This window comes from Ursus maritimus, unplaced genomic scaffold, assembly GCF_017311325.1.
Source record: "Ursus maritimus isolate PB19 unplaced genomic scaffold, ASM1731132v1 scaffold_11, whole genome shotgun sequence".
Taxonomy (NCBI): Eukaryota; Metazoa; Chordata; class Mammalia; order Carnivora; family Ursidae; genus Ursus; species Ursus maritimus.
The window spans coordinates 61,858,903-61,920,000 of record NW_024423453.1 but is presented as its reverse complement, the minus strand read 5'-3'; the positions used below and the strand labels follow the sequence as shown (position 1 = coordinate 61,920,000).

General features: G+C 46.9%; 2 protein-coding genes across 5 annotated transcripts in view; both read left to right on the top strand.

Annotated features, from left to right (window-relative positions):
• The first annotated feature begins 691 nt into the window (after positions 1-691).
• Positions 692-47,231, top strand: GATA4 (GATA binding protein 4). 3 transcript variants are annotated; one of them, XM_040626188.1, is made up of 6 exons: positions 692-1,307; positions 38,105-38,271; positions 39,505-39,630; positions 43,703-43,790; positions 45,319-45,467; positions 47,049-47,231. In XM_040626188.1, the coding sequence occupies exons 1-6, from the start codon at positions 692-694 to the stop codon at positions 47,229-47,231; spliced, it is 1,329 nt and encodes a 442-aa protein (XP_040482122.1). The 3 variants fall into 3 exon arrangements, with proteins under 3 accessions (XP_040482122.1, XP_008703353.2, XP_040482124.1); XM_008705131.2 differs by having other exon boundaries at positions 38,102-38,271; XM_040626190.1 differs by lacking the exons at positions 692-1,307; positions 39,505-39,630 and having other exon boundaries at positions 38,107-38,271.
• A 9,958-nt stretch (positions 47,232-57,189) lies between these two features.
• NEIL2 (nei like DNA glycosylase 2) overlaps positions 57,190-61,098 on the top strand; it is a 17,148-nt gene continuing 13,239 nt past the window's right edge. Inside the window, exons 1-2 of one of the 2 annotated variants that reach the window (XM_040626453.1) lie at positions 57,190-57,323; positions 59,211-59,350. In XM_040626453.1, coding sequence (XP_040482387.1) covers positions 59,213-59,350 — 138 coding nt within the window. In that variant the 5' untranslated portion in view covers positions 57,190-57,323; positions 59,211-59,212. Of the gene's footprint in view, positions 57,324-57,525; positions 57,547-59,210; positions 59,351-61,098 lie in introns of those variants that run through there. The other variant, XM_008705070.2, reaches the window with a different exon arrangement.

The window sequence follows — 61,098 nt, the reverse complement described above, 5'->3', positions numbered from 1 at the left end:
CCCCCCCCCCCCCCGCTTCCCCCGGCCCCCCAAGCCTCTGCAAAACAAAGACCGCAACTTCCTTCGGAACCGCAAGGCTTCCAAGCTGAGAGTGACGATTTCTCGGGTTAGCAGTACGAGCGAAACAACCTCAAGCATAGGGAGATTGTGCTCGGACGGTTCCTGATGAACTTCCCCTTTTTGTCGTTCCTCTTTTAGGACCGCGACTACAGCAAGGAGGATAGGAGCCAGCCCGGCCGTCCGCATTACAACCAGCCTACCGCACCCAGCGCCGGAGTCCGCTGGTGTCCTGAAGACGGCGCGCAGCGACGGCCGCCGGCGTGACCCGAAGGCCCGTGCCCCGCACAGGCGCCCAGGCTCTACCCCGCATCTTCTGCCACTCGTAGGCGCTCGGGACCTCTGGGCCGTGGTGTAGATTCAGCCCCTCCTCCAGCACCTCCAGGAAGAACCAAAAATTCAATTTGGGATTTTCCTATAAACAAGAGCCTAGAGTCTTTCTTACTCGATGCTGGATTTAATACGTATATATTTTTGAGATTTGTTTTTCTTTACTTTTGATTTTTGATCTTCGTTTATGTGACAGGCTCTCACCTGTACATTATTATTATTTTTTCCATTACTGTTTTCTCTCCCTGCATTGCGCCTTGACTCGCAAGTGAGAGCGGACTCAAGCTGAGAGCTCGCGGGGGCGATGTACCAGAGCTTGGCCATGGCGGCCAACCACGGCCCCCCTCCCGGGGCCTACGAAGCGGGCGGCCCTGGCGCCTTCATGCACAGCGCGGGCGCTGCGTCCTCGCCAGTCTACGTGCCCACGCCGCGGGTGCCCTCCTCTGTGCTGGGCCTGTCTTATCTCCAGGGCGGAGGCGGGGGCGCTGCGGCCGGAGCCACCTCTGGCGGCAGCTCCGGTGGGGCCCCGTCGGGTGCCGGGCCCGGAACCCAGCAGGGCAGCCCGGGCTGGAGCCAGGCGGGAGCCGAGGGAGCCGCCTACACCCCCCCGCCTGTGTCGCCGCGCTTCTCCTTCCCGGGAACCACTGGGTCCCTGGCCGCCGCCGCCGCCGCCGCCGCGGCCCGAGAAGCCGCGGCCTATAGCAGCGGTGGCGGAGCGGCGGGTGCGGGCCTGGCTGGCCGCGAGCAGTACGGGCGTGCGGGCTTCGCGGGCTCCTACTCCAGCCCCTATCCCGCCTACATGGCCGACGTGGGTGCGTCCTGGGCCGCGGCCGCCGCCGCCTCCGCCGGCCCCTTCGACAGCCCGGTCCTGCACAGCCTGCCCGGCAGGGCCAACCCCGCTGCCCGACACCCCAATCTCGGTGAGTACTGAGCTCAAGCACCCGGGCCGGCTGTGGACCGGAACAGGCTGTCCTGAGCACCGTTGGGGGCATTTAATTTTTCACAAGTGTGTGTGTAGGGTGGCGGGCGGTAGGGATGAGGCAGGATCCGTGAGTTTCCAAGAAAAGCAAACTGGAAGACAGAAGCTGGCGGCGCCGAACGATGGCGGTGGTGAAGGTCACAGCCCCAAAGAATCCAGATTCTGTTAAGTGAGGGCGAGCCTGCTTTTTAGGTTTTCTGAAAAAGAGAGGACTGCAGGGTGGCAGGGGCTGAGTGTGTCCCCATGAAGCCCCAGACGTCGGGTATGTCTGAGCCCGCCATACCCATCTGTAGGTGACTGTGGGAGGCCGACGGGCTCACGGGAGAGCTGGGAGGAGCAGCCCGGCGAGCCCTTGGTGGACAGCCTTAGCGATCGCGGGGTTTCTGCTCCCATTTCCTCTCGGCCCTCCCTCGGAGTCCTCAGCAGGGAACTAATTACATTGGCTAGGGCCCAAGATCTTCTGGGCCATTTGGCGGCCCAGTTGGAGGATCCTTCGGAGTGGCAGATAATTCCTCTGTCGGGATTTCACACCTGGGACAAAGGAGGGACTGGAGCAGTGGAGATGGGTTGAACTGGGGCTGGCACCTTGTGGGTGCCTCGGGGCCAGAGCGTGTTGCGCACTGCGCGGGTCTGCGGCGGCACAAATGGCGGGGTGGATTGAAAGCTCATGCCTGGTCAGCGTCCAGGGACACCGGCAGCCCAGAGGGGCTTCTCTATAATACCTGACTTCAATGGAGACTTTGCAGCAGCTTCCATAAGTTGAGTGGCCTCTTGTCTGGAGGGCTGAGGTTAGAAACAACAATCGTAATGGGCACAATTTAATATTTCCTGTGAATGTCAGACCTGGGAACAATGGCAAAGGTGTGCTCCCTTGCTCCGATTTACAGATGAACAAAATGAATTCTGAGAAAGGGTCTGGTTGCTTTGGGCTGGCAAAGTAAGGGAAGTGCAACCACTAGTTCAAAATGCAAACGACTGTGGCCTTGTGGAATTTCAGGAAGGGACAGGATCGGGTTTGGTTGGAGATGGCTTTTGCGGGGGAGGGGAAGGCCAGACCTGAGAAACAAAGTTAACATTTATTGACTACCTACTAAGTGCTAAATCCTTCCACATTTGTTCTCGCTTTGAAGAGTAAAGCCTGTCCCTCCCAGGTTTCCAGTCTTAGGCTGGCTCTGAGAAGGGTCCCAGCTTTGAAGAGCTTTTAAATTATCCTCTGACCCTGGGTGGCCAGGGAAGGTCCCCAGGGGGGTCCAGCCAAATACACATCCCAGGTAAACTGATTAACCATGGAAGTGGCGCCGGGGCTGGGTCTGTGGCTCCACGTTTTCCCCTCCCCTTCTCAGGGGAGCCAGACGGCACCCCCCAGGGGAGGACGGGCAACTGGCTCCTGAGCCTTTCGGAGGGCCCGAGCCAGATAGCTCTCTTGAAGCATCTCCATACAATGGCAGCTGGGGGTGGGTGTGTTGAGTGGGGGTGGGGGGGGAGGTGCTTTGGCTCTGCATTCTCAGAACTCTCCGTTGTCTCTAGAACTCTCTTTCTGGAACTTATGTTTTAAAATAGGGAGAAATGGTCCCCACAGTTCCACTTCTTTTAACTTGTGGTAGGAGTGGAAAGGTTGCTTCCTCACCCATATAACCTGGAATGAGAATTTGGTGTTTGGTTAGGGAAGAAAAAGTTCAAGGTCCAAAAATGGAGGATATGCTTTTCTGGTCAAGAGAGTTAACAACCACAAGAGTGTAAAAGAGAAGAAAAAAAAAAAAAAAGATACTGTGTGAGTGCACACAGTATTTAAATTCTAAAATGTAACCCATACCACTTAGGAGGGTGCTGAAGTAAGTAATGTTTCCCAGATTTCAGGGTCAACCAATGACAAGCTGACCTCCAAGGATCACCTCCTTGCTGAGAAGTGTGGTCTGTCTTCCCAAGACTCTGCTCTGTTCCACTAGCTCAGGAAGTCCCACCTGAAGCAGCCCTGGGGTCTGGCCTAGCAGCTGGATCATCTCCTCTATACATAGCCAAGGGTGTTAAATGGTCTTCATGAAAACTTCCATGTTATCTTTGTGAGAGAGCGTGAGGCATGTGGAACTTGCTGGCAATCACATCTTCGGCGTGTTTTGTAGGTGGCACTTACATAAAAGCAAGTTAATTTAAAATCAGTGCATGTAAATAAATATTTTTTTTATCTGTTCCTCCTATCACATGGACCCTCCTGTAAATGCCTGCCAGCTTTATCGAGGACCAACACTGGCATATTAGCTGATGCTGAGTGATAGAAGCATGGTGTAAGTGGTTACCGATTCCATGATATGTATGGAGAGCCTGCTTTTTGGAGTTGCCACTGGCCCCTCAGATGGCAAGACAGTGTGGTAGGATGACAGGCAAACTTTCATTTGATTCCAGGTACCCCTGTGATCTTGGGCAGGTTACTTACCTCTTAGTCTCCCCTCCTTTTCCGTAAAATGGGATAATCCTAATTACTTTCAGTGTGCTCTTATATTAGAAAAATAAGGCAGTATTTGTGAAGTAGTTGGTTTTCGCCTCTCATAAAAGATGGCGATTTTGTTAAACAGCTACTCACAATCATGTGGAGTGACCTATTTTTTTCTGATTTTCTCAGGACTGAGGGGTTTCCCAGACCTGGGATTTTTAGTGCTAAACAATGCACAGAGATGGTTGGTGACCCTAAACAGACATGAAAATGGGTAAATGACCCAGTAGCATGCTGCAGTAATGAGCTAAGAGCAAAGGCGAGAAGACAGAAGTGGTTCTTTATTCTGTGTAGGAATCTGGAAGTCTTCACCTTAGTGGTGTCATCTGCATTTGGTCTAGAAGGGTAGGTAGGAGTTTGCCAGGAAAAGCACAGCACCTGCAATTAAAAAAAAAAAAAAAAAAAGAAAAGAAAAGTTAAACCCTCATTTGCCATCACATTTTGTAGTACTGTGAAATGATACTACATAGCTTGGCTTTTGTGTAAATAATATATTTACAGCCATAGGTAAAACCACACAGACTCACTCACTCTTCACCTTGGTAACTAGTTTCAATTTCAGTGAGAAGAAATAAGAGAACAACTTTATTTTTTATGAAGTATTAACTGCCTCATTTTTAACAATAGTTAATATCTTGCCAGAGTTCTTATGTTGGTTTGGAAAAGACAAAAATCCAAGTAATAAAACCAGCAAGGGCCTCTGTAAAGCCGTGCACTTAGGTTGGAAGGAGTTATTTTGCCTTGACCGCAATGAATATGAACTTCAGCTCATTCCAAGTTCAATATGAGCCTGACCCTGAAACAACTGCTGACATCATTAATTAGGCTGCATTAATGGAATTATGTGACCTTACTGAGGGCAGGTATAGAGTCTTAGTCATATTTAAGTGCCAGGCACATGATGGGCACTGGGCAAATATTTGAGTAGAGATCTAGGAGGCAGTTGCCACAGTACTCTGCCCAGGTCACAACACACACAGTGGCTGCTTCAGAGGCCCATTGGGGAGCCTGGGGGAAGAGGAACAGGGTGGGGAGAGAGTTCTGGAACCCTTGAGAAACCACTGAAGCTGCTTTAGGTTTGCTGAGAGAGAGAGAGAATGACTGTGTAAAAATATGTGATGGGGCGCCTGGGTGGCTCAGTGGGTTAAGTGTCTGACTCTTGGTTTTGGCTCAGATCATGATCTCAGCGTCATGCGACTGAGCCCTGTGTCCAGCTCTGGGCTCAGTGGGGAGTCTGCTAGAAATTTTCTCTCCCTCTCCTTCTGCCCCCCTCTCTCAAATAAATAAATACATCTTAAAAAAAAAAATACCTGAAAGGCAAAAGCCTATGTCGTTTTAACATTGCGTTGCTCCAGGTGAGCGAACATTAGGTTTGGCAAGAACACTTTCTCACACAAGATTGTAGTTGTCGAGGTGGAATATGGAATATGGCTTCTCTTAATAATAAACCACCGGGCACTGAAAGTGCTTAAGGAGATTGTGGGTTGCCGTCTGCTCCTGGAGCTGGGCAGGAAATGCTTGCATTTCAAGGGCTAGAGCCCATGTTTGTATGCACGTGAGATACAGCAGGTAAGAAAGCTGTGTCTCCTTGTGAAGGAACCAATCAGGGTGGTTATATTAGGTATATTAGTTTGTCAAAACCCGTGGAAATGCACTTTTAAAACGAGTATTTGTATGTACGTTAAACCACAATAAAGTTGATTTTTGTATTAATTAATACTTGCAAATACTTAAAGCAGAAAAGGAGACCATGGAAATTATGTGTAAATATGCCATGAAGGAAGTAGTATTGTAGCAGATGTTCCTGGAAAAGCGAAGAAAATATGCTTTATTATGAAATAACAATTCTTTCAGGTAATAGAGAAACAAGCAATTATAATGCTGTCAAAGGATCTCAAATTTTTAAAATCATTTTAAGGGTTGATTTAAAAAAATAACACAGTGAAATACATGCATATCACCCAGAGTGTCAGCCAGGTGGTTTCTTTAAAAGCTCTGCCTCATTCGTGGGGTCGTGAGAGTTTGTTTATGGTATAGGTCAGTGGAAAACTCTCTCAAGTGTTTTCTGGATCTTTGGGGACTTGCTTATCAATGAAGCCGGTTTCTTTCAGAGCCAGTTCATTTATATAGGGAATCTTGCAAGATCAACTCTGAGGTAGCTTGTTTGGCTAGGGAATGATTTGTCAGTCTCTGAGAAAACTAAAGTTGTTTGACTTTCCGGTTACCACCCTGAGCAGGTCAGTCAGAGTTGGGGCTGGTCTGTGGTGCTAGATTGAGAACCAATTGAGTGGGGAAGGTGTGTGCGGGGTGGCCAGGGGTGTGTCACTGCTTCCAGTGAGATCTGTCACCTGCCCAATTGTGTCCCTTCAAAAGGTCAGGCCACATTTGCTAGGCACTTTCTAAGCACTCAGGTAGAATGATGCACAGGAGACAGTTTTAGATAACACTTTCTTCTGTATCCCTTTCCATTTTTTTTTTTTAACTTAAATGAGCTAAGAAAACAAACATTCTCTGAGGCGTGAGGAAACAGGAACTCTGATACCTGTGGGTGGGAGTGTAAATTGGTATAAACTTTATGGACAGCCCTTGGTGATATCCAACAAATTTTAAGGTAGCTACCCTTGACCCAGAAATTTAACTTCTAGGAATTTATTCTGCAAATACACTGGCACAGTTGTAGCCCTGTTTGTAATAACGAAAATTGGGAATAACCTATATGTTTATTATCAGGGGAATGTTTGTATACATATCATACATACAAACAATAGGATATCATGTAGACTTAAAAATTTAGGAAATTCATTATGTGATGGTATAGAGTCCTCTCCAAAGATATATTTATAAGTGCAGGGTATGTATATTGCCTGTTACTTGTTAAAAAAAAAAAGAGAGAGAGAGAGCAGGGGTGGCTGGGTAGCTTATTCAGTTAAGGGTCCAATTCTTCTTCTTCTTCTTTTTTTAATATATATTTTTTATTTATTTGCCAGAGAGAGAGTGAGTGTGAGAGTACAAGCAGGGAGAGCCGCAGGCAGAGGGAGAAGCAGGTTCCCCACTAAGCAGGGAGCCAGATGTGGGACTCGATGCCAGGACCCTGGGATCATGACCTGAGCCAAAGGCAGACGCTTAACCAAGTGAGCCACCCAGGCATCCCTAGGTGTCTGACTCTTGATCTCAGTGCAGTCTTGATCTCAGGGTCCCGAGTTCAAGCTTTGTGTTGGTCTCTATGCTGGGTGTGGAACCTACTTAAAGAGAGAGAGAGAGAGAGAAGAAAAGAGTGTATGCATTTGAAAATACATCTCTGGAAATATAAGGAATTTGTAATGTCCATTGCCCGTGGAGAGGATAACTGGGTAGGTGAAGGATAAGGGTGGGGAAAGCACTTATACCACATATGTCTTGGAACTTTTTGATTTTTTTTTTTTTAGATTTATGTATTTCAATTTAGAGCAAACAGGGGGAGGGGCAGAAGCTGAGGGAATCTCAAGGGGGTGGGGCAGTGGGAGAGAGAATCTCAAGCGGACTCTGTGCAGAGCACGGAGCCTGATATGGGGCTCAATCCCTTGACCCTGAGATCATGACCTGAGCCGAAACCAAGAGTCGGGTGCCCAACTGACTACAGCACCCAGGGGCCCCTATGGAACCTTTCGAATTTTTAACCAGCTTAACCATGTTTTATTTAATTTATTTTTTAAGATTATTTATTTGAGAGTGAGAGAGAAAGAGAGAGCGTGCACAAGCACGAGCAAGGGGAGAGGGAGAAGCAGGCTGGGAGCTGGGAGCTGGGGGCTCGATTCCAGGTCATTGGGATCATGACCCAAGCTGAAGGCAGATGCTTAACTGAGCCACCAAGGCACCCCTTAACCTTTTTTTAGTAGTCACTTCTATGCTTCTGTATTAGCCCATTAAATAATAAAATACTTTCAAAATATAGGGAGGTCAAAAAAATATAGGGAGGTTAAAGTTAAGTTTTATTTGATTTTATGCTTTATCATCTTAGCCAATTTTTTTTCTAAGATCTTATTTATTTATTAGAGAGAGAGATAGCCAGTGAGAGAGGGAACACAAGAGGGGGACCGGCAGGGAGAGGAAGAAGCTGGCTCCCAGCAGAGCAGGGATCATGACTGAGCCGAAGGCAGACACTTTATGACTGAGCCACCCAGCGCCCCCACCTTAGGCATTTTTAAGTGTAGGGTTCAGTAGTGTTAAATACATTCTCATCGTTGAAACAGACTGTCAGAACTTTTCATTTTGCAAAACTGAAACTCTGTACCAATTAAACAACAGCTCTCTGTTCCCTCCTCCCTAGCCCGTGGTAGCTGCCATTTTAATTTCTGTCTCTGTGAATCTGACTACTGTACGTACTTCATGTCAGTGAAATCGTATAGTATTCATCTTTTCGTGACTGGCTTATTTCACTTAGCATAATGTCCTCGAGGTTCATCCATGTTGCAATATGTCCTATGATTTCCTTCCTTTCTAACACTGAATAATATTCCATTGTATATATATATCACATTTTTTAAGTCCATTCATCCATCAACACTTGAGTTGTTTCCACCTCTTGTGAATAATGCTGCTGGGAACATTAGTGTGCAAAGGGAACCTTTTGAATTTTGAACCATGTGAATATATTACCAATTGAAAAAAACATATTAAACCAATTAAGTTATTAAAGAGACATACAGCATTTATGAATTAACCTCCTGAGAGTCTCTCTCCCTCATTTTATTTAAAACAGGGTTCTGTATCTAGAGTTATGGATGCGCAGGAAAACTACTTTGTAGTATAAATTGTTGTTTATTAAATATAGCTTTTGGTTTTTGCTTATCCAACAGGCAATTGCTTTACTGAGGGAACAGAAAACCCTCATCCTACACTCAGTAATGTCTCTTAGTAGCAAATCTCAGCAGTTGTCAAATTGCTGGGATTAGGGGCACAGACACAGGTGCCCTTTCTTGGTGTGGTAGTTCTCTCTCAGGTTGTACTGGGGCTAGAACCAGAAAACCACAAAGGCAGTGATAGGATTATGTTAGAAAACAAATTACCTTCCCCCAAGGCAAGCTAAGTCTTTTAACCAATTCTTTTCAGCCTGTCCCTTTTTTTTTTTTTTTAAGATTTTATTTATTTATTTGAGAGAGTGAGCTCCCGAGCGCAAGCAGGGGGAGAGAGAGGAGCGGGTTCTCCACTGAGCAGGGAGCATGATGTGGGGCTCCATGTGGGGCTTGATCCCAGGACCCTAGGATCAGGACCTGAGCCTAAGGCAGCCCAGACGCCCCTCAGCCTGTCCTTTTAAGGCAATTGAGTTGTACCGAATTTAGAGCTGAAGCCTGTTGCAAATGTTGCTGCTTTTGTTTGCATACAAAAGAGGAAGGACTGATGGTTTTTCCATTGCGTTGCTCTAGAGGGCAATTCTTGGAGGCCCCTGGATGCTGCTGCTTTAAGAACTTGAAGGAGCCTTTTTGATATCTGACAGTATTTGTCCGCTGGTAACCTTTTGATCTGCACATCCTGAATAAGGTGCAGGTGGTAAGCCCCTCTGATGGTTTGGGGATGGGTATCACTGTTCTATCAGCTTTCTATGGTGCATGTCGTAACACAGTCCATGAAGGATTATTTAAACATTTTATTGGCTAACTATAGAGCTCTTTCTTTGTCTCCTTCCAAAACAGGTAGGGAAGATGATATGGGTGGGATTATGATAGGAATAACCTTTGATCTGTTTTAATTTGTACAAAATAAATTTACAAGTTTGGATACATTCATTTTTGGAAACTAACAACTTTTTAGGGACGGGAATTTCTATCTTGTGCTTTATACGTACCTATATCTTGCTCTCTATAGTGCAATTTATATATAGTAAGTTGGATCCTTTATCAAGTGGGGGAAGTTGTCATGTGATAGGGACTTTTAAGTCCTTCTTGAGCGGCAGATATGGTCTCCATTTTACAGGAGACATAACTGATCCTCAGAAAGTTTAAGTAGTCTGCCCAAGTTCCCGGTGGTAGTAAGCAACAGTTCTGGCTTAGAACTCAGGCAAGTCCAATTTCTAGGACTTCCATGCTTCCCTTTCATTTATCTCCTTTTGCATTCGCCAAGCTTAAGATGAGGGTGCTTATCCCCTCAGGACCATAAGGTGCATGGTGGATGAAAGACTCAAACTTTAGGATTTTTTTTTTAAAGAATTTATTTATTAGAGAGAGAGCACACGAGAGAGCATGGGGGAGAGGCAGAAGCAGACACCCTGCTGAGCAGGGGAGCCTGCCGCTGGCTCCATCCCAGGACCCTGGGATCATGACCTGAGCCAAAGGCAGATGCTTCACTTACTGAGCCACCCAGGGGCCCCTCAGACTTTAGGATTTTCTATTATTTGGTCTCCGCCCGCTCCCTCTCCCCAAGGGAGGAGTTCCTCTGTGTTCCTGCTTCCCACCAATGCTTTTCCAGGTGCACTATTTTCTCTAGTGACCTTCCATCTCATTCTGATTCTGCCCACCCTGCACTTAGGGAGTACGATGTTAGGAATCCCTGCCTTACTTCAACTTCCTTTTCAGCCTCCCGATTCTGCTGTGCAGAGAATTAAAGAGAGATTTCCCAGAATTCAGACCCTCCAAGCTAGAGGAGTCTCGCATTCTGGGAGCATTGCTGGCTGCAAAAGAAGGGCAAAACTATATGGTTCTATCAAAAAATCCTTTTCCTAAAGGAAACCTACAACAAGCTTTTCTGTATTCCCTTTCCTCTGAAGATTTAGATGTGTCTGTGGTAGGAGCAGAGAAAGGAGGGGAGAAAAGCACTGTAGTAATTATGGTTTTAATGAAGATGAGAATAGGGGTCTGGATGAGGACAGTGACTGAGCCACATGCGGCTGGGCTGAGCTGAAACAAACCATCGGTGGAAGCTTTCTCGTTTCTGGCAGGGGGCCTACGGTTTTATCTATTACTGCTCTGTAATCAGAATTGAGCCAGGATATTCAAGCCTCTTATCTGAATGAAGGGAATTTGGTTTTCTGGCCTTCAGCATTTTGCAGAAGTCCCAAAATTGACTTCATGGCTCTAAGTATCTTTCTTTCCACCAAAGGAGGAATATAATCCAGACAGGTAAGCCTTTCCATACGTTTAAAGTCATCAAAAAGCCTCTGCGAGTGGAATGTGAGGCTCTCTTTCCCTCTGCGATGAATAGTCACAGATACACCTTATTTTGGAGGATGAGAAATCAAGGAGATACCACCACAGTTTGGTGGATTATTAAACCATAGGCTTTGGGAGTCCCTGATTGCAGATCTTAAAATGGAATTGATTCTTAAATTATTTTTGTAGTCTTCCCTTTTTCCTCCCAGTTTAAAACTCCATTTTTACTTCTAGAAATCCAGTCAAACTTTATCACCTCCATTCAGAATTGATCAATAGCAACTGGTGAGCAGGTTAATTATAATCGCAGAATAAACGATGAAGTCTCAAAGTTCACCACTTTTGCAATGTTTCCAAACCCCTCGGGGACCGTGCCAAGAGACTCTCATTGACCCATTCAGAGCAGGTGTGGGAGTTTGAACCAGGGGCAGACAATCGGATCTGATTCAAGACAACTCAATTTGGTTTCTTATCTGCAGCTTTTCCTATCTTACGATGTCTGTCATTTCAGATAAAAAAAAAGTTCAGTCAATTGAGCTGGGAAATGGCAAGTTACGTGCTCTTCTGATAAAAGTTTTCGAGTTGTTGTTTTATCAGATTGGGTTGAAATTGTATGTTTCTGTCAAGGTCTGCAATGACCTTTTCAGATATTTTATCAGGTATTAGGTGGGGAAACCTTTTTTTTTTTTTTCGTTCTCTCTTCGACCTAGCAAAGAATGACCTGACTTCCAAGATCATAAATCAAACCAGGTAAAGAGAAGCAATAATACAAGTTACCCCTCGAAATTGACTAGGTGGGGGGAAAACAAACAACAAATAAAACCTTTCCCTAGCACATAGAAAGAACTTAACTTGACCCTAAATAAAGAATGTGGTTCTCACAGAGTACACACTTAATAGGAAAATATTGCTTATTTGAAAAAAGAAAATGTTTTCCAGGTCAAAGATGGCTTCAGAAAAGCAAATAGTATTTTTTTTTAAATAGTATCAGTAACACTTAATTGTCCTTCTTTTCTTAAACTCCACATATGTTTAACATGGAAAAATGAAAAACTCATATACACTAGCACACAAATAGTTGGTAATCTTACCACCCTAAGATAACCACCGTTAGGCATTAATCCTTGACTTCTTGGTTACCATACATATACAGGCATGTGTGTATGTATATATTTAAACAGTCATAAAAGTTACTGTTTAGTTATTTCAGCATTGAAGATAGTTTTTAAAGATCAGTGACCCAGACTGGCTCCTGAAGTCAGATCCCTTAAGTAGAGCAAAGATGGGGAATTTCAGGGCAGAAGGAATGGCCAGTAATAAATAGCCAGTCAAATGGGAGAGTTGTGTGTAAAACTTAGTGTTTCCATCTTCTAGTTTATTTTGTATAATAGCCAGTTTGAAGCTAGAACATATGATTACATTGTACATGGTTCTGCCTTGAAGTGAAGTGACCAGCGGCAGGATGAGTTGATTTGTGAGGCTCTGATTTGCTGGAACCATGAGCAGTAGCTTTCAATCCACTTTTTAGAAAGGGAAGTCAATGAGGTGAAGGCCCATCACCGAGGGTGCCTAGGACCCTGTCCTGTGCTCTCCTTTTCCGGCTGTATGACTTTGGGCAGCTCACCATGACTCTCTTAGCTCGAGTGCCATCATTTGTAAGGTTCAGATATCAGTCCAGAAGCAGAAATGGTAAGAAGGGGAAGGGCCGCTCTAGGGCCCTTTGGGGTATTTAAAATCCAGGGTATTATACATCCCCCAGGATAATAGTTGATGTTGGCTTTGTCTTTCCTCATACCAAGGCTATCATAGTAACTTGTAAACTTCCTGAGCTTGCCTGGGCTTCAAACTCAAATTCGTGCAGTCTCTGTAATGCTGATTTCCATGTCCACCTGCCTCATTTCAAAATTTGGGGTTTGATGGGCAGTTTTATTTTTTATTAGACATAATAAAATACTTAACCCCTAAAATGTAAGAACAACTTTTGGAAACCATGGGTTAAGTAATCTCAGAGTTGGTCTCAGTTTTTTGTTCCTTTGGTTTTGCTTTTCTGTTATTACTAAACCCATTTGGTGTCTGAGTTTCTAGGAGTCCGTGGAGACCCACAGAGGTAGAGCTCCATTCCAAACACCAGTTCCAGACACATCATTTGTTTTGTCAGTCAACCACCAGCCAGCAGATGTTTTTGCCTGCCTCCTGTGAGCTGGGCATGTGTTCGGCTTTTGGAGATCAAAAATGAACAAGATGGCCTTTCTATCTCAGCAGCTTCCAGTGTGGGAGGGGAGATGAAGAGCGAATGTGCCGTCTTGGTGCAGGCAGGGCGCTGGCAGGGCAAATCTGGGTTCCACGGGAGCCCTTAGCATGCTTACACTGGCCTGCCACCCCAGACCAGGCTTCCTGGTGGAGGGGACTCCTATGTTGTGTCCTCAAGGCAATGACTGCCTCCCCTCTGTATTTCCACACCCATTCCCAATTAGAGAAAGAACTCTGATGGAAAGGAGGCAGCATGCTAGAAGGATGTTTTGGAGGAGTTACATGTATGTGCATTAGCAGTAGGGCACAGCATGGCTGTGTGGTTTGTGTCTAGGCTGAGGTGGAAAGAAGGGGCAGAATTCCAGGCCAACCCTAGTTCCCAAACAGGATTCCTGCCCTGGGAAGTAGAGGGGCGTGGTTAATCCAGGAGGTGGGGTCCCACCCTCTTTTGTGATCCCACCCACTTCTGGTACCCGCCTCTAGAGGTGAGGTGGGTACCAGAAGCGGCCTCGATTAGGAATATAGATAATTACAGGGAAAAATACTGTTTATGCAGGTATGCATCACTAGACCCCATAGGATGGCTTAGCCAGAGCGTCTGCCTCCCAGGAAGTTTAGAGTGAAGATGAAGATTTTAAGTTCAATTCTCTTCATCCCCAAGCTTCAACAAATAGCAACTCATGACAAGCTGTATTTCATCGATATGCCCCCTTCTGCCATACTATGTTATTTTGAAGGAAATTCCAGACAACTTATCATTTTCATCTATAGATACTTCTGTATGAAAAGATATAAGGACACTTAAAAATATATATAGCCCCAATGCCAGTGTCACTCTGATTTGAATTAACTCTCACTCCTTAATGTCATTAAATGTCCAGTCAGTGTTCAAATTTTCTACTTGTCTAATTTTCTTAGATTATTTGTCCAGATCAGGTCCATATGTTGCCTCTGTTGATGTGTGTCTCACGTTTCTTTTAACCCGGAAGTTCTCCTTTTACCCTTTCTTCTTTTTCTTGCTATATATTTGCTAAAGAAATTAGGCTTTTCCTGTAGACTTTTCCTGCTGTACAGCCTAGATTTTGTTGGTTGCATTTCCTTCATACATTTAACATGTGCCTCTGTCCCGTTTTTTTCATGTAAGTCTGTAATTGGAAAAATAGACTTGATCACCTTCAGCAATCATTGCAAATGGTGATATTCTAATGCTCTCATTTATTATCTAAAATACATGCCTTACAATAAAAAATACTTCAGATACCAAATATTTGGTTATCCTGAGATACTGTTTGTATAGGAAAGGCAGGATGAATGCCTGCTGCTTTCACTTTACTTTTCAAAATAATGAATTAGTTCCCTGACAGCCTTCAAAGATTACCAGTGAAATTTTTTTAGTATCGTTAAGAACTCAGAGATTTAAACATATATGATGTGTTATAATCCATGTAGCTATTATCCTGATTGAAGCTCAGATTGTTCTGTCTTTGCCAGTGGGAACCTATCCAAATTGGCTCCTGAGTTCTTTTGACAAAGTCTTAGTTTCTTGCTTTCTGTATGACAAAATATTCCAAGCTCTTCTTAGCATCTTCTCTTCCCAGACCTGGATTTGGCCTTTTCTCTAGGAAGTGCTGGCTCCTTTTAGTGAGGAATGGTATTTGGACACCTTTCCTAGAGCTAGCTATAATAGTTGTGCTTTTTGCCCTTGGGTTAGTAATTCCACATAGAGTTAGGAAAAGCTTCCCCCATCCCACCCAAAGATAAGATAAAGTATGGTGTCATGTGTCGATACCATACTTCCGATTGAAATTTAGGACTAAAATGCTTTTACTTCCCTTTACGCATCTTTTTAAAAACTCCCCAGGCTATACACAACACAAAATTGACCATTTTAACCATTTCTAAGTGTACAGCTCGGTGGCATTAAGTGCATCCACGTCGTTGTGCAACCATCACCCACCATCCCTCTCCAGAACTTCTTCCCCATCTGAAACTGCGTATCCCTTCCCTCTCTCCCCAGCCCCTGACAGCCACGCTTCTCCTTTCTGTCTCTATGAATTTGATACTAGTTACTTCACATAAGTGAAATCATACAGTATCTGTCCTTCTGTGTCTGGATTATTTCACTTAGCATAACGTTCTCCAGGTTCATCCATGTTGTGGCATGTGTCAGAATGTCCTTCCTTTAAAGGCTGAATAATATCCCATTGTATGGATAGACCACATTTTGTTTATCCATTCATCTGTGATGGACTCTTGGGTTGCATCTGCCTTTTGGCAATTGTAAGCAACACTGCTGTGAACATGGGTCTACACATAATCTGTTTGAGTCCCTGCTTTTTGTTCTTTGGGGCGTATACCCAGAAGTGGATCTGCTGGATCATATAGTCATTCTGTGTGGTTTGAGGAGCCCCCATACTGTTTTCCATGGAACCTGCACCTTTTGCATCTTTCATGCATCTTTACAGCTACAAATCTTTTCGCCCACACCCAAAATTACGTTCTCGACAACCCCAACATAATTTCACATTTGCTCTATGCCATGACATCCACAGAGTCTAAGAGAAACATCAACACTTTGTCTGTCTGTTACCAAAACCAGTTTTGTGTGTTTGTTTTGGTCATTCCTTGCCTTTTGATTTTGGGGTTACCACCAGTGTTTCCAGCTTTTGGCTTTGTACTCCTCTTCAACTACATGAGTCTAATTACTCCTGCTGGACTCCCCCTGCCTCTTGCTTTTTGATGCAGTGCTCCACCCTAGATGGCCATGTTGGGCATTTTGGACATTACCCCCCATTTCTCAAAACTTTTCCCAGCACACCAGCTGCCTGGTTCCATTTCAGGGATTGACAAAGTTGACACAGTTGGGGCCAGATATGCAGGGCCTTGAAATTGGGCAGAGGAGTTTGGGGCTTTATGAATAGAGGATAAACATATTGAATCAGTAAACTGGGAATACGTACACACAGAGAGATGTGTGTGTGTGTGTTGACTGTCTGGCATGGAGACAGAAAGCAGGTGGCTCAGTGAGAGGCTGTCAGAAGTATTCTCTAGCCTGGAGAATGAATGAGTAAAGACAAAAGACATGGAAGGAAAGGCAAGAAAAAATGACCACTCCAGACTGGCCAGAGAAGGGCATGGGTGAAAACCACGGTCATTACCTTTCTTTTGAGTCTCTACAGCCTTCGTTTGAGGACAAAGTGGTGTGGGAGGTATGTGTAAGACAACTTTCATGCACTTCTCATCCCCCCAGTTTACATAGGAAGGGCACCGGTGGGGTGGGGTGGGGTGGTCATCTTGAAGTTGCCCACCTGGAAATTGCATTCAAGTTGGCTTCATCTCTTTTGGATTTTGAACTGTTCTTCCATGTTGTCATGGAGAGTCAGTCCTACTGTATAGCTCTCCTGCTTAGCTGATAATCTCCTGGTGGGGTGGGGTGGGGATGGGCAGGAGGGGACACACAGTAGCAAATGGGACACAAGATCAAGGCGGGAACCCTGGGTTTGAGGCCTCACTCACATCACTGATCACTCCTGTGGACCATGCCAAGTCATTTCTTCATTCTGTGGGATTCTACTTCCCATCAGGAACTCGTACCCTTTTTTTTGGGCCCAGTACCTTAATTTGCTGGATTGAAAAGGTCTGGAGTAACTTTTGAATAGGGAATTGAGTAAATCGATGAGTACGGTTTCTCATCCCACGTTCCCATTTAAGCCTCCTCCACGGCTCGGGGAGTGGGGAGTCTGATTATCACTTTCCCCTCCTGCTTGGCAGCCTCTGACTGCTGGCTCAGCCTGGAAAATAAATGGCGCTTCTAGGAAGGGCACCAGGCAGGAACTGGGAGTCTCTTATTTGACTGCTTTCCTAGGGAGAGAAGAGCACATTCTGTATTTCTGGAAAGTCCCTTGGGTTTTACCGCTTCGGCTCAGTGGGTCTTGGTCTTTGACGGGAAGGCAGAATAATTGGAGCTTCGGAATCTAGCTCTTGACTCTAGAGGGCAGAGTTGCTGCTGTCTGTCGTGGTGAAGAGCATGGACACTGGAGCCCTGCACGCAGAGAGTATGTCACGATGTTAGCGATTATTACCCAGCACCTTGGCAAACGATCTAATATCTGATGGTCTCCGTTTTTTTCTTTCTACCCTAGTAATTCCATAATGGCTTTTTATGCAGACAACTTTTTTCTCCTGTTCTCACTCACTTGACTGTGGAAGAACTGGAAACAAACAAGGAAGAATCAAAGAAGACAGGCTCACACTGCCTCTTGGTATCAAAGAGGGAGCAGAAGTTGGATCTTGTGAATGCAAGAAAGCTGGAACGTGGTCTCTCATTGGAATCTCTTCAGTGGGCTTCTCTCTGCAGGCAGCCTTTGGCATATCTCCAGGCAGAACTCCCAAGAATCAAATAGGGCCAGTGTCTTCGCTGTATCTTATGGTGCTCTCTTTTTATTTGGATTGTAGTTCCAGTAGACTGGAAGCATTTTCAGGGTATACCTAATTCATTTTGGGGTTTGAGATAACGATCATATGGTAAATACCAAATAAATGTTTATTATCTGAAAAAGATAAAGTCTGGAATTCATCCTCAGGTATATGCTTGGGCTCCCATACTCTTACCTGCAGTCTGACTGTACTGAGACATTGAGCAGAAGGAGAGGGTGCCTCCTTGTGAGAGGGGGAACCTGAGAGACAGAAGTCCAGGGTTGAGCATGTCCCCAACCATGACTAGTTTTATAGGGAGAGGGACCTGGCATGAGTTGGGGGGAGATCGGGGGGTCTTAAGAATCTCACAAAGGCAGCCCAAACCTAGAAGGCCAGGCGGAGAGAGAAGAGCACAGAAGAATCCAGGGGTCTTCTCAAAGGTAACAATAAGGAAAGAGGAAGCTAAGGGTGAGGGACATGCAGGGAAGTTTCCAGGACGCAGGTGGCATGGGCTTGAGTCTGTGGGCTCATCACCGTGATTGAAGCTTGGGAACAGAGAGCCCCTGGGGTATGGGGGAGAGCGATAGGGGCAGAGGAACTCTGCAGAGCTGGCCTCTGATGAAGGTGGGAGGGGAGTGTAGGGCAGTCCAGGCTAACAGATGCTGGGTAAGCGGAGCAGGAAAGGAAGCTAAAAATATGGTTAGGTGCCCTCCATGTTTTACCTTGGAAAATCACCTGGGCTCATTCCTTGATTCTTTGGTGCTCTGCTGGGCCCTGATGATGCCCCCTTGAGCTTCCTAAGCCCCCCCCCCCCAAAGTCTTCACAGCCTATCAGTGATCTGGCCCCAGGGCCAGATGGATTACTATCTTTCTCTACTAGTTTACAGAGACTTCTAGAATTTTGCTCATTGAGTTTGTCCTTTCCTACCTATTGAGTGCCCGAATCCACTGTTTTCCCTCCTCCCTACTCTGAGTAGATTCCCAAGATCCTTCCTCGAGAGCCTCTTGAGGCACCAGGCGGAGTTTTGTGTATATGAGTAACTGCCTCTCACCCTCATCATAACAGACGGGCTCAGGAACTCAAAGAGTCTCTGTAGAAACAAACTCTCCCGTCAGACTCTGTTTAAAGGGTGTAAGTGCCTTTTGATTTGGGTACGAGGCTGGTCTCTCCCTGCCTGAAGTGCTTCACAGAAGTGACAAGACACTCTCCTTCGGGGAATGTTGATATTAAATTTCCTGCCCTGTGTAAACACAGCTCCAGGAATGGCATTAATAAAGGGGACCCTTTCCCCGGGGCGAGGCAGAAGGGGCAGTCAGGGGGAGAAGGACGGAGAAGACGGATCTGCCGGGGAGGGGAGAGCTGACCATCTCACCAGCTGTTTGTGGTGAAGGCAGAGCCCATTAGCCACACGTGCTTTCATCATTTTCAGAACTTTTGCTTATATTCCTTGTTGGCACCTCCAACTTTTTACTATTTGGCAGCTGATAGGAGGAGGGGCAGAAGCACCTTGTGGTTAAGGTCTCGAGTCAAGTTCTAGCTCTTCTTGCAGGGTCCCACAGTTATCATGTGCATACAATTGAATGGAAGCTACTTCATAGTGTTATTGTGAGTAATAGGAAATAATGTTCATAAACCATCATATTTGACATGCAGGCAGTATCTTTAAATATTAGTCAGTAGTCACCGTTAGTAAATGTTCATTATTATCATTAAAGGGATCAAATCGGATCTGGCCCCACTAATAAAAGGTGGGGTTAGGTTGCTACCAAGTTGAATTAAATGACGGTTTTGTATTAGAATTTGCCCTCATTCTCAGTATTAATCTACATTTAGGGACATAGACCCCACACCCAGCTTAGTTGTGTCTATAATTCCTTCCACATAATTCCTTTTACATAAGCAGAGGCTACTTGGGGTTGCAGATACCTGGAAAGTGACTTTTGTCATAGCTTTAGAATATTCTGAAAATCCTCCTAAGGGAGGTGGAACCAATTGTCTGCCTCCAGTGAGATCCAAACAAACCGGAAAAAAACACGTTGAGCTGTGCTCAGGAAGGAAAGGTTGTGTGGCCACCGCCAGGGAGGGCGTGTGTGTGCTCTGAGAAAGCCGTGAGGGGGTCTGTCTCTGGGCACCTCTGAGAAGAAGTGAGACCCCTCCCTTCCACTGTGAACTGCTTCCTCAAGTCTTTCCTAGAGTCCCTCCGAGGATCCGAATCAAGCACCACTATGGTTAACATTATCATGGCACTAAACTGTGTTTGGTCAGAAGCAGAGGGCAAGTCGCTTGCGTTGTGGATTCTGCCAGGAAATGCATCTAACCCATGGGGGCTGCCAGACTGTGAGGGTTCGGAGAGAGATACGAAGAGGAGAAGTCGCTTATTTGTTTGTTTGGTTGTTGTTCTAGTAACCCGATATATATGCCTGCCTGGGCATTTGTCTCTGACTGATATCATGGGCTGGAGTCAGGACCTAGATGTCTTTGTGCCTTTGCGTCTCCGAGAGGAGTGATGTGGACTTGGTGTCCTGTCCTGCCTGTCTTTCCAGGCGTATTAGTGGAAGCTGCACACTGTCCATGTGGGCTTTCTAGGCTTCCAGTTCTTTGGCAAAAATGAATGGGAACAGGAGGGTAAAGACTTGTGGGGGTGTTCAAATGACTCTACCGAAAATAGGAGTAGAATGTGAAAAATAGGAACAAGTGAATTACTTGTGCTGTGATTATCGGGAACAGGGCCCTTTGTCTGGCCCTCCGTTACGGACTGAGGACAGCAACTGGTTAGAAGCACAGGCAGGGAAGAGGACAATGAAGCCTGGGTCTCCATGCACAGCCATGCCCAGCCTGACTGGCTGCTGGGCAGTTTGGAGAGATTTGGTGGTAGCATCTCACACTCCGAGAGCTTACGGAGTGTTCACTGCTCTCTTCTGGCATTGTTTCATTATTTATTCCCAGCAACTGTCCTGCGGGCAGGAGTTGCAGTGTCTGTTAGCAGGTGAACTGACTGAGGCTGCAGGGCGCCCGAGACCACAAAGGGGCTGAGGCTGGCGACACTCGACACTCTCAGCCTGACTTCCCCGGGCCGTGCCCTCCCCACTCCCCACGTCAGCTGCCCTGATGGCACTCACCCTCCCATGTCAAGGAATGGTACCCGCTGAGGCCAGCACAGCTGCTCCTGAGTAGCTGTCAGGGCTGGGCTGCTTGGGCAGTGTTCCTTCCCGCAGGATCTTGCTGCTACAGGATTTTCCTTTCATCCTGGCTTTTCGGCGGCTACTGCTACCTCTGAGTTTCTTCCTGGAAGCCGAATCTTAGGAAGACTATGCCATGAGGTCTCTCCCCAGCTGGGTCATCTTTTTTTGTAAAGATGAACACATTATTGACTAAAAAGAGAGAGACACAGTAGCCAAAAGGTGCAAGCAACTCAGGTGTCTTTAGATGGATGAATGGATGAACTGAATGTGGTATATACATACCGGAAAGGAAGGAAATTCTGATATATTCTGCAACATGGATGAACCTTGAGAACATTATGCTAAATGAAATAAGCCAGTCACAAAAAGACAAGTTCTGGGGCGCCGGGGTGGCTCAGTTGGTTAGGTTCTGATTCTTGATTTTGGCTTGGGTCATGATCCCAGGGTCGTGAGATTGAGCCCCACGTTGGACTCCACACTCAGTACCAAAGCCTGCTTGAAATCCTCTCTCTCTCTGCCCCTCCCCACCCCCGCTCACACACTCTCTCTCTAAAAAAATAAGAAAGACAAATTCCATATGATTCTACTTATATGGAGTGCCTAGGGTAGTCCAATCCATGAGACAGGGTGTAGAATGGGGTTACCAGGGGCTGCCAGGGAGAAGGGAGTTATTTAACGGGTACAGTTTCATTTTAGCAAGATTAAAGATAAAGAGTTCTGGAGATGGGTTGCACAGCAGTATGAATATACTTAACACTATTGAATTTTACACTTAAAAATGGTTAAATGGTACTTTTATGTGATTTGTATTTTACTACAACTGAAAATAAAAAATAAAGAGACGATGTGAAAACCTAGCGAATAGAGAGTAAACTATAAAACTTCTCTCTCCTCAAGATCACATTCTATAACCTTCTGCAAAGGTGTGAGCCGTACGAATGTAAGAGTTGGTAGTACTGTCTTTCCTGAGTTTGTCATATTAGATTACTTTTCTGTAGCAGTTTCACACTTTTCCTTAGATGTCTGCCAAGTAAGTGAAAGTTATAAAAGGATGCACCGAACGGCTAGACCTTTGTCATCAAATATGCTCCAGGAGCTCTGGGACTCAGTCGTGGTGTTTTGGATGGGAGGAAGAAAGGCCGAGAGAGCTGAGCTCTGTGCAGCCTCCGTGCAGGGAATCTCCATTTCTAGACTGGAGTGCAAAAGGAGAGAGAAAATAAAACTAACCCAGTGAACAAGGTATGAAATACACCCTGATCTCTATGTGCTTATAATTTGACTTAGGAGCAAAATGTAGTTGGGTAGAAAAGAATAAGATAATACTGAATGATCTAAATGATACTCCATGACAAGGATAAAATAGGTAATTCAGTATCGATGTGATTAATGGTCAAGTAAACCCACGGAAGCCCTGGGTTAGTCTAGGAAGTCTAGTGAGCAAAGAGGTGCAGGTGATAGGACTTGGGAAGGATGTATTGTGAAGAAGGGGGTGGACACTTTGTGAAAGAAGCAGAGGAAAGGTTTGCTTTCTCCCATACCTCCCTGAACACCAACAAATCACATTAAAAAAACCAAATCAAACCAAACCCCAAAAAGTAAAAATGTCATCTCCAGTGAGAGTAGGAAACAACTTCTGCCGCCATCTACAGAAATAAGTACAATGGCAATTCGGACCACGCTGAGGATCCATACCTCTCAGCTCTCCAGCAGGTTGTAAATTTCCCAGGTAAGAAAATAAATGTGATTGGAAAGAAAAGGCAATGTTTTCATTATCTGCAAATGAGAGAATGGTCAACTTTGGTAAACAAATCTGTAAGATCGCTATGGAGAAAGCTATCAAAACTTTGCTAAAGGATGTAGAAGAAGACGTGTCTAAATGGCAAAAGATACTATGTTCTTGGATGGGAAATACAGCAGTGTTCTTTCTTCCAAATGCCCCAAGCAAATCCATCAATTTAATGCAGTCCCAGCAAACTTCCCAACAGGATTTCTTCTTTTCTTCCTTCCTCCCTTCCTGCCTTCCTGCATTCCTGCCTTCCTTCCTTCCTTCCTAAATATTTCATTTATTTATTTGAGAGAGAGTGAGGAAGGGAACATGAGTGGGAGGGAGGGGCAGAGGGAGAAGCAGACTCCCCGCTGAGCAGGGAACCAGAGGAGAGGCTCCATCCCAGGACCCCCCCCCCCAGATCAGAACCTAAGCCCTAGGCAGCCGCTTAACCTACTGAGCCTCCTAGGCGCCCCCTAGCAGGATTTCTTCAATGCAACTTGTCGAGCTGATTGTCATATTTATATGGAAGAGTTATTGTACAAGAATAGCCCAGATAATTTTTATAAAAAAGACAAGAAGGGAGAAGTTGCCCTGTCAGAAATCAGAACAAATGAAAATAAGCAGTTCCTGGCACAGAAATTAATGCAGTGATGTTCATGACAGCCCTCTTGTGTGTGGTAGTGAAAAATCTCCTGCCAAAGTATGGCCAAGGCATAAGAAATGGGGAAGCTGTGGCATTGGATCCTTTCAAATATCAACGTACAGCTAAACAACTGTAGGAAGTATGGGATAAAATGTAAGTGGCATATACCTTGTTTTGTTTTTTAAGTAAACTCTACACCCAGCTTGGGGCTCTAACTCATCATCCCAAGATTAAGAGTTGCACGAGTCACCGACTGAGCCAGCCAGGCGCCCCTTAAGTGTCATGCACCTTTAAAATGTAGAACTAATTAATCTTCTTAAAAGAGGGAGGTCGATCTGTACTGATGCAGGAGGATGTCCAAGTAGATGTGCTTCCATGGAGAAACTAAGCTGCAGAAGGGTTCTTACGATATGATCTCATTTGTGTTCAGGCAAATGGCATTGTTCTTCCCAGGAGCCCCTTCCTGGGGGAGGGTTATATCCTCCACCCTGATCACGCAAGCTTGCCTATGATACCTGCTTTGATTAGTGACATGGGACTAGAAGTCACTTGTATAGCTTCCAAGCAGAGGTTTCAAAAGCCATTATGTGGTTCTTACATAACTTTTTGCCCCCTGCCATGAGGCTGGCAAGACCCAGATAGAGGTCTTGCCTCAGTCTGGATCCCAGAGTCTGACAGAACTTCAGCCAGTTTGCAGCTGATCTGTCATGTGGAAAAGCAGAAAAATAAATCTTAAATATAGTAAGCCAGTGAGATATGGGGGGTAGTTTGTTATAGCATAACTTAGCAAAAGCTAATTGATACATTGTTAAACAGAACCCAAACCAAACATAAGTGTTTTATAAATATATTTTTGAGCATGTCTATAACATGTCTAATCTATCCTAAAGAAACTTTTCTTATGTATATAAACAGCTATGGACAGGGATGGCTACTGCAGCATTTATTACAGCAAAAATTGAAAACGACCTGAATATACATCAGTAAGGAAATGAAAAGTTAAATGTGATACGTTAATATAGTGGAAAATTATAAAAGCAACTCAGAGTACCTCCATGTTTACCAATGTAATTAAAACTCAGAAGCATAATAATAGGCAAAAAAAAAATCGCATGTTATTTCTGTGAAGTTTAAAACACTCAAAAATATTATGTATTGTTTGGAAAAATACATATATTGCAAGAGTAAAAACATTCACATGAATCATAAACATGACATTTAAAATAGAGGTTATTTCCACTGAAGGAAGGAAGAGGCTGGGGTGATGGGATGCACAGAGGAATGAACTGTATTTGCAATGTTTTTTTTTTTCTTTAAAAATATCTGAAGCAAATATGATAAAATATTAAGATTGACAAAGCTAGGTGGTGACTTTAAGAGTGTTTTATTTTTTTCTCAATTACTGAAATACTTCATATTTTTAAAAAAGTAAATTTGTAAATGCGATATAAGTGTGAAGGCATTCAAGTACATTTAAAAAACACAAAACTAGACTTATGATATTCAGAGGTGCATATCCATTATGTGTAAAAATACAAAAATGAATTGGAAGGATATATTGTAAGTTCAAAATAGTGACTGGATAAGAAATGGTGACAGGAAATACAAGGGATTATTATTTTATTCTTGGTACTTTTATGTAATTTCTAAATTTCTAAAGTAAAGTTATAATTAATAAGGTACAAAATGTCTGAAAAGATAGAAAAATTGTTAGCTACCATTGCCTCTAAGGGAGTGTGATACTGGTAATGGTGGAAACTTTTTATTTTTCATGTGACATCCTTTTGTAGTATTTGACTTTTCATAACAGTTAAATTAAGGGGCAAATTTTTTTAAATACATAAATGAGAAGAGTTACAATGTAGTGCCAAATTGGATTTCAAAAGTAAGGAGCTAGAAATCATCTTTTCCAAATACTCCTTTTTTGAGTTGTGGATACCAGAGCAAGAGAGGTAGAATTACTGTTGGTAAACATTTCCACCCCTGCTTGCTTATGGAATTGGTTCTCATTGCTCCCAGCCTTTAGGTTTCGTAAATGTAGTTTGTGATACAGAAGCAACGGACGGATCCCATTCACATCACTGGTAGAGTCCTGCAGCTATGCTCCTGCGCCCTCTAGTGGTCGGAGGACCCTCTCAGGGCCACTAGGTGTGTGAATGTCAGTACGTAGAGGGGGATTTGAAAAGAGTCTGGGACACCCTTCTTTCACCTAATTCGCTGTGCTCTTCTGTTGTTTTACGTCGGGCTTCCTCAAATAAAATTTTCTCTGAAGAAAGGATTCTGCAGTTCAAAAAAGCAAGTGACAGAAAAATCACTGGTGCAGAGTAATTCATACATTTGATCTGACATTAATCTGGATAATTTTCAAACTAGGAAGGACCCAGATTATCTGGTCTAACACCCTCATTTACAAAGACGATCCTAGGCATTGACGGGTAAAATGTATATAGCCCAGGTCCGTTGCTAGGGAGGCACAGTTTCCCAGCACTGCTATACGCAGTCTTCATCCTCGTTTTGTGTTGTTTTGTCTTAACTGAATGCAAAGCAGTGCCCTCCCGGCTCTCCTTAGACTCCACACTTCAGGCAAAAAGCTTGCAGGAAAAGTAGGTGGATTAGCAGAAGATGTAAAGTGGTGGTGATTGAACTGAACTTTGGTTTAAGTAATCCTCAAGAAACCCCCAGAGGAGAAAATAGTCCCCTGTGTATGTTTCTACACCTTTGTTCCCCTCCCCTTCTAAAAGGCGTAAATCTCCTCTGAAATGCCTCCCTAACATTCAGAGCAATAAAGAGGTCACATTATAACTCCATAAATCTCCCTGGCTGGCTGGCTGGCTGCTGCCATTCCAGGAGGCGAAAGGGAAGTTGTTTCCTCCTGACAGCCGCTGGGCTGGAAGGAAAAAGCCTTTTCCCTCCAGACCCATTGTCTTGGTCCCTGAGGGAGCTGGTCTGGCAATTTGTTCAGTATTTCCTTTTTATCCTGCCAGCTTACAACAAGCCAGAGAAGGGTTTCAGAGTCCAGCGGGCCCAGATTGACCTGGTTTAAGTCTACTCAAATGGCCCTGAGAGACGGTCTGGCCAAAGCTCCCGCTCACTCTTCCTAATTATAATAAAAGGAACGAGGTCTAAACAGACAGTGTGCATGTATATAATTGAGCATTAGAAGCCAAGCCAGATCCAGTGGGGGCTGGAGCCTGAGCCGGCTTGTGGAGGCCTGTCTGGGGACCCTTGGAGCCAGGAACCAGGGCACTGTGCGGGAAGACAGTGGGTCAGGGAGACTGAGAACCCACTTGGAAAATGGGAGGCGATAAGATGCTTTTATGGGAAATCAGAAAATGGAAACTGGCCTAAATAGAACCTGCTCTAAATTAAAATAATGCTACCTGAAACAGTGGTGATGTTACAGCATATTTATTTACTTATTTATTTTACATACAAAAGAATTATTTATTGCAAATAGGAATTAAATTAACATAGTTCAGTATTAAAAGATTGACAAGAATGTAAGAACAAAAGCATCTGTGAGCCACCAGGACTTTTTCCTGGAAGTAATCGGTATTACCAGTTTTTTGTCTGTCCTTGTATTTATTATATATGCAAACGAATGTGTGTATAGACTGTTCTTTTGTAAGAGGGTATCATAAGGTACTGTTCTGTACCTTGCTTCTCATATTTCACAGCATATTTTGGAAAGGATTCCACATTAGTATGTGAAAGATCTTTATTCTTTATGGCTACGTAGTGTACTTGAATTGAGGTAACCAGTTCCATACTGATTAACATAGAAGTTGTTTCCCAGTCCTTTGCTATTGCCAAAACAAAAACAAAAAACCCCACAATGAATATTCTCATAGGTGAGCTGTTTCACACAAGTGCAGGTGTATCTGTGGAATAAATTCCTGGAAATGGAATTTCTAGATCACATGGTCCATGCTTTTGCTAAGATATTGTCAAACGGCCACCCCCCACCCAGCCCCAGGCTGTACCATGTCACACTCACCATCAGTGCGGGGACTGCTTGTTGCCCTACACCCCCACTCCCAGGGCACATTTAAATGACTGACTGACGCAGGTTGGCAGGAGGCCTAGAGAGGGACATTGATCCACCCCGATGACTTGGAGGATCCAGGACCAGTGTTGGACTTTGTCCGCAGTGTGATTGGCCAGGCAGCTTTTGATGAGCTCGTCATGTCCGTCCACACACTTTCTGGTCCCGGAGCTTGGAAGGAGACTTTCTCTTTCCTTCTGCGGTGTGGGAAGAAGAGTTGGTGCCATGGTGGATGCTTAAGCCCAGAGGCGGCTGACCCTGTGGAAGGGGAGGCGCTTGGGCTCAAGATAGACAAGGCACTTTGTTTTTGGAATGAGAGGATTCCAGGAAATGGAAGACATTAAATAGACATCTCCAATCCTCCAATTTGTAGGCAGAGATGCTTTTTAAAAAATTTAATTTGATTTTTTATTAGTTATTTTGTAACGGCTTTATTAGCAGGTATTTTACATTCTGTAAAGTTCACTCATTTAAAGTGTACTCTTCAGGGGTGTCTGGCTGGCTCAGTCGGTAGAGCATGCAGCTCTTGATCGTGGGGTCATGGGTTCAAGCCCCATATTGGATGTGGAGCATACTTAAGAAATAAAATAAATGTGTACTATGCAAGGGATTTTAGTATATTCACGGAGTTGTGCATTCATCTCCCCAACAGTTGTAGAACATTTTCATCATGCCAAAGAGAACCTCGTACCTAGTAACAGTCGCTCCCATTCCCTCTCCCCCCTGCCCCTGGCAACTACTATCTATGTCCTGTCTGTGGATTTCCCATTCTGGATATTTCATATAAATGGAAGCACACACTCAGTGGTCTCTTGGTGTTATTGTTAACTGTCCATTTCCCCCCAAGCTTCAGACCTTTGCCCTGGTGTTCCCAGTGCCTCCTATGCTCCTCTCCAGATACAGAGATGCTTGTTTAATTAATTGCTTCATTAATGAATTTAAACTGTGTTACAGGAAGAGAAAATCTTAACATAGTCCATATAATTGTCATTTTAAAAATCAACTCAAATTTTCCTATTTTTTTTTTGTACTGCGTCTCAGTTTTCTTACTGATTTTCCTATCACCTCAATTGGGTTGTTTCCAGTATTTTGCCATGAACATCTTAAAAATAAACATTTCTCTCTTTCTTTCTTTTTTTGGGGGGGGGGCCTTTGGTTATTCCAGTGTATTATTAGAGCAGTTTTGACACTGCATCATGGACTTCTTTTCCGTACCTACCCATCCGTCTGTTATGTATAATTATGTAGACACACATTATATACATATGAGAAACCTCTGGCCCTACGTAGTTAACTCTCAGTTGAATTATTACGTGTGTCCAGGAGCATGGCCAGGCTGTCAGGCAGAGCCCTCAAATTTATACCATTCTACTTGGCATTATTGCTGTCTCGTTAGATACTTTAGGATGCTGGATTTTGTTGAAATCTGATCCGTCTATGTGCACTGAGTTTCTGCTGTATGCCCAGCGCTGCAGACAGAGTGATTCAGCCTAAGGGTAGTGTGGTGCTGGGGAGGGCAAGGATCAGGTCACAGAACATTCTGGAATCTCACGTGAGTCACTCACCTTCCCTGGACCTTGGTTTCTTCCCTTGAATGTTCATGGAATCACCCAAACATCACTTCCAGTTTTTAAGACTTTGGTCCACTCGCCCTCCAGGAGACTTAGAGTCTTAATGGAGACAAGTCAGCCCAGGGGGACCAATGATAGGGGATGCTCAGAGCTAACCAATGGTCATAGTCACTGAACAAGGCAGGGTCCAGAGAAGGGAGGGTACAGTTTAGGCTCAGGACCCAGAGTGCAAAAAGTGGCAGACGTCTTCAATTGCTGATGCCCAGTCAGGGCTCTCTTGGCTGGAGCTGAGCCTAAGGCCAGAGCCAGGGAGCTGAAGAAACCAGAACCCAGGGAGCTGTGAGATATCAGCGGCCAACTAGGGAGCCCAGCAGTTAGAGTGATTTTACACACCTCTTTCCTTGCATTTTGCATGGCACCCTGTCTGCGAGGCAGTAAATCAGCCCAGTGATAAGTCACTTGGTGACACTAGGGAAAAAGGAGTGCAGGGACTACAGAGGGAAATAAGTGTCAGAGAGGGAGGTGTCAGCCAGGGTTCTGCTGAGAGGGGCCACGCATCCTGATTTTAAATCTCTTGTCCCGGGGCGCCTGGGTGGCACAGTGGTTGGGCGTCTGCCTTCGGCTCAGGGCGTGATCCCGGCGTTATGGGATCGAGCCCCACATCAGGCTCCTCCACTATGAGCCTGCTTCTTCCTCTCCCACCCCCCCTGCTTGTGTTCCCTCTCTCGCTGGCTGTCTCTATCTCTGTGAAATAAATAAATAAAATCTTTAAAAAATAAAAATAATAAAAATAAATAAATCTCTTGTCCCAGAATAATTAGCAATCAGCTCCTCCCCCTCAGAAGTATCCCATTCTGGAGGATGAATGATGTGGCCTCCTAGTCAGACCTGGCAGAAAAGAGGCAAGCCAGTGCGTCCAGGTTTAAGAGGGTCAGTGTGAGGGCAGGCTTCAGGACCAGGTGCCCATGGGACACGGCAGCCTGTAGAGATTCAGGCTCTTGCACACTAACTGGTCTTAGCTTACATTCCGTGGGCCTCTTCCCAAGGCCCCACAGGGAAGACTCTAGACTTCTCATTCACTGGACGGTAATGGGCAGGAGGCAGGGAGAGCACAGCCCCAGAGAGAGGAGCCCAGAGGAGACACTTGAGCAGAACAGTGTTTGTAAAAGCATTTACCATTAGAAGGACAAAAGTACACATTAGGGAAAGTTTTACAAATAGAAATTATAACACAACGCAGTCTTAGAGTATTCTCTTCTTTGCTTTGTTCATTTGGCTCCTTTCAAGATGGTATCCCAACCCATGGATCACAGGTGTGAAGGGGCCGTGGTGACCGTCTCCTGGGAGTGTGTGAGTGTTTAATTTCCAGATCGGGCAAGCAAAGTCGCACTGTCAGTCCCTAACACCGTAGAACTTCTAATAGCAATGTGGCGATCTCTGTCATTAATGAATTTAACTTCGTATAGTGCCGAAGGCCCAGGACCTAATCATCACTGAGGAGCAACTTCAAATAGTAAAACACCAGGAAATTTCCCCTGGGGCTCCTGAGTGACACTGCATTTCATGGGGGAATTATGCTGTAAGTATGTTCTCACGTGTAGGAATTCTTGAAGGTCTCAGAATCTAATCCTCACAAAGACGAAGTCTAGGGAGCATTTCTCAGTTTGCTGTGCCGAGGGGCATCGAAACAGATGTGCCTTCCAACACTTCTGTGATCAGATGAGGTGGGAAAACAGAGCCCACGTGGGTCCTGGACTTTTTGTGCCCCTGCTGCTAACGTGATATTGTGGCCTTAACCTATCTTCCATATTCTGATTTTTGAACTGTTCATGTTGACACTGCTGCTGGGGAAAGGATTGGGTCCCCAACTGGATGGTGAAGTCAGGAGCTGGAGCTCGTGGGATTCTGGGCCCACAGTTGAGAGACTGGTCAGTGAGTGTGGGTTTCCAGACCTAGCTCTGCTGTTGATTCGGCAAGATCTTCTCTGAGCCATGTTAACTAAGTTAATATTCTCCTATTGCCTGCCCTCCAGGCCAGCCTTCTACTCTGCCCCTGCCAGGAGCACAGACCAGGTAGGACCGGAGACAGATATTCGGGGGCTTGTTGATCTGCAAGGGAGGGGCAGTTGGTCAGAGAAAGGAAAGACAAATGGTTGACTCTTTCCATAGTCCCTTCAGTGATGGGCACCAGTCACCTAGCGGGGCCTTCATCTCATCTTTCCCTTTGTAATTTGTCATTTCTCTTAGCATATTAGGGGGTATTAACTCTTGGCAACATGCTGTAAATATTTTTCTCCAGTCTCATTTGTTCTTTCACCTCCTCCTTTTGCTTTCTCTTTCTTTCTGTCTTCCTCCCTCCTTGTTTTTGGTGCTTTTTCCTTCCGCCCAGAATGTTCTTGCTTCTTTGTGGGGTTTCTGTTTTGTTTTGTTTTACTGAGCCACATTCTTTAACTTTCCTTCCAAGCTGGAAGCCAGGCTCCTAGATGAATGCCAGTGTTTTTTGTTTGTGTGTGTGTAAAGGTGAAAGTTTATTTCCAGTACAATGACAATATCCACCTGGAGAAAAGTTTAAAGGTCTCTCATATTATTCAGTGACTATTACGAAATGTAGCACACTAAGTGTTTCATATAGATTTTTCTCCGTTTCTTGTTCGTAAAATTCTAAACATGTTCTGCATGTCACGGCACCGCAGTCAGAATGGACTGGGAAGTCTCCATGAGACGCTGCCATTTTGTCCTCTAGCGCCCAGGAGCGGAGGCCCTGGATTCACTGGGCCACTCTGGCCAGGCCTGGCGGAAGCCGCTTCTGTTCAGTGGCTGCAGGAGCTTTCAAACGAGGCGTGCTGATCCCTGCCAGCCCGGACACTGCCTGAGCTGTGTCCACCTTCCCCTTGGCAGCCCCCTGTCACAGTCCAAGCCTGACAAAGCCCAGAAGACCGAAGGCTCGGGCTGCCAGAAAAACTTCAGGGTTTGTTTGCTCCTTATGCCCCAGCCCCAGGCGCCAGCCCCGAGGACAGATCCAGGGCTGTCAGGAAATCCATGCACAATCTGGTGAACTTTGGATGGGACACAGGGCTGGGGTTCAGCAAGGGACATTTGGGTGGGGCTCGGGACTTTGTTCCTGAAGCCCCTTTGGCTCTGGGGAGGTCTCTGGGCAGGTACCTCCTCTCTCATTGCCCAGGCTTTGGATCCCCTCTGGCCTCTGTTTCCTAGCATTGAATAGCTGCCCAGAGCATGGGTAATTTCCATTGTGTTTATGTGTCTTCTCTCCCCAAATAGATTGTAGGGTGGTCTAGGATAGCTGAAGATGTGCAGCTAAGGGTAGAGGGGTGGGGGTGCCCGATGGAGCCCAGGCGCCATTGCAGTTTGTGACATTTCATGTAATTCTTTGAGTTTTGTATCCCCAGCTAGACCAAAACAGCTTTGAGCAGGGATTTTGCCCGGGTTTTGTCTCTATGCCCAGCACTTGCTACAGGGGCCAGGAGAGCAGACACATGACAAATGTTTGGGCTTCAGTGCCCCCCACAGAAATGGTGGAGGGCCTGAGGTCAGACACTGTCAGGAGAGTGAAGGGTGAGGGTGAGGAGGGGGCTTAACATGGGCTCTGGCTCAAGACCTAGCTTTCCCTAGCAAGAGCAAGCCGCTCAAAAGACAGAAAGCTCGAGAGGCACCTCCAAGGCCGAGCAGAACCAGGCCCTGTGGCACCAACCTGGTGGGCTGGCATTCACGTTGGCAACGCCCAGCATTCGGGAGACAAATCCAGCTTTCAGGCAGTGCCCAACAGATGTTGCCAGCCATGACCCTGGCCTCTGATTCCTTTCCCTTCTTCCTCCTACTTTTCTCCTCTCCCTCTTCCTCCTTTCCTTCCCCCAGTGTAGCTGGGGCGCAGGGGTGGGCCCCACACAGACCATGTTTGGCCACTCCCTGCTGACAAAAGCCAAAGGCAGAGACACGGATTGGTGGCGAAACAAGAAAGGGATTTATTTCGGTGAGGCCGACACTGGGAAACAGTGGATTAGTGTCTCAAAGACTGTCTACAAAGTTCAGAAAATACTCTCAGGTTTATGTGAGGAAAATGAGGGGGCAAACATGGGTGGGTGCATGCGAGCAGGCATTGAAAGTCAAACCCATCACTGTCCTAGGGTCAGTCAGGGGCAGGGTCTTGCTGGCTGCGGGTAGGTAGTCCTCCTTAAGAAAGGGGATAGTTTTGATTCCCAGCAGGGAATGCTTTGCCCTTAGGGTCTTCCGGCCTGAGTCCAGAGACAAGCTGGAAAAAAGAACCCAACTAAAAGTTTGAGGTCAAAATGGAGGCCGCCGAACTCCTCCTTCACCAGCCCTGACTTGCTTGTTAGCTTTTGCTGTGGGTGGGTTCCCCAAGATGGATGGAGCAGGTCAGGGGAGAGGTCGGAGTCTTTGCCTTTGATTGCGTCAGCTCTCTGTGGGGAAGTCATGGGTGGGATCCTTCAACCTCCTGGCCTACATTTTTCTTTTCAGGCACTTGGGTAGAAGTAGTCTGTCGTAATTTCTAGGAACATCCCTACGAAATCAGATGCCTCAGAAATCAGGCTGAGTTTGCTTCCCTCTTTAAAAACAGTGTTCTCCTAAGTGGGTCTTGGATGGAGGTGAGGCGTTTGATCCCCATTCTCCGGGTTAGGGCCCAGTTCATTTTGTGTGTCTGATTGCTAAATGTCATTTATTACAATTCCCCATGAGCAGCAGCCTTGTGGCCTCATAGGTATACACTGTCAGCCCTGCTGCCAGTTCCTTCTCCACCTGCAAGTCTCGAAGTTGGCCAAGTCTGAGAGTGATACACAATTTACAATTCTGAGCATGGCCCGCCCCGTGCTTGGCGAAAAGGTCAGATTCCCAAATCTCCTAGCTCTTTTATCTAACCCCTCCCCCTGCAAAAACCCAGCACCATTTGTCCCTGGTCTTCCCACTCCCTCCCCACCCCTCCAAACCTAACAATAATCCATCACTGTTATCTCATTTGGTGTTTACAAAGCACTTTACGGCCATTGTTGTGAGTTTTTCCTCGTATTTGCAAAGTACTTTACAACTATTATTACAAGTCTTTCCTCCAATGTGGGGTAATGCTGACCCATTTCCGAAAGAGTTGGATTCCCACTGCCTTCTAAGTGGTTGGACCAAGTCCCATGATGCCCAGCACTGGAGAGGTGGGGCTTTCATAAGTGAAGGTCACAGTTGTGCCCTTAGAAATCGGCTTAGAAACTGGCATCAGGCCACTGCCCGCTTGCCCTTTGGGAAGTTCCACCCAGCGCCTTTCTAATGAAGGCATAAGAGATGATCGTTACCAGGGTTCACACCACCAGGTGTTTGTGCTAGTGTGGGGCTCACTGCCTATCACCTCCCACTTCTGGCAGTGTGGCTGCTAAGCAGCAGGGCTTGAACTTCGTTCTCTCCTTTCTTCAGTCCAAGGTAGGGTGTGTGTGTGTGTGTGTGTGTGTGAGAGAGAGAGAGATGCAAGAGAGTAAAATAGTCCCCCCCATAGTGGACTGGGAGCTGCTTAAGGTGATCAAAAGTCTTTTTCTTTTTGTTTTAAATTTTTATCAGGTTTTTAAAAAACAGCAACTATGACATTCCAGGATGGCATTTTTAAGAAAGGAAAGTCCACATGATAATAACTAGCCTAACGAAAACTCTTTCCTCCGGTGGCCTTAGCTGCCATCAGGGTGGAACTGATGGTTTATGTGTTGCACTTTTCATGTAATGTGAGGGGTAAGCATTGATTGTTATGGTGTCTTTGTAATAATCATTTAACCTTTTGTAACCTGTCACTGAGTAGGTTGGATAGCAAGACTTTCTGGTAGAAAACATGGAAACTTCTGTAGATTTGGAGGGTGGTGGATTGTGGAGAGACTTGGTGCATCTGACAGGGCGCCTTTAGGAAGCATGGCCTTGGCCTCCTATCCAGTTTCTTTGGCTACTGTTGTTAACACCTAACCTTTCAATTTGGGTCTGACTTCTGCACTTCCCACCCTAGACAAGGACTACCTGCCATCCAAATCCCAGCTTGGTTAAGGTATGTTCTGAAAATGAGTTGAGCAGTATTTTTTTTTTTTTTTTTTTTTTACAGAGATAGAGACAGCCAGTGAGAGAGGGAACACAAGCAGGGGGAGTGGGAGAGGAAGAAGCAGGCTCATAGCGGAAGAGCCTGATGTGGGGCTCTATCCCATAACACCGGGATCACGCCCCGAGCCGAAGGCAGACGCTTAACCGCTGTGCCACCCAGGCGCCCCTGAGCAGTATTGTTAACTCATTATTGGTATTTTGGCCCAATTTGCCCAACTCGTTATCAGCCTTCTGAGAATTAGGTCCCTTCTTAGCTTCTGGGACATCTATCAGACAGCTTAAATTGCATATGCTCAGTAAATATTTGTCAGTGACAAATACATACTTGCCAACCTCCAGTGCTTTTCTCCAGCCAGTAAAATAATTGCCATGAGTGTAACCTCAGGCAAACCTTTGAGTTGGGGTCTCAATAAGGCCAGTAGGTAGCAGAGACCTATAATTGCCAGGGTGGCTCCTTCGATGAGATTCTGCCCCTGCATATAAAACCGGAAGTGTGAAGAGAAGAGGAGATCTCCCCTCCAAAAGAGAAGACCAAATGATGAGACTTTTGTCTCTGGAAGCTTCTTTAGATAAACCAGAACACGGGAAAGAAGCCGGTTTGCCTATCTTTTTTTTTTTTTTAAGGTTTTATTTATTTATTTGAGATTGAGGGAGGAGGGGCAAAGGGAGAAGCAGACTCCCCACTGAGCAGGGAGCCCGATTTGGGACTTGATCCCAGGACCCTGAGATCATGACCTGAGCCAAAGGCAGACGCGTAACTGACTGAGCCACCCAGGCGCCCCTGGTTTGCTATCTTTAAAAGGAGGAGAGTGTGAGTCTTCATCTGTGAGAGCTATGTACTGGAATATTTATGAATGAAATGGTAGAATGTCTGGGATTTCCTTCAATTATACAGGACGGAGGAAAGAGTGTGGAGAGATACATGGGACAAGACTGGCCACAAATTGTTGGAAGCTGGGTGATGATTAAGAATTCATTCTGTCTACTTTTGAGCGTGTTTAAATCTTTCCATAATAATAATTTAAAAAAATAGAGTAAGGGTCGAATTAGGTTTGGACTGGGAAAATGATCTGAAATGGTCCTCCATCCCCAAGCATGATTTAGGCTGGAATGCCACATATGGGTTCAATTTTGAGGCTGTAGTGCCATCTAGTGTTGGCTGCAAACACCCACCCAAAGGACGACATTGCAGACGCATCTCCTTGTTCCAAGGTCCTTCTGTGAACTCCCCTGGCCTCAAGGGAAGGCCTTGGCGGAGGGAATGGTGTTGTCTGGCTCAGGGCAAGGGCAGCACTTGCGGGTTTGGAGGTGGAGGTCGCTATGATGGGGGTGAGGGTGATGTGTGGGCTCATTACTTGCCTCACCCAGGCCTAGGGAAGCAAACTGGGACGGAGTTGTCGTTTTGTGTGCGACTCTGAGAGCAGGTGACCTTGCTGAGGGTTCTCAGTGTGACCCAGGTGCAAAAATAGCCTCTCTTGTGACCGGTGTGTGCTCAGCTCCCTGGCCTGAGCAAATAGCCCCTCGCACCTGCACATTGTTGACTTGGTGTGGACACACAGCTACTTGTTTGCAGGTGCAAATGACTGTTTGTGTACCCAGAGTTGAGGGGAGGGCCCCCCACCATCCTCTTCTTCAGCCCACGTTCCCTTAGAGCAAGTAGCTGGGCCACAGAACTTGCAGAATGTATGACCTTAAAACCCAGTGCTAGGTCCTGGCGGAGGAAGAGCTCTTAAAACCCCTCCTCTCCAAATATCCCCTACCTCGTTAGAACAGAAGAATCCACTCTTGTCTTTGGTAGTAGGACAAGAACAATCTGAACACCAGGGTAGCTGCATTTGGAGACAGAAGATCTGGATAGGGTATAAAATAGGTTTCAAAATAGGAAGCAGTGTACATGGAGTCGGAGATTTCTGGAAGTTCTGAGCCAGGTTTTATACAGATCATAGGGAATAAGAAACCTGGTGCAGCCTAGCTCAGCAGAGCAACTGAGATGGGCATGAGTGAAATTTGTCAATTGTAAAATTCTATAGACCTGGACAAAAGAGGTGGTGGGGAGTGGGGTTGGGGGTGGTGAGTGAGTGCAGGAGACTGACAGTGGTGGCAATGTGTCCACAGGAGTTTGAGAGACTCTAAGTCACAGTTACTTACAATATAGACCTTTATTTTATGTGCCAGTAAGCAGGAAAAAGTATCAAACTATGATACTGTGTATCATACAGATAGACTGAGGTAGTGAAAATGAACGAAAATGAATCACAGTCCTTTTTGCAGGGCCGTTCGAAAATTTCAAAACTTTCAAAAAATGTAGTCCCTTGGGTTCAGTAATTCTACTCCTAGGGAAGTATCCTAAGGAATAGGCAGAAATGCTAAGATTTGTGCACAAAATGAGCAGTGTTTACAAAACAAAAATCAGAAACTGGGTAGGGATTAAGTAAATAGTGAAGAATGGCAGATTTATATGGTGGGATACCATACTACACTAAAATGAGTTTATGAAGAATTTCTAATGTGGGGAAAATGCCCTGGCGTTACGTGGAAAAAAATAGGCTCAAAATTATATAGCTTGACTCGACTAGGCGAACTATGTGTCAATATATAAAATATTGCAAAGGATATCATTGAACAGAATGTTAATAACACTGGTGATCTTGGAGTCACAGGATTACATACGATTTGTGTTTTCTTTACACGTTTTATTTTCTAATTTTCCTGGAGTAAATCTTTTTGTTTGTTTGATTTTGTATTTTTATTGAAAGGGAAAAGGAAATCTCAGGTTTGAAGGGCAAAAAGAGAGGAGGAAGGTCTGGGCAGAATTCAGTGTTGGGTGAAAACCTCAGGGCTTCTGGCTCTGAAGGAGAGAGGGACTAAAATCCAGGCTGCTGGTGGTCGCTGCCTGAGTGTTCCTTTCCTCGTGACCCGGGAGAGCCTTGTTGTGTCTGCAATGCCCAAGAGTAAGAATGCCCACGTCCCCTGACAGTCCTGTGAGCCCAGCCTCCAGGGCTGAAGGTCAGAGTCAGGAAAAGGGAGGCAGCCCGAGCTGATCCATCTTTGACTCCTTGCAAGGAAAAGGCATTATCTCCTTGGCCCCTGGATTCTCCCATGTAAGGTTTCTGGGCACAAACAAAAAGAATTAATCCTCTGTCTTATTTTCTACCCAGTAGATATGTTTGATGACTTCTCGGAAGGCAGAGAGTGTGTCAACTGTGGGGCCATGTCTACCCCACTCTGGAGGCGTGATGGGACCGGGCACTACCTGTGCAATGCGTGTGGCCTCTACCACAAGATGAACGGCATCAACCGACCCCTCATCAAGCCCCAGCGCCGGCTGGTAAGCAAGTGCCCTGACTGCTCAAGTCCACCCTTCTCTCCTTCTCTCGGCACCTGGCTTTGGGGCTCACGCTTGGGTGGAAAATTCCCAGGCTCTGAATTGTGGACTTAGGTCATCTTTTAATCTAAATTTTTTACAAAAATATTTTATTTATTTATTTGAGAGAAAGAGAGAATGAAAGAGACAGAGCACAAACGGGGGATGGGCAGAGAGAGGGAGAAGCAGACTCCCTGCTGAGCAGGGAGCCTGATGTGGGGCTCGATCCTGGGACCCTGGGATCCTGACCCGAGCCGAAGGCAGACACTTAAGCGACTGAGCCACCCAGGTGCCCCTCAAATCATCTTTAAAAGAAGGTGTGGGTGGGTGGCAGCACAGTAATTTCTCCTACCTTTAGGGTTAGCTCCGGCTACAAGGATGTTCTGGACCATCCAGTTGAACCCCTTCATATGCAGAAGTGAAAAGGGGTGCTCAGCAAAGCTACCAGCCTTGGCCACAGTCACACGGGTACCGAGTCTTCTGTCTGGAGCCCCGGTCCAGGCTTCCTGGTTCCCCATCCAGCCGTGCCTTGGACATCGTTTTCACATCAGCCCCATGAGGAAGGGGAACTGTTCCTTACCCTGTTTTCAGCTGATCCATTAATTAAACCCGAAGCCCAGAGGGGAGATTAAGCAGTGTGTGTTGGGCCCTGTGGCTGGGAAAGAGTCTGTAATGGGGTTTCTGGTTCTCGGCTCTGTGGTCTTTTCTAGTATAATTTGATTTTGACCAACACAAACTAGCTTTCATGTACATTAGGGTGGGAGGAACGGAGGGGTTAAACCCTGACGCTTACCTTTCTTGGGGTCCCGAGGCCCATCCAGCCTTTGATGACACTTGAATACAATAATTCTACCCGTACCATCCTTGTCTGGCACCTGAAGACAACAGTTATTCTACTTTTGAGGAAGGCTTTTCTGCCCCCAGGGCCGTCTGTCTGATGAATGACTGATACGCCATGAATGCCAGTGAGGACTAGAATGCACTCTGCTCCTCCTGCAGCTGAAGTCCTTGTTAACCCCCCCACCCCCCAGGAGTGGCTTAGGCGAGGGGAGAATCCGGCACCTCTGCGGCTCTGCTGTTCTCATTCGGGGCTCCCACCCATTCAGGGCGGGCCAGCCCCTCGGTGCTTCCCGTGACGTAGAAGCAGCAGCGCCTGCCTTCCGCTTGGACTCGATGGGTCTGTCTTCTCTGTTGCAGTCCGCCTCCCGCCGAGTGGGCCTGTCCTGTGCCAACTGCCAGACCACCACAACCACGCTGTGGCGCCGCAACGCCGAGGGTGAGCCGGTGTGCAATGCCTGCGGCCTCTACATGAAGCTCCATGGGGTAAGTAGCCCCCGCAACCCCCCACCGGGTAGCAGCAGCACCTCACCAGCCGCCACACCGGCATTCCCATCCTTCAGCTCTCACCTGGCTTCCCGCTTGCAGACTCGACGTCATTGTTTCCTTCTTTGCAAAGACACTTAGATTTGGAAGGGACCTTACCCGCTGTCTCAGTCCATGTGGGCGGCTGTAACAAAATACCATGGACTGGGTGGCTTGGAGACAACGACATTCCACATTCCTAGAGGCTGGGAGTCGGAGCTCAGGTGTCGGCGTGGTCAGATGCTGGTGTGGATTTGGGGGAATACTCTCATACGCTATTGATTTGCGTGTCAGTTACTGCAAGTATTCATTAGGAAATTAAACTGGCAGTACTTTTTTTTTCTAAGATTTTATTTATTTATTTGACAGAACACAAGCAGGGGGAGTGGCAGGCAGAGGGAGAAGGAGACTCCCTGCTGAGCAGGGAGCCCGATGTGGGACTTGATCCCAGGACCCTGGGATCATGATCGAGCCGAAGGCAGACGCTTAACTGACTGAGCCACCCAGGTGCCCCTGGCAGTCCTTATTAAGGATAAAAAACACAAATATCTTTTGATTTAGCAGCTCTGCTTTTGGGAAACTAGCCTGTAAAACAATAAACGAATCAGTACCTAATGATTTTGAACTGTTTATTGCTGCAGTATTTGTAGTGGCAAAAACTGGAAACTCATAAAGCCTCATAAAGGAATGGCTGACTGAACTATGACAATACTGTTATGTGGAATATTGCGCAGAAATGTAAAAAATATTAAGAGCCATGTATCTTGACCTGGAGTAACACAAATCACACTGTGAAGTAATATACATAGTATGACCCCATACTATGGGGGTGAGGGTGTGTTAAATACACAGATACAGATGGATGGATGGATGAATACACACGTACATACATGTATACCATCTATACGTGTGCATACATGTTTGAGAATGTTTTCAAATATAAACCACATAACAGGCTGGTCCTCCAATTGCCCCATGGGGACAGGATTAATGAAGACGGGTAGAAGGGGCGTTACTAACTTAGACTTCATGAATCTTTTCATGTTTTCTTTCTTTCTTTTTTTAATTAGTTTTTTAATTTTAATTCCAATGTAGTTAACATACAGTGTTATTTTAGTTTCAGGTGTACAACACAGTGATTCAACAATTTTTTTTTTGAGGGAGGGGAGGGGCACAGAGAAAGGGAGAGTGTCTTAAGCAGACTCCATGCTGAGCGTGGAGCCTGACACAGGGCTTGATCTCATAACCCTGAGGTCACGACTTGAGCCAAAACCAAGAGTCAGACACTTAACCAACTGTGCCACCCAGGTGCCCCAGTGATCCAGCAGTTCTGTATGTTATTCTGTGCTCATCAAGAGAAGTATACCATGTTTTTTCTTGTTAGTGAGAAAAAAAATAGCCAAAAATATAGTTAAGAACATTCATAAGAAAATATACTTCTTTCTGCAGAAAAGTGTTTCAAGGTTACTTGTTGAATCACTATGATAGAGAAAATGGAGGGGAAAAAAACCTTCAGTAGGGAAATGGTTAAAGAAACTCTTGTTCCTCAATAGAGGAATGGTAGAAGAAATGGAGAAAGGACTATTATGCAGGTATTAAAAAGATTGTGTCCTCAGGATGCCTGGGTGGCTCGGTTGGTTAAGCGTTAGCTCAGGTCATGATCCCGGGGTCTTGGGATCGAGTTCCGCATTGGGCTCCTTGCTCAGTGGGGAGCCTGCTTGTGTGCTCTGCCTGCAGCTCCCCCTGCTTGTGTGCTCTCTCTCTCTCTCTGACAAAAAAATAAATGAAATCTTAAAAACCAAAAAAAAGATTGTGTCTTCAAAAAATTACAAAATAAAATTAGCACATGACCCCGTAATCCCACTTCTGGGTATAGATCCAAAAAGAATTGAAAGCAGAGCCTTTTTTTTTTTTTTAAGATTTTTGTTTATTTATTTGACACAGACAACGAGAGAGGGAACACAAATAAGGGGAGTGGGAGAGGGAGAAGAAGGCTTCCCGCTGAACAGGGAGCCTGATGTGGGGCTCGATCCCAGGACACTGGGATCATGACCTGAGCCAAAGGCAGATGCTTAACGGCTGAGCCACCCAGGAGCCCTGAAAGCAGAGCCTTGAACAGATACATGTGTCCTCATGTCCACAGCAGCATTATTTACGATAACTAAAGGTGAAAGCAACCCAAGTGTCCATGGTTGGATAAGCAAAATGTGTTCTGTCCATGTAATGGAATACCATTCAGCCTTTAAAAGGAAGTAAATTATTTTTTAAAAAAATGTCTATCATTTATTTTTGAGATAGGGAGAGAGAGATCATGAGCATGAGCTGGGGGGAGGGGCAGAAGGAGAAGCGGACTCCCCCACTGAGCAGAGAGCCAGATGTGGGACTCTAACCCAGGACCCTGGGATCATGACCTGAGCTGGAGACAGATGCTTAACAAACTGAGCCTCCCAGGCACCCTAAAAGGACGTAAATTTTGACACATAGTACCAGATGGATAACCTTGAAGTCATTCTGCTAAGTGAAAGAAGTCGGTCACAAAAGGACAAGTCTGGTATATGATTCTACTTACATGAGATACCTGGACTAATCAAACTCACAGAGACAACAAGTAGAATGGGGGCTGCCAGAGGTTGGCAGAGGGGAAAAAGGGAGTTTGTGTTTAATGAGTACAGAGTCTCAGTTTTGCCAGACGAGAAGTGTTCTGGAGACGGATGGTGGTGATGGTTACCCAACAATGTGAATATACTTAACACTACTGGAAAGGGTGAAGATGATACATTTTATGTTATGTGTATTTTACCACAATTTTTTAAAAAAAGTACTGAGGTTGGTGGGGATAAACATGAGGGCTGTATTCTTCTGAGGTCAGGATGGGCTCCAAGTGGGTCAAAGTCAGGGTGGGGAGCTGGGGGGAGGAGTGGACACTTCCCTCCAAAGGTGAGAATACTGTTTGATCTCTCAGTTGACTAGAAGGCAGGTTCAAGTTCACCTAATCGGCTGCACTTCTCTCTTAACCATTCCATGTTTAATCTCTGAAGTGGTAATTACTTTTCTTTCAGTCTTTCAAGTGTGGTGATACGAGTCCCATACAGGAGACAAGCACAGACCAAGAGCTGAAAGATTTGCTTGGCCTGGCCTAAGAGAAACCAGATGTGGGGAAGACACACAATTTAAAAATACTAGGAAGATCCAGCAAGCCTCCTCCCCAGACCCTTGTCCAAGCACCTGTGAAGGGTTCAAGAGCAGGACGCCTGACAGTCCCTCCTTGTTTATGAGAAGTCAGTGCGATAAAAGTGTTGTCCATGGACAGTTTATCTCAGGACCTAGCCACAGGGTGGTCTTCCCAACATGATCTCTTGTTGCTCCCCACCCCCTACCAGAAAGACCACGGTTGGCTCCAACCAGACTTAACGCAGTGCAGAGCTGCTCCAGGAGAGTGACTTGACGTCTCAATTCACTGAGGCTGTCCCAGCGTCTGCCTATTTTCTTGGCATAATTATTAATAGCACCCCCTTTTCACTTTCATAGTGTCCTAATTTTGCTGATAAACTAAGGGCTTTTGCAAATACTGTTCCTGCTGTCTGAAATGCCTGCCCCTTGTCTATTCGACAACCTCCCACAACTTAGGCATCACCTCCTAAGTGAAGCCTTCATTGATATGGTCATGTACCACCTCCCTTCCTCCCTAGCCAAGGACAGAGTTTAGTGTTTCTTCTCCATTCTCCCATGTCACCTATGAGTCTGGTTGTTTCCTGTTTGTGTCTTTCCCAGTCAACTGTGAAGCTCTGGAGGGAAGCTTTAAGCTTCCATTTCTCCAGGGTGAGTGTAAGACACAGCTGTAGTATAGGTTCTCAATATATATTTGATTTCTTTCTCAACAGGGGCTCCAGGGGCTGATTCACCTAGTCCCAGCCCCAAGGTTTGTAGAGGAATTGCTTAGATGTTGCCTTCTGCTAGTGCGTGTGCATGTTTAAACACTGTAGCAGATTGTGTACAAGTGGAAAACCATATATATTGACTTGTAACCCTCTAGGTCCCAAGGCCTCTTGCAATGCGGAAAGAGGGGATTCAAACCAGAAAACGGAAGCCCAAGAACCTTAATAAATCTAAGACACCGGCAGGTGAGGAAAAGAACCGTGTGTAATTATATGACTAACCCAGTGGCCCTTGGAGTATGTGAAAATCAGGTATTCTTAGTTCGGTGGGCCAGCCCAGGCTACGGAGGCATGAAAGCATTGTCCAGCCCCAGCTATTCAGGACAGAATGATAACCCAGGGAAAAGTAGCATTACCGTGCAACATTTGGGGAGCTTTTGAGGCAGGCTTAATTCAAGGTACATGGTACTGTCAGTCACAAAGGCCTCTGGACCAGTTGAGGCCAAAAATAGAAAAGAACACTACTCGTCCCTCCATCTTTGGTGCTGTAGCTGGCCACTCAAGAGCTCAGTTCCTTCCTGTTCTCCTTGAGATAACTGGGATCTAGGAGGACAGGACCCCATTAGTCCTGTTGACAACAGCTTGATTTGTAAGTCAGTGTACAGTTAACATCATGTAGTACTTAGCATTTTAGAAAGCTGCTTTACCATTAGTAGCTCACTGGTCCTTAAAGACCCCCATGTGACCCATTATCCCCATTTTACTCCTGAGCAAACTGAGGCACAGACAGGTTAGTGACTTAACTAGAGTCACCCAGTCGTGAGTGGGTAGACCTGGAATTAAAACCCAAGTCTTTACACTTCCAGGTCCATATTCCATCCCATGTGCCACTTTGCCTTCTCAGTTTCTAGATGAAGAATGAGGACGACTCAGTGTTCCTATCAAGAGCACTCCCTCCTTAATACTGCTACCAAATTAAAGATTTCATGGGGAAATGCTGCCATTGCAGAGAAAATAAATCAGCTGATCCAATGGAAAGTGTATCTTTTAATCTAAGGCACAACAAACAGATAAATTGCCCCTTTCCACTATCAAGAATATGACCAAAGTTCTCCTTTCCCAGATTCCACATCGGCTTACCCCTTCTGGCAGTACGTCTCATTAGAATTTTCCGTGTCTCACACTGGTGCTCTTCAGCTTTTCTGCCTGTGTCCACACTGATTTATAAGTACAGCACCTTCCCCTGGGGAACTTCCTCTCCTTACATGTTGTAGGGACAGGGAGAGCAAGCATTTGGTTGAGGTGAACAGTCCCCTCTTCAAACTTCCAAATCCAGGGAGCTAGAGTTGGCATCAAAACCTAATCTGAACAGACTCCGGCTATTTATAGTCTTTAGTTATTCCATGTGTGAAGATTCTCATGTTTTGCTGCAGAACCATGAATGTATTTAATCATGTGCTGTTGTCTCAGGCTGCGCTGGAAATATTCTGTAACATACAGTATTAAAATCCAAACTCTTTTTGAATCCTGAAACACGCGTGGTCTCAAGGATTTGGAATAAGGGGTGGCGAGCCCATCACTTGAAAAAGTTCCCTTGAAATTCTGGTATTTCCCATTTTGGGAACCGTTGCCCAGCACTGACAAAGGACGCTGCTTCGCTCCCCAGCAAATATAAATAAAGCTGTTAGCAGAGACCTACCCTGGCTGTCTCCAAGGGCCGCCATCCATTTGCCCCTGCCCTGGGCCCGGGTGTCCTGACTCTGCCTTCTTCCAGGTCCCTCAGGCGGTGAGAGCCTTCCTCCTGCCAGCAGCGCTTCCAGCAACTCCAGCAACGCAGCCACCAGCAGCAGCGAAGAGATGCGCCCCATCAAGACAGAGCCCGGGCTATCGTCCCACTACGGGCACAGCAGCTCCATGTCCCAGGTACACCCCCCAGGCGGGGAGATAGGACCGCCAGTGGGACAGTGGTACACTGCCAAGGACCAGGTGGCTGGGTCAGCACGGGAACATGCGAGCTGTAGCCGGGCCCCAGCACGTGGCGGCAGGAGCTGCTCGGTACCGCACCCGAGGCTAGGGGCTGTCTGCGTGAGGGTCTGTTCCAGCACATCTGATCAAGTTACAGTGATTTGAGCACACAGCTGTGGCACATAAATGTTGGCCGGGACCTGCCGACACAGGGAGTGGGGAGAGACACATTAGGACACCACCATAACCTCAGTCAGACTGCGTGCATTGGGGGATGGTGGTACGAACTGTAGCGGGCTGGAGAAGGTGGCACATGGACTTTCTAGGCAAGTCCGTCTCCTCAGTGAGAGGTGCTTTGACCTTGACGTTGAAGGCCCGATAGATTTTTTTTTTAATTTTATTTATTTATTCGACAGAGATAGAGACAGCCAGGAGAGAGGGAACACAAGCAGGGGGAGTGGGAGAGGAAGAAGCAGGCTCATAGCGGAAGAGCCTGATGTGGGGCTCGATCCCATAACGCTGGGATCACGCCCTGAGCCGAAGGCAGATGCTTAACCGCTCTGCGACCCAGGCGCCCCACCAATAGATTTTTTTTTTAAAGATTTTATTTATTTATTTGAGAGAGAATGCATGCAAGAGAGAGCACAAGCCAGGGGAAGGGGCAGAGGGAGAGGCACACCCCCACTGAGCAGGGAGCCCGGACGCTGGGGCTCGATCCCAGGACCCTGCGGTCATGACCTGAGCCGAAGGCAGACGCTTAACTGACAGCTACCTGGGTGCCCCAGGACAGATAGATTTTAACAGGAGGAGGGGAAGGAAGAGGACCCTCCTTGTGTGGGCATAGGTGTGGAAACTATAGAGGGCAGGGTGGGTGGGCACAGGCAGGGTGCCATTTAATGAGGGTCAGCTACAGCTCTGGCCTCAGACATGTGTCCAGAAGATGGGTCAGCAGTACTGTCATTTCCCTCTTTGGAATATGATGGCATTCCTACTCCCCAACCCCTTCCCTCTTTGGTTCTCCTCTTTGGGATTAGGATAGTCCCACACTTGGTTGTTGTTTCCCGTTAATTCTGATCTGTTCTCCACATGCGCTTGAGGGAGGCCATATCCTAAAGAGCTTTTTACCGTCAGGGTAAAGCAGCTGGTCCCATAAAACCCAGAGAGCCAGGAGCCTCTTCTGGGCATGGAGATGTGATGGTGATAAGACCATAGAAAATGTCTCATCTAACTATCAGAACCTTCTGAGAAGCCGCAGTATCCACACACGTACTGGGTCCCAGTGCTCAGAAGAAGCGAATGAATCACACAGACCCTTCCCGTCCCACAGCACAGGGACTTGGGAAAACCCTTCCCGTCCCACAGCACAGGCTGCTTGGTGTCTTACCCTGCCTTTGTCCTCGAGCCCTCTCCCCTCATCCCTAGGGGTGGGAGCCAGCTTGGGCGCCTCTGTGTCATGGGGCTCTCCTCCCCAGCCCAGGTCCCCTTCTTGAGCTCTCAGAAGTGATTCCATTGAGCTCATCTTGTGCTTTTTGCTTTCAGACGTTCTCAGTCAGTACGATGTCTGGCCATGGGCCCTCCATCCACCCAGTCCTCTCGGCCCTGAAGCTCTCCCCGCAAGGCTACGCATCTTCTGTCAGCCAGTCACCGCAGGCCAGCTCCAAGCAGGACCCTTGGAACAGCCTGGCCTTGGCTGACAGTCATGGGGACATAATCACTGCATAATGTCACCTCCTTCCCTCCTCAGATTCCTGCACGGACTTGGGACTTGGAGGACAGCAGAGATGAGGCTCTGGGCTCCCAGGAGCCAGCCCTCTCTGTTGGGGAATGACTCCAAAAGAACAACTGGGAAGAAACTTGAAATTGACAATTTGGTTAGGGGAAGTGGGTGTTGGATTTTATCGGATGCCTTTACAAGGGTGGGCTACTGGAAAGATCCCAAACTCTGATCTGGAAGAGCCCACCCTTCACTATGAGCACAGTTAAGTCCCTTCTGTGGAGTAAGAGACTTCTTTCTTGTTTTCCACCCCACCCCTCCCCCACAAGAGACAAGATGTCCTTCTGCCCTACCCTTCCACCACTGTGGCCTAAGATGGTGATTTTTCCATGGTGTTCCCAGCACTGGAGATCTGAGGGTGGGTGGAGGGGTCAAGGCACTGGGACCCCTGGTCCAGCCTGAACCAGGGCACCTGTTTGAGACGCATATGGATGCGACAAGCCCCTCCGGGCCGCTGCTGCCCCTGTCCAGCACTCCCCATTCAGGCTTGGCACATCCCTGCAATCCTCAGTACCGAATCTTGACCCTGGAAACATTGGGTATAGCCCCGATGTTACTGAATGCTTCATGGGGAGATGGAGGAGAGGGCCACTTCACCCACTGCAAGATGTGCCTTTGGCAACTTCGCCTCTCCCAAGTTCCTTTCCCTGGCTCAAACCTCTACTCCTCCTCACCCCCCAAGGCCTCTGAAAATAACAATCCCTTGCACTGCTGAGTGATTCAGCTCTGCCTTCAGCTCGAACGGGTCTCCCCCTCTGCAGAACAAGAGCGCGGCAGTTCCGCAGCACAGCAGTCTCCTCCACAACTGTCCCCCAAATCTTTCATCCACCCCATCACACACAGGTGGGTCCCGAGTAAGTACGAAAGTTCTGCTGCTAAAGCAAGTTTGACACTCATCTGAGACTTGAGACCCTTCCGGAGAGCATGTCTGGTGGACACCGTTCCCGGGGGTGCGCAGGGGCTTTCCGTGGATTCTGGCTCACTTGCACGTGGATCTCAGATGCCGCTCTTGTTCTGTGGAGATGCGCCTCTTGGTCAGGCAGCAGGCCGAGTTCATCTAAGGGGTGTGGAGCGTCTGCACCTGCACCCTTTCCCCAGCAGAAGTCTCTCATCCGGGAGGCAAAAAGCTAGGGACGTTGCAACATCAATTCAAAGCAAGCAAACACAACAAAACCAAACACAGAAAGATGATGACCGATAAGAGAAGACACCGAGGGTGGGCCCCGAGGGAGTCTCCGGCTCTGTGCTCTTCTGGAATTGGCCGCCTCTCCATGTTGCCGTTTCTGCCCGTGATGCTGGCTCACAAAGACTCCTCCCTGGTTGTCGTCCTCAGCAGAGCTATAGCTGACTGTGGGCTTCCTACATCCTCCCCCCAGATGCCCAGCTCCCCCCCCCCAAATCCTACTGGCTGTAGCAGAGAATATTTTTAAACCAAGATTCTGTTTTAATCATCATTTACATTGCTTTCTTCCATGAAGGCCGCCCTCGTATACCTTCCCTAACCCACAAACCTGTTAACATTGTCTTAAGGTGAAATGGCTGTAAAATCAGTATTTAACTAATAAATTTATCTGTACTCCTCTTTTCCTTCTCCTCCCTCAGAGGTCATTACTGGGAGGCTCGATGCTGCCCCTTGCAAGGCAGTCTTGGGCCACGGAGGCTCCTTCGCTGATCTGCTCACAGGCTGCATAAAATCATGTCTCCCTTCAGTCATTTATGGCAGTTGGCCAAGACTTCCTCTGTTTGTGGTGGTGGCTGGTGAAAAGAACACTCATCCCGGCCCTGCTACTGACTAGTTGGCGACCTTGCCAGGTAACCTCTAGGCTTTGGTTTCCTAAGAGAGGGCTTGGCCAGCTGTTAACTAAAGTTCCTAAAACCCAACGGTTGTTGCCTGATGAAAGGGGCCATCTCTAGAGCTTTCCTCAGGGCCAGCAGGGCTGGGGCATGAGGCAGAGGGCAGGGCAGTGGTCCATCCAGCCCACCTGGTTTAAGATCACCCTGACTTGCTCTTGCCCTCTTCCATTTCCCCTTTATGGTTCAACCCAAACAAGCTTCTAGAGAGATGAAAACTCCTTTATCCAGTTGTCTTCACTGCTGTGGCTACAGAATTGTTTAATTGCTTCATTGTAAAAGTGGGCTGGGAGCGGGGGCAGTGGTCCCGAGGCCACCCTCTGACTCAGTACCTGTGGGATGGGACACAGACAAGCAAACCTGCTGCCACTCAGAACTGTTTGTGGTGGCTGTCTGCTGCTCTCAACTAGCTTTTGCCAAACCCACAGGCGACTGGTGGCCTTGACCTTCCACAGCACCCCTGTAGTTTCAGAACAGGTAAGAGGGGGAAAAACCAGGACAACCAGTATTTTATGTAAAGTCAGAAAAGCTTTTAAAGTTGCTAAGGAATAGTTAAACCTACCAAATAAACATAGCTACCATCCAGAAGCTCGCATAGCGAATGGCAACTACGAGTCACAAAAGAGATTCAAAAACAAAATCTACCAGGACTTATGCTGGCCTGGGAAGCCCATGTTTTCTGGTGGTGAAATCTTTGCTGAAGACATCTGCCACTTCCTTTTGGAATGGCTTTCGAAACAGAATGACCTACACCGGATCAACCTCGTTCGTTATAGAGTCATTACCTGCACTTCACCCCAGATGGTATAAGCAAGCTTCATTCAGCTTCCCGGCTCACCAGCCTTGCTTGCTTCCCCAGATTGCATCCATCCTCAGAGGACGTCAAGTTGCTATCAGTCAGGATATTCTAAAGGATGCAATTCCCCAAGGGGCGGGAATTGGCTGGTGGGGAAGGACGGGGGGGGGGGGGGGGGGGGGGGGGGGGGCACTTGCAAGGATGGCGTCATCACAATGAATGTCTGGCCTGATGTGGTGAGGGAAGCAGACAATGCATGTGTCCGGGTTAAGCAATCTTTCACATTCCCCTACTGTCTCCCGTCTTGCTAGGACAAAACCTTTGGAAGCACAGTTTAAAGCGACAGTCGGAGAACATTTTTGAATGCCTTTAGGGGATGAGTTGTAGCCCATTTAGATGTGATTATATCTGGCTTGGGATGACAACAGTGAGAATACGTTTATATTCGCTGAACCTAGCCCAGTGGAGCCGGGGTGTGGGTTATTCGGATGAACCTCCCACCCCTTGAGCCTCCCGAACTTGACCCACTTGAATACTGGCTGCACGAGAAACAGCCACTTGCAAAGCTGCTTTTGGAGCGGAGGTGATTGTGTTTATGGCTTTTTAACCGCCTTCTGACATTGGAGACCGCTCCTCAGATCACAGCCTCGCCTCGCTTGAAGCTAGAACACCAAAATGCCATCTCCCGCAACAACCCAAATAGGTGTCATCCTGTGACCAAGCATCAGCCTCAGAGCTTCAGGGTTTAGCCTGGGAGGGGGAACCCGAATTCCCCAGGTCTCTCTGCCCCTGGACACTTCTTTCATTTCATCCACGGAGGCCTCTGTCCTGCAGCCTTCTGGGGGCGCGCTGCTACTCTCAACCACACTGGCTCCAGGATGATTTTTCTCTCCCCTCCAGGAGCTGTGGCATGGCGCTTGCAAAGAGACTATTTCGTAACAAGGAGAACTAACTAATCCAAGGGAAGAGGACATTCAAACAGACCCCGTTCTTCCAAGTCCGGTTTTCCTTTGGTCTGTGAGTTGCTTCTTCACTCTTCTGGCAGAAGCCTGAGAGCCTGTGGGTTTGGTTTTACACAGGGGACCGACAGCAGTGCTGGGGGTTACCAGGACCAGAGGAGTTCAGAAAAAGCCTGCAAGGTGCCCAACGCTCTTGCACCCAGGCTCTAGAAGTGGCCGCGGGCTCCATGTGGGGAGGTCTTCAGATAGACCCAAAGAGAGAGCTTCTCCTGAGTGAAGGGTGATAAATGACACCCCCTTGCCTACACCTCCCTCCCCTATACACACACACTTCATCCCCCCGCCCCATGATTGCCTTCTGTGGTACAGCTGTGGTGGCCCCCTTGCACCTGAGAAAGTGTGCCCACCTCCACCCTGGGTTTATAAGAGGTTTTTTAAATAGGGGCACCTGCTCTTCTAATCACTGAGCAGTGGCAGGTTTCTAACCAGTGAATCTCTGATCACAAGGAGTTAATTCAGAAGAAGCTCAGTGCTAGTAAATAGTACTAGCACACCATACTATGGACTCCTTATAGTGACTGTGGTCTCTTGTGTGGCCTCTTCTTTAAGATGGATTTGCTCAAATGAAATGGGTTCTAGTTAGAGATGTAAAAAATTTAAATTGATCCTTCCTCCCTTGTTCTTTTCCTTTAGAACTCAAGAAAATAAACAAATTGACACTATCTGTTATTTCTAGGATTCTTGATTATCTGAGATGTTTGAGTTGGGATGGGGGACAGATATGGTAAGACAAGACTGAAATAACAGAATCCTCAGTAGGCCTAGGACCAGGCCTCTCTGCAAACAAAGCGATAGGTAATGTGCTTTTTATCCTAAAGGTGTTGCTATATTATTCAGAGAATCCCCCAGCATTGCTGTAGTGATGTGGGTGGGAAACACTTTCAGGAGGTCAACCTGTTTCCCCCCTGGCTCTGTGACACCCCTGACAGCTGTTTCGTGGTGCAGCTCACCTTGCAGATATCCTTAGTATGGCTTCCAGCCTTACAACCGCCAAAGTCCCCTTTACCCCACCCCGCCCCTGCCATAATTCTGAAGTTTTGAAATTATTTTATTTACATAATTATTTAGGCTTTTCCTCATTTTTCATAAATCAAAAACAGAACCACATGTAAATGACACCTCAGTTTTTAAAAGAACAAAGACATAACTGCTAATTTGTGCTCACAAGTGCCAGGTAGTTGATACACTGAGCTGGTTGAGTTCCCACCCATTGCAAAGACATTCAGTTTAGTTTGCTTTATGATCTTGGTGTGGCAACTGGATGGATGCTTACCTTGGGGCATTGTGACTATTCAAAAATGGCTTGTAGGTTCCTATTGGGTGAGTCTCTGGGCCCCAGGGGCTCTAGAAGGGGACCACTGTCATATACATACTCCTGCAATGGATTCCGTACTCATCTCTATCCATGCTTCTGCTTCCTCAGACAGGTTTGAGGTCAGTCTGGCTGTTGTCTAGCTGCCTGAGTTGGGGCAGTTCACTAAACGGCTCTTCATCTCAGTATCTTATAGGCAAAATGTTTTGGACCTAGGGGATCTTTCAGGTCCGTTTGAGTTCTAAGCAGTCATGAGAGCTCCAATAATCTGAAATTATCCTTGCCATATCTGATATCATACAAGGAGCACAAGCTGCCTTTCCCTTTTGTCATGTCGAGAGAGCGGTCAGGAAGACATCAACGCGTTACTCCCCAGACACACACTGAATTAGATCTAGCATCCAGGACTTTGGGCCAACAGCTCTGAAGTTATAAGAAAGTGGCTCACCTCTCAATCTTTTTTTTTTTTAAGATTTTATTTATTTATTTGAGAGAGAGCGAGAGAGAGCGCGCATGCGCACAAGTAGGGGGAGGGGCAGGAGAGGGAGAAGCAGACTCCCTGCTGAGCAGGGAGCTTGACGTGGGCTGGATCCCAGGATCCCAGGATCGTGACCTGAGTGGAATGCAGACGCTCAATGGACTGAGTCACCCAGGTGTCCCACCTCTCTCTCAATCTTAGTATTCTTGTTGGTACAGATGAAACCTCAGGGTCCAATATTTGAAAATGCTCCTTCTGGAGACTCCCGATTGATGTTCTTCAAACGGAAAACTGTACCTTTTTCTTGTGACCTACGTAATGAGCTTTAAAAATGTTTCCGAAGCCATACATTCAGTAAGTATTGTCTCACAAAGTAGCCACCTTGGAGACTACTTATTCTAATCTTGTAGCCGTTGCAAAAATATATGTTGGAACTCCCTTTAGACGCCATCCAGAATCTGCTCATCTCAACCTAAGAGAACCAGGCTATTGCTTCTTAGCCACATTTAGTTTGGGGCCCCAACTAGAATTACATCGCCTGATCAATTTTTGTCACCTGGCCTTTCTAAATGCCCCTCATAAGGATAGGAATTTGTCCTCAGTGAAGAGCTATTGAGGAATGTTCTGTAGACTCTGAAAGCTGATGCCAGCAAATAAAGCAGGGGAAATGGGAAACATTTTCAGGTCTTCTATGGCTGCCACACTGCGGAGGAAAGCATGCTACGCATTAGTTCTGGTGTGTTTTCTTAAATCCATCCGACGACGTTGGTGTCTTCCCTCACTACCCAGCTGCACTGGAGAGGTTTGAGAGGGACCGCAGGTCATGGAACTGGAACGCACTTCTGAGGCTTCCTGCAGGGTCCTGCGTAAAGCGTTCTAAGTAAGTCATTTCTGCAATTTGGAGCAGTGATTTTTTTTTTTTTAATTTTGGGGGTCACGGACCCCTCTGAAAATATAATAAAAGCCAGGTCCGCTTTCCCAGAAAGGTACCCATACTCTGAGACTTTACACACTATTCATCATTTTAGGGGGTTTAAGAACTCTGGAAACTTCTCCATACACCCCAGGTTAAGAATTTCTGCTCTCAAGGCTCTGGTTTAGTCCAGTGCTGCAAGGCTCTGTTGGTCAAACTGACCAGGTCAGCTCCATCTAGGATGTCCTGGCACTTGGTAGGACCTTCCTATTTAAGCTATGAAGTCAAGCGATCAAACAATCCCAGGGCATTTGTCAGGGGCGCTAGTGCTGCTCTAGGCTCCCAGGAAGCCCTGCAGCCTAAAATCCAGCTGTTCCCACAAGGACAGCAGCACTGAGGAATTCCTGGTTGCTTCTTCCTTAGGGGAGGATATGGGTCTGGAGTCTGTGGGAATATAGTGGGGTTACAAGACACAAGCTGCTAAGGATTTGGGGAAGTTAGTATTGCCAAGGTCTCCAATAGCTGGTCTGGGAGGGTCAAACTGAAAGAAAACTAAACCCTGTGAGGAAAAAGGATACCTGGATTGGGAGACAATGCCTGACTCATTTACAGATCATGAGGGGTCTCAGGGATCATCTGGTCCAGACGCTTCTGTCCCACCATTGTCGAGGGAACTCACCCAAAGACATGGAACTGGTGTGAGGAAGAGCTCTGAGACTGGCATCAAGGTCCAATCCTTGCAGTTAATGCACTGACCATGTGGGGGCACTAGCATTCTCCTCTCCTGTGGCTACCAGACTATAAAAGCCTGATTTTCAAGCACTCTCAGGTCAGCCCAGAAATTGTGTTAAAAAAAAGTACCTACTGCTTATTAAGCATTAGTGTAGGTCCAACTCTGCTAGTAGCTTTATATATCCACATAAAACATGTATATATCCTCACAGCCATGTTTTGGACTCAAGGAAGATATGACCCATGGATTTTAAGTAACTCACTGAAGGTCATAGAACATGTATGCCTCTGGAGACATATAAAACCTCACTATGGTTCAGAATCCCCAAGTTCTTTCTTTGGCAGTCTGATTCCTCACCAGATTCTACTGCTTTTCTCCTTCACTTCCTTTCTCGCTGTCTGTGAGGTGGCTGTATTTTAATCGATTTTCATGTTCACTGTAACTTTAATCCTGTTGGAGAAATCAGGAGCACAAAGGAAGATGGAGGAATTGGCTCCATGACCCTTAGAAAGCTAGGTGCTGAGGCCAGGCTCCTGTGGGCTTTGGGGTTGCCCCCAGTCCCGGAGACAAATAATAATAGCTAAAAGATATTGAACTCTAAGCCAGGCCCAGTGCTACGAGATCAATGTGAATCATCTCAGTAAATCCCACAGTAGCCCAGTTGAGGTACGCATTTCACTCCATTTTACAGATGAAGAAACTGAGGCACAGAAAGGGCAATTACTCGCCCAAGTTCTGCCCACTGAGTGGTGAGATTTGGATCCGGGTAGTCTGATGCAGGAACAGTACTCTTCACTGCTGTTCTACGGAGTTACTCTTCTAGGAATTTGTCCTTCCCCAGCCTTATTGTCCTAGAATGATGATTACATGCACTTGCACAGCACTTTACAGTTTATGAGTGTTTTGCATCTAGTATCTCATTTAATCATTCATTCAAAGAACACTTATTATTGAATGCCTGCCAACTGCCTATCAACTTCCAAGTCCTTGCTGCTCCAAGTGTGGTCCCTGGACCAGCAGCAACAGCAGCAGCCCCTGGGAGCTTGCTGGAAAGGCAAAATCTTGGGCCCTGTTAGAAACCTGAGTGAGGGGGTACCTGGGTGGCACAGCGGTTAAGCGTCTGCCTTCGGCTCAGGGCGTGATCCTGGCGTTATGGGATCGAGCCCCACATCAGGCTCTTCCGCTATGAGCCTGCTTCTTCCTCTCCCACTCCCCCTGCTTGTGTTCCCTCTCTTGCTGGCTGTCTCTATCTCTGTCGAATAAATAAAATCTTAAAAAAAAAAAAAAAGAAACCTGAGTCAGAATCTTCATTTGAATAAGATTCCCAGGTGATTCAGGGGCATATTAAAGTTTGAGAAACCCTGCTTTATGATCTTTCCATGATAAAGCCATATATATCTCACTTAAAACATGAATAGATACAGGGATACTGTGACTTGCTTGTCTTCCCACAACTAACAATGAGGCAGTCTAACATAAAGAGCTTACAACAGTGCTTTGCACATAGTATGTGCTCAACAAATAGCTATTATTATAAATGGTAGAGTCACTCTGTGAACCATTTGGTTTCCTAATTTCATAGTTCTTTGGGCTCTGCAGAGCCTTCTTAGGCATCAGGCATTCATTCCAAGAGGTGAGGCAATGATTGTGATTCTGGTTTCCTTTGCAGCTCAGCCAAGGTCTAGAGAATGGGGATTTAGGTGCTCCAGAAGCTACTGTTTGTGTACACCTGATTCTACAGCAGGGGGCCTCCTAGTGGGGATGTTGTTCTCCAGAAGAAGCCAGATGTAGAAAGAGGGAGACCAGAAGGTTCTCGGGATCCCTCCTGGAAACTCAGCACCTGCAAACCTCATTCCCTCTGTCTCCAGGGTCCCACTGTGTTGTGAAACTTCAGTACCCCAAGACTTCCTAGCCTTCCTCTCCTCACTTTCTGCTCCTGTTCCCTTTAGGCCACCTGTACTGCTCCCTCTCAATCAGCAGGACACAACCTGAGAAAGAACTGGGCCTGTCTCCTGTGCTGACCAAGTCCTCCTCAGGACTCTCTCGGGTCCGTGGTGCCTGCTATCCTGGACAGTTTCTGGAACACCTGCTCTGGCACTTCCCCAAATTTCCCTGCTGTCTTCTGGAAACTGCTGGCTCCCCATCCTCTTTGGAGAACTAACAATGGAACATAGATATTTCTGAATAGTCTATCGTTTTATCTTTATTACTCTCTGAAAACAAAAATTTAAATATTACTTTTAAAGCAAAATTTGCTTATGGCAAAATCAATAATATTCAAATAATATAAAATGAAAGATCCCACTCTTTAAATTTTTCCTTAGAATTTCTTGACAACCTGTTTCCTTTGCAAAATGACGTGAGCTTGGAAGCCGTTCAAAATCAACTCAAAGACTTTGCCCAAACTACCCAAAGTTCTCCTATACGGGAACTTCACTTTTCTCTATAACCGCCTGTCTCCGAAAGACAATAAATGTTTCCAAGGCGGTTTGTCTCGTTTCTACGATGCGCCAGATCTGTGTACCTCCGCCCTTCTCCCACTTTCTCCCGCCCTTTACACCCCAGGCGCGGCCGCGGCCCCGCCTCCAGTCACCCCCCTCAGGGGAGGAGCCTCGCGCCCTCACCTGCCAGAGCAGGGCTCCTCCCCTGCCAGAGCGGGGCTCCGCCCCCGGACCCGCCCCAGGGGCGGAGTCCCGCTCTACCCCACGCCCCGGCGGAACCCCGAGCCCTCCCCCCCCCCCGAAGGAGGAGCCTCGCGCCACCCCTCCCATCCCCTCCTCGGGACCTATCCCCGCTGCCGGCTCCCGGGAGCGTTCTGCGTCCATCCCGGGGCAGAGCGTGTGCGGACGCCGGGCGGCCCTCTCCGCCTTGCGCGGGAGGCGGCGTGCGGGCATCGCCTCGGTGCTGGGGCGGACCGAGGGGCCCGGGTCCGGAGCCGGTGAGTGCAGCCGCCCGCCCTTCGCCGTGGCCCGCGCGGGCGGGGAGCGGGGAGCAGGCCGGGGAGGCGGCGCGGACTCCGCCCGGCGGTGCGCGGAGCCGCTGCCGTTGGCAGTGCCCGGCTTTCCCGCGGCCTGCGCGCCGTCGTCCCGGCGAGCCAACGCAGTGACCGACAGTTTGAAGGAGCATCCCTTATGGAGCCGCACCCCTGGCCCAGTTTTTTGGTTGGTTGGTTTGCCACTGTGCCGCCCTGCATTTACCCCTGGGAGCCTCCCCCAGTGCCCTTCAGCCTTGTCTCCGCGGCCCCCCATCTCCTCGCCTCACCCCGGGAAAGAATTGGGATAAGCAGCCATTTTAGAGTCTCCCTTGGGGAGTGAGTGGCTAACCTTAGAAAAGAGGACTCCCTATCGCCCCTCTCCCCTGCCGCGTTCAGTGTGGCACCCTAGGGAGCCATTAACCAGCCTCACTGCAGTTAGCCTCTTGAGGGAGGGGGTTTGAGGGTAGGCAAGACGGCCCCATCAAACCTGTGTCCTTTCCGCTTCTACTCTCTTAAGGCCAGAGCAGAGACCACTTGCTGCCCAGTTTTATTTCTGCATAAGTATACCTTAAAAACTATGCGCTTGTGTTGAGATTTCAAGGATTAGGTGCATTTCGGATGAAAGCTTTTCCAGAAGCTTCCTCTGTTAGAGATGACCTGGGCACTGAGAGCTGGTTGAGGTTAAGGTGGGTTGCAGTCAGGCAAGTCTTGCAACCCAGCACTTTTGTCAGTATGGCCTCTCCAGTGTCTTGAAGGTCTGATTAGGGGAAACAACACTACTTTTTAACGAATATAAAGCGCCATCAAATGTAAAATACACATTATTGAATGTGCTGATAATTCAACTATGAGAAAGCATGGATATAGTAAGAGGCATCATTTTAGAAATTTTTAATTGTTTTTTAGAATTGGTGAACTATAATAGCTACCACTCTGGCAGTACCTACTGAGTTCATAACTTACAGAGTCTTGTGCAGGGGGGGGACAAGGACAGGTGGTTAAGTAGTGTGCCCTGGGTAAGGGGGATGGGGAGGAACTCCTAGCTTTGAGAAGCCAGGTTACAGACCACTCAGACTCAAACATCTGAAGGCTTTATACATAAACTCTGAGTGAACTTGGGTTATTTGGGGCAGAGAGGGATAGGGGTTACAGATAACCATACATCAGGGTTAAAACAACCCCAGCTGTTTTTGGTTTCCAGGGATAATTATCTGCAGTTAAGCTGGAGGTGGCCTCTCCCTGCTCTGAACTAACATGACCCTGTGTCTGCACTTGTCATGGTTCTGAGCTCTGCATTGTCATCACATACACAGTGCCCCTTCTAGTGGGGTGGTCGTGGGAGGACCAGATTCACATCTGTCTCTGTGTCCCTTACAGTCTTCTCTTCCGTCACTGTTTCTCCCGTAAAAGTGGGGAGATAAATCAGCAGTAGTGGGTTCGAATGATTGGTATTGCTGAAGGAGGAGGACAGAGGAAGTGTGGAGATGAGTTGCGGGCCCACCGTGCAGGCAAAAAGTACCTAGGGCCAGCTCCCATTCAGGGTGCCACAAGACTCCCATGACCTGATGGCTTAGCACACTGTTGGTGCTTAGTAAGTGTTTGAGGTGAGAAGAAGGTGAGAGGGGCTGGAAAGGGAAACCATTACTGGGAAACTGACCCACACCTAGCCACAGCTGGTCCTTCTCTTTGATCTGACCCCTTTTCCGAGCCACACCCCCTTTTGGCCATGTATGCATTTCAAGTCAATGGCAAAAAAATAGCTGCTTGAAAGCTTGGAACTTGGCACCCACCAGAAATGCTAGAGAAGAACTAGTGAAGTCAGTGGCTTCTTTTCCCCATTTCTGCCTGCAGGGATGCCGGAAGGACCATCTGTGAGAAAGTTTCACCACTTGGTCTCCCCCTTTGTGGGGCAGGAGGTGGTCAAGACAGGGGGCAGCAGTAAGAAGCTGAACCCTGCCAGCTTCCAGTCCCTGTGGCTCCAAGACACCCAGGTGAGTTCTTCCGGGCTTGTCCCATACCTCATGTAAATGGGCCGGCTCCATTGGCCCGTCCTGTGACTCCCTTAGAATTTATCTCAAGACTTTGATGCCATCAATTCCTTGTGCCCAAGGCAACCACGCTAGGAACCCCACGCAGCTCCGCCTCTTTAGGTCTGATGTTTCTCAGCCAGGAGTGGGCATCTCAGTGGCCTTTAGAACTAGATAGAGTACCCTATGCACTCATGAGCTGGAGATTCCAAATTAGAGAGTCTGGAGTGATTCTGGTCACTCCAGCTGACTGATGTGCACCTGTGGCTGGGAAGTAGCAAGGACGTAAGGAAAGAGCATAGCTTTCTGATCTGGATTCTGGTGGCCTTATCCATACCCTGAGCATAAGGTAGAATTGGCTCAAGGGGCTCCCAGGGCTCCTGTGGTCTGACTTGTGTGTCCTTCTCTAGGCCCATTTCTTCCCCTGTCCCAAATCTCTCTTCCAGTCTTGTTGAACTGTATGGGGCTCCTCTCCCAATCCTCTTGCCCATGATTTTGACATGCTGCTCCCCTGCTTGGATCTTCCTTTTTTTCCCCCAACTCTGCCCCCGTTCCCGTCCCTTCATGTGATCATGGTAATTCCTGTCTTCAGGATTCAGACTTGCCATCACATCCTCTGAGAAGCCTGGCCTGCCTGTTCTAAGGGTGGGGAGAGACTTCTCTGTGCTTGTGGGGCACCCTGTACTTCCTCCTAGTGGATCCTCATTGCTGAATTTGTCCTGCTGGTTGAGTTGCAGGAGACAGAGCAATGGGGCAGGGCCTGTTCCCCCATCAGTATTGTATGCCTAGCACTTTGCTGAGTGCCGGCTCTTAGGAAGCATATGTTGGTAATTGGCTATAGAAAAAATAAATTAGCTCTGCTGCTTAGCTGTGTGCTCTGAAGCAAGTTACTTAATCTCTTAGCTGTAGTTTCTGCACTTGTAAAATGGGGATAAATCACTTAGCGGTTAAAATTGTATTAAACAGACTTTATATGTGGGACAGGGGCTCAATAAGTGGTGATTCTCTTTGTACCACCTTGTCTTCACACACACCTCGCGGGTTACAAAGCCATTCTTGGTTAGAACTGAAAGAGGTCTTGTAGACCTTCACTTACATTTTCTGCATTTGGAGATAGGGGTTCAGAGAGAACACTCAACCCAAGTTGACATAGCTAGCTAGAGCCCAGGCCACCTGACCTCCAGTTCTGTGCTCCCCTCTGTGAGAGCTTTTGGACTCTTTGCCCAGACTACCGCAAGGTTTGCAGAGGCAGGGTTAGATCCTTTCATCTCTGGAACCCCAGCATTTCACCTGTGCCTGTCACAGAGCTGGCTCGCAGAGAATATTTATGGAATGTCTGAGTGGGCAGAAGAATGTGTGGACAGGGAGCCTTGAGATAGAACTGTGAGCTGGTTTCCTAGTAAACCAAGACAGAAATCAGTGTTGTGGGAGCCCGAGAACCCTGAGGGTCACAGCCTTCAGGAACTGCCTGGCATTTGGGGGGTGAGTTCTCATCACTGTGCTCCCTTCTTTGCACCTCTACCTCCTAAGGATCTGAGAGTTGAATTTGGAAAGTAAGACCTGTATCAACAACAGGGGAAACTGTTAGGTAACAGTGAAGGGGAAGGAAGGCATCATATGATTAAGCCCCATTTGAGGGCCTCAGCAGGGAAGAGGTCCTTGTGGCCTGGAGTAAAAGACTTCATGGGGACACCTGGGTGGGTCGGTCTGTT

What these genes read in the sequence shown, in the direction of transcription:
- GATA4 (XM_008705131.2), top strand. Translation starts at nt 692, where the DNA reads ATGTACCAGAGCTTGGCCATGGCGGCCAACCACGGCCCCCCTCCCGGG. An exon ending in TCAAGCCCCAGCGCCGGCTG is followed by an intron (nt 38,272 to 39,504) that starts GTAAGCAAGTGC and finishes TCTCTGTTGCAG; the next exon opens with TCCGCCTCCCGCCGAGTGGG. An exon ending in TAAATCTAAGACACCGGCAG is followed by an intron (nt 43,791 to 45,318) that starts GTGAGGAAAAGA and finishes GCCTTCTTCCAG; the next exon opens with GTCCCTCAGGCGGTGAGAGC.